Source organism: Syzygium oleosum, unplaced genomic scaffold (genome assembly GCF_021117445.2).
Source record: "Syzygium oleosum isolate NSW1041296 unplaced genomic scaffold, Sole_v2.1 Sole_v2.57, whole genome shotgun sequence".
NCBI lineage: Eukaryota > Viridiplantae > Streptophyta > Magnoliopsida > Myrtales > Myrtaceae > Syzygium > Syzygium oleosum.
In genome coordinates, this window is record NW_026607541.1 from 1,066,457 (window position 1) to 1,137,916 (window position 71,460).

The 71,460-nt window shown below is 40.3% G+C and overlaps 5 protein-coding genes across 8 annotated transcripts; 1 reads left to right on the forward strand and 4 right to left on the reverse strand.

Moving 5' to 3' along the window:
• Positions 1-18,706: 18,706 nt before the first annotated feature.
• LOC115687306 (uncharacterized) lies at positions 18,707-19,520 on the reverse strand. Its single transcript, XM_030612819.2, has one exon. The coding sequence runs from the start codon at positions 19,190-19,192 to the stop codon at positions 18,923-18,925; it is 270 nt and encodes an 89-aa protein (XP_030468679.1). The 5' UTR covers positions 19,193-19,520; the 3' UTR covers positions 18,707-18,922.
• Positions 19,521-22,943: 3,423 nt separating this feature from the next.
• On the reverse strand, positions 22,944-28,596 carry LOC115687304 (uncharacterized). 2 transcript variants are annotated; one of them, XM_030612818.2, is made up of 7 exons: positions 28,438-28,596; positions 27,815-27,900; positions 26,114-26,260; positions 25,921-26,029; positions 25,291-25,414; positions 24,604-24,874; positions 22,944-23,493 (listed from the first exon to the last, which is right to left on the reverse strand). In XM_030612818.2, the coding sequence occupies exons 1-7, from the start codon at positions 28,562-28,564 to the stop codon at positions 23,386-23,388; spliced, it is 972 nt and encodes a 323-aa protein (XP_030468678.2). In that variant the 5' UTR covers positions 28,565-28,596; the 3' UTR covers positions 22,944-23,385. The 2 variants fall into 2 exon arrangements, with proteins under 2 accessions (XP_030468678.2, XP_056163617.1); XM_056307642.1 differs by lacking the exon at positions 22,944-23,493 and adding an exon at positions 23,612-23,941.
• Positions 28,597-30,692: 2,096 nt separating this feature from the next.
• LOC130136993 (UBP1-associated proteins 1A-like) lies at positions 30,693-41,178 on the forward strand. The gene is made up of 2 exons (XM_056307668.1): positions 30,693-32,204; positions 40,972-41,178. Coding segments are annotated over exons 1-2 (1,047 nt in total). The 5' UTR covers positions 30,693-31,158; the 3' UTR covers positions 40,973-41,178.
• Positions 41,179-45,577: 4,399 nt separating this feature from the next.
• LOC130136991 (pentatricopeptide repeat-containing protein At4g39620, chloroplastic-like) lies at positions 45,578-49,571 on the reverse strand. 3 transcript variants are annotated; one of them, XM_056307667.1, is made up of 3 exons: positions 49,086-49,571; positions 47,294-48,543; positions 45,578-45,931 (listed from the first exon to the last, which is right to left on the reverse strand). In XM_056307667.1, exons 1-2 carry the CDS (start codon positions 49,455-49,457, stop codon positions 47,434-47,436), a joined length of 1,482 nt encoding a protein of 493 aa, XP_056163642.1. In that variant the 5' UTR covers positions 49,458-49,571; the 3' UTR covers positions 45,578-45,931; positions 47,294-47,433. The 3 variants fall into 3 exon arrangements, with proteins under 3 accessions (XP_056163642.1, XP_056163640.1, XP_056163641.1); XM_056307665.1 differs by having other exon boundaries at positions 47,285-48,543; XM_056307666.1 differs by having other exon boundaries at positions 45,578-46,677; positions 47,285-48,543.
• Positions 49,572-65,022: 15,451 nt separating this feature from the next.
• Positions 65,023-67,555, reverse strand: LOC130136979 (cytochrome P450 71AU50-like). Its single transcript, XM_056307643.1, has 2 exons — positions 66,602-67,555; positions 65,023-65,770 (listed from the first exon to the last, which is right to left on the reverse strand). The coding sequence occupies exons 1-2, from the start codon at positions 67,481-67,483 to the stop codon at positions 65,150-65,152; spliced, it is 1,503 nt and encodes a 500-aa protein (XP_056163618.1). The 5' UTR covers positions 67,484-67,555; the 3' UTR covers positions 65,023-65,149.
• Positions 67,556-71,460: the final 3,905 nt, after the last annotated feature.

Sequence of the window (71,460 nt, forward strand, 5' to 3'; positions counted from 1 at the left end):
AATGCAACACACATTTTTTTGATTCAAAATAATTCTGTTCCGAAATGATGAATTTCTTACTCAGATAATAGATGGCCCGTTCTTTTCCATCGTCGGGGTTGCTCTGGGCCAACAGGGCCTCTAACGATTCACTGTGGATCGTTAAATAGAGAGTTAGAGGATGTCCTGGGACTAGCGGAACTAGTACTAGGGGATTCATCAAAAACTGTTTCAGTTTTTTAAACGCTTCCCGACAGTCTTCATCCCAGCTAATCTTAGCGTCTTTCCTTAGGAGTTTGAAGAAAGGCCGTGCAGTCTCTGAAAGTTGGGAGATGAACCGTACGATGTAGTTCAATCTTCCCAATAGGCTTCTGACATCTTTCACTGTGGATGGAGGTTGGAGCTCACATATCGCTTTGATCTTCAAAGGGTCAACCTCAATCCCTTTGCTACTCACGATGAATCCGAGTAATTTTCTAGAAGTTGTCCCGAATACGCACTTTGCAGGATTTAGGCATACCTTAAACTCGCGTAACTGGTTAAATAGTTTCTTTAGAGTTCGAACATGGTCTTCTCCGCATCGGGTCTTGGCAATCATATCATCTACATAAACTTCAATTTCTTTGTGCATCATGTCATGGAAAAGAGTAACCATGGCACGTTGGTATGTTGCCCCGACATTCTTTAAACCAAAAGGCATGACCCTGTAGTGAAAGGTCACCCATGGAGTGATGAATGCCGTCTTCTCCTTGTCTTCGTCTTTCATCCTTATCTGGTTGTACCCGAAGAATCCATCCATGAAAGAAAATAATTCAAACCCAGCAGTGTTATCCACAAAAACATCTATGTGGGGGAGCAGAAAGTCGTCCTTTGGACTGGCCTTGTTCAAATCACGGTAATCAACACAAACTCGATTTTGACCATCTTTCTTCTTCACTGACACAATGTTTGCAACCCAATCAGGGTATTGTAAAACCTCAATGAACCCTACTCTCAAGAGTTTCATCACTTCTTCTTCAATTTTTTTCGACAACTCGGGTTTGGTCCTTCGTCACCTTTGCTTCTTAGGAGGCATGTCGGGATTGGTAGGCAAACTGTGCTCGACAATCCGAGGGTCTAAACCTGGCATATCAAAATAAGACCATGCGAAGACATCTTGATAATCTTTGAGGAGAGCGATTAGACGTGTTGCCTTCTCTTTGGGAAGGTTAGCCCCAATTTTACTTCTTTTGGATCTTCAGTACCACCCAAATTGATGGTAACAATGTTTTCGATTGTAAATGGCTTGATTTGTTCATATTGCTCTCAATTTCTTCGGATTTCAGTGGGATCATCACTGGAATCGTCAGAATCGCTACTGTCGGCATCTCTGGCATCTAGCTGGATCATACTAACTCCCTCGCAAGTCACAAGATTATGCCTGGAACACAGGGTAAATTGCTCAGAAAAACAAATGGGATTATGGATTTTTTTTTGTCCTTTCTCTTAAAATATTTTTGGAAGAAATAGTGAGATGCTTTTAATTTTCAAAAACCTTAGAAATGAGGAAGCATGAGGTAGCCCGGGCCTCAGAATACTTTCATTTGTGTGGCTGGATATCATCAATGGGCCGATTTGGGATACTACCTCATACCCTCAAAACATTATTTATTTACAACATATGAATTTACAAACTCAGGAGAGGAAGAGTTCAAAAAGACATTTCTTCCAGCAGAAATGACGACAAAATACAAAATACAAGGATAGCCCATTTTCCAAGGATTCGTACAAAAGGGTTAGAGGAAATCTACTCAAGCGGGCTTGCACCCATTCCCTCCATCGGTCCCTCATCTATCTCGTTGACGAAGAAACTTTCGAAAGTATCGTTCTAAGAGTCCAGGTCATCGCTTTCTCTCCTTGTTGCTATCAGCAGGTCCATGCCACCCCCATCCATCCACGATGCTATTCTGCTGCTCGTCAAAAAAGTTTGATGGTAACTGATAGTTGACGTAGAAGTCATACCCACCATTGGGTTCACCCAGGGTATCCCTGATTGCCTTCCCTTTACGTGCCCTCTCAGCAAGTTCAGGGGTGGTGGCACGAATGTTGGGCACCACTAAGAGGTCGTTCCTGCCGTAACACAACCAGAGAGCACGGAAAGTAAATGCCCCGACATCCAACAGGTCATGTACTCTATTTTTCAAGGTGCTGCAATTATCCAGTGAGTGACTGACTTCTCCTCAATGATAATCACAGGACTAGGTGGGATCATAATTAACGAAGTACTCGAGAGTAGGATGTTTTGGCTCCCTTGTAATCATTCTCTTTTGCAGAGGAACATGGAATATCACGTCCATGGATTTAGGGACTGGTGAGTACTGTCGCACATCGCCCTGCCACTGTAAAAATCGAATATCCTGCCATGTCGTGTTAGGAAGGAATCTCGATGGTGGGATTTCTTCGGAAACATTCACCTGGGTTGGCTATTCTTGATCGGGAGGCGGTAGTAACATATTCGGAATTTGGCCAATGATATCCATTAAGGATGTAAGCGAATTTTGTAGTTCATCCACCTAATACTGCAAACGTGCAAACCAATCAATTAGGTTTACACTCATTTCTAAGGTCGAGTCTTCGTGTATGGCACCTACAAAGATATCGTCAAATAGGGTGACCACGCTATCCAGCGTTTCTTCTTGTCCACAATCTTTCTCAATTAGTAACTTGTCTGGGTTTTGATGTCGGTCGCTAGCGACATTCTCGGGAAGCATTGAGGAGCTAGGGCGGCTTGAGCATTCAGCAGGATGCCCGAACTTATCGCTAGGTTGTCCTGAGACATTGACACAATCCTCTTCATCCTGCAACAATCTAGCAGATGGCGGGAAAGTCTCCCGGATATAGGGGAGCAGCAAACCAGCTCGACCCCTCCCGCGCCCCTTGTTGGCCTATGGGTTTCCTCCGCAATATCCTAAACCAGAGGTACGGTGGTTCCTGGCAGCTTGAATAGGTTCCAGAATACCCCGGCCTCCTCTTGCTGAGTCCTTGACCTGGGGCGAAGCCATTCTCTACCATAACATTTCCTACCATGATTGCGATTTTTGATATATCGAGGACAAAGGGAGAAGCTCCTCGATATCCGTGCACGGTTGACACGAGTTCGATAGACTGATAACTGGATTCCACCTTGCCATTGGGTTCGACATACATGATGGATGTTTCCTGATAAACTCGGTGGTCTTCTTCACCGAGGACTGTGACTAGCTTTCCTTGGGTTACAAACTTCACACTTTGGTGAAGGCTTGAAGGCACGGCTCCAGCAGAGTGAATCCAAGGACGGTCCAACAAAAAGTTAAACGCGGTAGAGATGTCCATTACCTGAAATAGAATGCTGAACACGGTTGGGCCAATTTGGACATCGAGGTCGATCTCACCAGCGGTATCTTTTTTCATCCCGTCAAATGCTTAAACGGATGTTTTGGAGGCACAAAACTTAGATGGGTCTATGTTGAATGGCGCAAGGTTGTCGACGGGCAAATATTCAAAGCATACCCATTGTCGATCAAGACTCTAGCCACATGGGAGTTTCTACATTTAACAGAGATGAAGAGACCCTTGGTGTGCCCTATACTCTCGGCAGGGAATTCATAGTCCGAAAATGCTATTTGGTCTTTCAACAGGATGGACCCTACGAATTTCTCTAACTTATCATGTTCAATCGTTTCGGGGACGTTCACTTCGCTGAGCAATTCCATAAGAGATTTCTGATGCTTTGCGGACGTTTGAAGTAGTTCTAGCAAAGAAATTTGGGCAGGTAACTTGCGTAGTTGATCCACCATGTTGTATTCACTGGCTTTGATGATGGCCAAAAATTCCTTGGCTTCTTCGTCGGTAACATGCTTCGAAGGCTGCGCATTGGCTTGGGCATATGTTCGCCCCGATCTTGTGACTAGGTCAACATCCAGTTCGTAGGACCATGGGACTGCCTTATCATTCTCGTACTGATAAGGCTGAGGTATCTCGATCACTATGTGCTCCTCAGTTAGAGGCATTTCAATCGTCAGTTCCTCCTCGTCATCTGGGTTGTCAGCTACAGGCAAGCTCATGAGTGTGGGGATGGATTCACTGGTTTCGGCATTCAATGCTGAAAGTTCTTCATCCCAGTTAATGATAACCTGGGAGATGGTGGCCATTATGCCGGTATGGTCGACATACGCAATCAGGCCTGCTTGCGCCATCTTAGCAATTCTTTCCTTCATCAGGGCAAGGGGCAATACCTCGTTGGCAGGATAGTATCCTGCCTTCACCAAACCGTTATAAATGTCGGTGGTGTATATCCTTACGTTATTGATTCGACCAGCGTCGAAACTGAATATGGCATTAATTTTATTTTCATGCTCTGATAACATATTATGCTGGACATTTAGCTTGGATGTCTTAAACAAGAAGGCGTTAGTGTCTAGCAGATTCTGTACTCGGTGCTTGAGGGTAAAGCAATCATTCGTCGAATGTCCTACCTCGCCCATGTGATAGTTGCATTTCTTAGACGGATCATAATTCAAGAAGCTCTCTGAGTTGGGCCGTTTTGGCTCGGTGGAGAGCAAATTTTTCTTGCGAAGTATGGTCAGGACTTGAGAAAGGGATTCGGGTAGTGGAGTGAACTGCCTTTTCTTGTATAGCCTTGGGGGCTGGCGACTTGAGGCTGGCTGCTGCTCACCGCTTACTTGAACAGTCGGAGAAGGATGAATGGTATGGGTGTATGCGATATTCCCCTCTGTCAGGGGCTCCTTATCTTTCCTCGTGCTGAGTCTCTTAGTTGTGGAGGTAGGGTCCGTGAACCAACCGTCACGTTATCCCATTTCAATTCGTTCGCCTACCGGAACGAGCTGATTAAGGGACTCAGCAGTAGCACCAACCATGCGATGTCTATATTCATACGGGAGAGACTTAATGAACAGCTTCATTTGCTCATGATTAGTAAGCTTTGGGGTGACCTGGGTGGCCAAGTTCCTCCATCGGGTGGCATATTCTTTGAACGACTCACTCTTCTTCTTCTCAGTGAGTTCGAGATCGTCACGAGAAAATGTGACGTCGAAGTTAAATTGATACTGCTTGGGGAATGCATCAGCAACATCATCCCAAGATTTGAAGGCATCCACATCTTTCGACATATACCATGTTAACGCTGGCCCTATCAAGCTTGCTTGAAAGGTCTGGATCATGAGAAGCTTATTATCAATATACTGGATCATTCGCACATGATACATGTGCAAGTGGTGCCTGGGACACGAAGTGCCATTATATTTTTCGAATTCTGACATTTTGAATTTTTCCGGCACCTTAACCCTTTTGTATACAGACAGGTCAAGTGGGACACCATGCTGCAGGCCTTGTAGCTGTTTCAACATCTCCTCGACCTTCGCAAGGCGTTGGTCATGTTCTGTCATCAGTGCGCTTACAAGTTCAGTCTTCCTGATAGCAAGTGGAAACGGATCGTCCTCTAGCATGGGCATCTTGCTGTCGCTGGCGGAGACTTTGTCTTTTCCTGTAGATGGTGGCGGTAACACCACCTCAATTGATGCAGGTGTGGGGGGGAGCTTGCCACTGATAGATTCTACCTGCTTGGTGAGATTTTTAAGTGATTTGAAAACCATTTTCATTTCGTTTTCCATGTTATTGATACAGATCGGCACGTTTTCTTCGGCCATTTAATTCGTAACTACATGTGAAAATGTTGAAATGAATGAGTATAAGACCTAAGAAAGAATTAGTTCATGATTTAGTCTAGTATTGTATCAATTTATCACGTATTTTCTTTATTTGCAAAAAGAAAAAAGAAGCAAAAAGGGTTTTTATTAATATTTTCAATACAAACGGCATCCCCGGGGTTCGAACCCCGGTCGCCTCGGACCGTTCATTCCTCGGATACCACAAGGCTAAGGCCAAGGTGGTGTCATTAAAGCGCAATTTCTTTTATTTAGGCAAAATGACACTATAAGTGCCATAAGTTGTGTACAAAGATCACTTTGGTGCCATAACTTTTTTTCGGATCACTTTGGTGCCAAGTCGGAGGAAAAAAGATCACTTTAGTGACTCCGGCCAAAATTCCGGCAAAAAAAAAAGCCAAGTCGGATTTCCGGCGAGCCACGTCAGATTTCCGGCAAGCCATGTCAGCATCGAAAATTAATAAAAAAAGAGCCACGTCAGATTTTCGGCGGCCATATCAGCATTGGCACTAAAGTGATCGTTTTTCAAAAAAGTAGGCACCAAAGTGATCCGAAAAAAAGTTATGGCACCAAAGTGATCTCCGTACACAACTTATGGCACTTATAGTGTCCTTTTGCCCTTTTATTTATATAACAAAAAGTGGTCCGACTTATATTAACATTAGTACAACCCCTAAACATTTAAAAAACAAAAATCCCTAAACATAAATACTATGAATTATAAAAGACAGAGGCTTTTAACAAAAGGGCGCCCTTCTCGGACACTCATTCTATAAACGATGGGGAAACAACAGTCTCTCGGAGCTGCTTATTTTCACGGACAAGCTCCGCGATAAGCGTATCTCTCGTCCCCACATTCCTTTCAAGATGGTCAATCCGCGCTTGGCGATTGGGCTTGTCGGCCACATCTGGAACCTTTGGCTATAGAGCTGCTGGGATTTGATGATGGAGAATGTAGAACAGAGAGGCGTGGTGAACCCTTTCTTGCCCCTTCAGTCTTTTGGGTACAATGATATTTTCAAGCTCACACTTGATCCATGTATTCTGGATGGCACGAATTTCGTTGATGTAGTTATAGTTTGAGCGAGTGAACCGGACTCGAAACAGGTCCGTCTTGAGAGGCGGTGAGATCTCCTGAAGGACCCTGTACTGCCGGGCTACCCGATAGAGGTAGTAAGAAGTTGCACCAGATAAACCAAGCAGTGAAACAGGATTATGAAACCTGTGAGCATAATGAACCAGACCCTCATGGAACCATTTAGCGTGCCATAAGAATGCTTCAAGATCGAGGTTTTTCAAAAAGTTTATCCAAGAAGAGTAATCTTTATCAAGGAAATTACTTTTTAAGACCTCGAATCTTTATATTGGGTGCATAAGGTCATCAATTTCAAAAAGCTGCATGAGGTGCCCGAATCCTCTTAAGTGGGATAAAAACCAAATTTGCAAAATTTCCGGGGCGGCCCGCATGACCTTCTCCTCATTTTGTTTAAAATGGTTAAGGGACAAAAATATTTCTGCCAAAATTGAATTAGCATAACCCATGCCAGTGCAAATTTGTTTAGCAACATACGCAATTGAGGGGTTTATAGAATTTTTGCGGTGAGGGAAAATAACAAACCCGACAAAAGCAAGGAGAAAGATCTTAGATTTCTGACTCATAGGTTGATTTTCAAAGCATTCATTTAAGAAAAATAAGGGGCATGTATTACAGTGAGCTTTAACGACCCTTTTTACTATATTGATTTCGACTCGCAAAAACTGAGATAATTCGGGTATAGGGGGAACGCCCAAAAGTGGTTTGATGAGCTCAGATCCCAAAAGCATTCTGATGGCAACACTATATTCTTCCAGAGTTTGGGTCATTTCAAACCTACCGAACACAAAGATAGATGTCTGAGGGCACCAGAAATGTACCAATGCCTGCATCATGCCAGAATGGACATTGATCTTGGGCAATGGAAGTAGGCGACCAATTCTTGTTTTAATGTATCCTTGGCCATTCTGATCGAGCCGGTCCTACCATGCCAGGAGCTCTCTCTTGGGAGTGGGGACGAATTGGACATCAGCTCTTCCCATCGTATATAGAATGAAATCAACGGGTAACCTAACAGTCACGAATCAAATGAAGAAGTAGGCTGCATAATGAAATAAGAAAGGATAGAATATATACCTTATCTTGAACTATGGCAATCACAAAGACATGCACATGAGAAGTGAGGATCGATTTCTATCTAGACTGGTTTAGCAAAGTGAAATTAAAAGGGTGTCTGACCGTCGCAGTCTCGCGTTGGTGTCAAGTCCTTTTAACCTCGGTCAAATCGAAAGGAATATCTTATAGTCACGCGAATAGCGGCTAAAAATAGACACTTTACGATTTTTGAGAAAGAAATTTCGGGGAAAAGAAAGGCAACCTCTACATCGTGGGCTCGCGTTCGAGATCGTACAACCTCTACACCGTGGGCTCGCGTTCGAGGTCGTATCTTTCTTAACACCATCCTAAAATGCCTTATCACGGCCCAGGTTCAGCGGCATGGTTATGTGTGCAACAGTGTAGTACTAAATCATTAAAGCATGCACAACAATTCATAAACAATCATGATTTGAAGCTTGCAAGAACATTTAACACCTTAATGTCAGGGTCATACCTGGAATCCTCGCTGCCAAAAAAAAATATTTTTGAACAGAATAAAATTTCTAGTTTAAGTCCACTTTAAAAGAAAGTCCCCAGTGGAGTCGCCAGTCTGTCGTGACCGACCTTCAATTTTTAATTTTCAAAAAAAAAACACGAGGGTCTCGCCTGGTACGCGCTAAGTCTAAGTTTGGGACTTAACTTGGGTTCTCCCAAGCTCATACCATATCACGACTTAGGGTTTAGGTTTTTAACCCGCAAGTGATTTTTATCTAGGAGTCACCACTAATCAGTTTGGAGTGGGTCGATTAGACACCCAAGCAAGACAATGGGAGAATTGCTTACTTCTATAAACCAGAGATTAAGTGAGTTTGGGGACTTGGTTACACTAGTTTGATAACTAATACCCTTTCGGTACCGTTTTACCCTGTTCATTTCAGAAAATACTTGTCAGGCAATTTCAATTGATTTTAGGACATTTCTCCTAACATGTGGGGTAATCAAGCGAGTGTACAATCATTAGTGATTAGCAGTCGAGATAGATATGCAGTATAGGGTTCTAAACCTAACTAAGGCGACAAAATTCAAAACATAACAATTTATGCAATTATATTCTATTTAAAAACATGACATGCATAATAGTAACACAACAATAATAAAATTAACATGCAAAATACTACCATATAGCCCTATAGATTTATTTGATTTAAATATTACAATTTATGCAATTATATTTAAAAAACAGCATGCATAATAGTAATAATACAGCAACAATTTAAAACAAACAGATATGTCACATAATTTAGAAAAATATTAGACAAAACTTATATCTGAATTATATCCTAATTTTTAAAAAGAAAAAAAATTTTGAAAAATTTTTTTAAGAAAAAATTATTAAATTTTTATTAAAAATAATAATACAATATTAAAACCGGGTCGGGTCGGTCAAAACCGACCCTGGTCAACGGACCCGACCCATAGCGTTGACCCGGGTTGGATTTTCATATCCGACCCGAGTCGGGGAGTCAACCCGGGTATGGACCGGATCGGGCCCGGTCGGGTGGATACAGACGAAATAGGGCCGGTAGATCGCTCCAACCGGTTTGCAGGCCGGTTCAGGGACGGCTCCCGCGTGTCTGAGCACGCGGGAGCTTCGGCCAACGAGATCCGGCAGTCTCGCCGGACGACCCAGGCCATCAATGGCCTGGGTCTTCACCTCAAGAATCCTAACTTACTTTCTCCGACGACGGGCCCGCCATCCAACCACCTACTTGCCGGCCGGTGAGCTAAAACAAGCCCAGCCTCTTTGAGGCATTTCCTCGAACAAGTGGGGGCGTAACAAAGATCGAGGAATATCGACCTCCCCCGATGACCTGGTCGACTACGACGGCAGTGGTTCGCTTCCGACGGTGAGTGGGGGCCGTGATCAGAGACGGTATGAGCCGGGATTCACGCGAAACGGCCGGCGTGAGTCCCGGCCGAACTGCACACAAAAAAAGGGGCGGATAGAGCGGAACGGGACCGGGAAGGCTCACCAGTTGGCGACGCGTCTAGGGGGCTTCCAGCTGGTCTGGGGGCGACGGTGAGGCTACTGGCTCGACTGGTGAACTCTTGGTATGTTCTCTTTCTCTCTATTTACTCTCAAACTCTCTCTCTCTTCTTCTCTGTCTCTCTTTCTCTGTTTTTTTGTTCAAAGGACCCGACGCTCTCTCTGTCTCTTTTGCCGGCTTATATGGCCAACGTCCAGCCACTGTCTCTGTTCTCATCTCCTCCATTAATGGCCTACACCGGCCTATGTCTACTCGGGACTTTTGTGGCCATTTAGGTCGGTGCAGGGGCTACTATGGTTCCGGGAAGAAGGGAGAAAGGAGGAGAGAGAGATGGCCGGAAAATGAGGAAGGAGGGGACTAGCTATCAATGCCAGTCCCCTTGCCGTGTTCCCCTGTCCATCCTCTGCTTGGAGGGGACAGGGGTGACCGCTCCATCGTCCGTTGGTTGGACGGTGGAGAAACAGAGTAAAACAGGGGAGAGAGAGACGCCGGCAACGGGGGAGAAGGGAGGAGAAGAAGTTGGACCGGGCCGGGCCCAGCTCAGGCGATAGGGGGAAAAAAAGAAAAGAAAAAGGGTGGGCTGGGCCCGCACAAGGGGGAAAAAAAGAGTGTCAGGTCGACCCGGCCCATTCCGATTTTTTTTTAAAACTTTAATTAGTGCAACTAATACTAAAATACCTAATGTCTATATGCAATGCAATAAATAACAAATATTTTTTGGTTTTAAGAATTAAAGGAAATTAACTTCTAAATTTTGCATAATTAATTTTGGGCAAATTAAAATAGGTGTCAACATGACCTTTAACTTATTTGACCTTATCATGTCCGACAAATATGTCCAGACGACTAAACGCAGGCTAAAAAATAATAATATGCAAGTGACAATAACTTATATCAAAGAGAAATTTTGGGATGTTTGGGGTCTTCGTGTTAGATCATGATTAAGTCCTAGTTCAGAGCCAAAAAATAATCCCAGAGCAATCACATAAAATTATGTTAATCAGCACGAAAAAACCTAGCCTACTAAAAAACATAGTTGCATGAATGAATATATTTATTTGACTCCATATGCATGGATGTTCCATATTCATCACTAAATCTCAAATTGGCCTAGCAAAGCAAATCGGATTTTTGACGCAAGAAAAAGGAAAGGCCAAGCTGGTTCAACTTCCATAATTTAATCCGCGATGTATTCACTGAACCATCTTCTCTGTCAGCATCCTCAACAGCTTGTCGATCGCTGACTGTAATCTTCCATACCGTCTCCAAGGAATTAACGATGTCGGTTATGGCTGAAATGGAAGAAAATGCTTCCTCAAAATCTGCGTACCTCTCGTGTCGGTCCTTCACCTTCACAACAAAGATGTCTATGTGCATGGACTTCAAGAAGCCAGAGACAATAGCATTGCTTACTGTCTTGGTGGTCGCCGATGTCTTGACAACTTTCGACAAGCTTGTTGCTTCATTCCCTTCCCTCGGTCGCCAATTCTTTCCCAGCTTTGCACGTGCAATGCTCTCAATGATCGGTCGTACTGTTACCCAAAATGTTGGTTTGTTTTCAGGACATGGATAACCTGTGAGAATCTTAGAGTCGTCAGAGTCCTTATATCCATTTGTTATGTGAATTTGAATGATAAAATTTACATTTCTTTTTTGTTTACACTTGAAGTTGACATTTCAGTGCTGTGGAAATTTTTTTTATATGTTTTCGGATTTAAAAAGAAGTCAAAGTGCGCGGGTTGCAAGATTCACGGATAGTAAGAAACAAAAGTCCACTCAAACAGACAATCAATTGAAGTAAGCTCTTATGATGTGCCGTATTTATTAATACATATGCATGCTTCAAGGATGGACAATAATTATTGACATTATGTCACGAATGTCCAAACATAAAAAATCAAAAGCCACTAAGAAAATTAAAATTGAAGTTTTTTTTTACAATTCCTCGAAAGGTACTAACCACCAAGAACAGATATGAACAACACGTGTTCAGCCCCTCGTACTATCAACATTGACCAATCTCATGTTTAGATTATTCCCTCGGATTCCAGCTTGTGCTTCGTTTCCATGGAAAAAAATTTCAAAAAAGTATTAAATCTATTGAACGATAGTTAATTCAATCATTAATTCTTTAATTTTACCTATTTAGTCCTAAACCTTCTTACGATTTGCCAATGTAGTAATTCCGACCAATTTTATCTGGCTATCGTTAACATGGTGGTTCAGTCAATCTCGATCATTCTACATGGCATGGCTGACGCTAACGTAGACCATCTTTTACAATTGTTTGAATTTTTTCTTTCTTTTCCTTTTTCTTTTTTCCTCATTTCCCTCTGCCAATCACTGGCCATAAATGAGGGGTTACGACGCCATGACCAACCCTTGCTAGGTTTTGGTGAGGGCATGTGAGCCCTCGCTATGGTCTGCAAGGGCCAAGGCAAGGGCCGTTGACCTCGCTTATGGTCGACAACCTTTGTCAACCGTTGCCAACGCCGTTGCGATAAGTGGAGGGAAATAGGAAAAAAAGAAAAAAAATTCAGAAAATTTAAAAAAAAATTTGCAAAAACCATCTACGTCAGCGCCGGCCGTACCATGTAGGATGACCAACATCCACATCAACGGTTGCCGGACAAAATTGTTCGAAAGGTACATTGGCAAATTGTCAAAAGGTTTAGGGTTATAAATTGGCCAAATTAAAAAGTTTAAGATTGAATTTGCCTCCATACAATAGGTTTAGAACATTTTGGATAAATTATCCCATTTCCATGAGACAAACGGATTATCTATTTGATGGCACCTAAGTTTTCTTCTACGATGAATTTCTCATTAAAAAAAAGCATTTCGACAAAATAATGTGCATTCACCATTCATGCTCAAGAAAACCAAATGAAGTCCTAAAATTTAAAGATGGAAGCTAGGCAAGGGAGAAAGTTTTACCATTTCCTCCATGATTAAGGTCGGTGTAGTCACTAAACTTGATGAAAACCCTCTCAAGAGTGTCCACCATATCTTCATCACAAACTGGGGGAAGTTGGAGGCCATACAAAAGCCCTAGCATCACAAATGCAAAGCTTCTCTCTCCAACTCGAATCACCATGGAGTCTCGCGATATTGGCCATTGCAGGTCACTTACGCAGCACGTGGTCATCATGATGTGAGTTACAGCCTGAACATATAGTTTGACCACAAACTCCCCTACTCTCCAAACTGGGAGCAATTGTTCATTGGGATGACCCATCATCATCACTACCAGCGAAGCACTTTCAAACTTGAAAATTTCAGTGACAGTCCCATGAGGATGCTCTCTCCTCGTCCCTAACATTTTTGCGTAATATTTTCAGCTACCAAGTTGCACCTGCCAAAGTAGAGAGAGAAACCAATATTATGAAGCCAAAATTGGGCAAAGAAAATTCAAAAAAAAAACCCATAAGGATGAAAAGATACAAGAGTTTCATGGGATCAATTTTGATCATGAAGATGAAGAGATAGGGCGAGGACAGAAGTACCAGAAACCCAGAAGTTGCACTAGAAGAGGAGATTATGACGTCCTGAGAGAGTAGGTTTTATGGGTCGCATGTGATCACCACTTGTGGTCGCATTTGGTCAAACATATCCATCCAATTTAACTTACCTAATTAAGATTGACAGAAGAAGTAACCATGGGTCAGTCCAACAGGACTATAATCACATTTCCACGTTTTCAAATATTGGAGAGATATCCTCAAACTTCCTAATAAGAAAATTCCTAATATGGGCATCATTTTTTTGTATCTCTCATATTCCCTAATTAGAAAATTCATTGGATGGGAATCATTTCCAGGGTATCTTGCATCACCATCAATTGTACATTCGGTAGGGTAATAAAGTAGCAAAACATAATTTTGCTTTTGTCCTAAGAGAAATGGTATAAGCAATTAAATAGACATATCTTGTTCTAGTCCTTTTAATAAGTAGGTTATTCATTCATAGATTATCAAAATGTACAAAAGGATTGTCCCTTCTATAACTACATTGTTACATTAACTCTCGATTCTAATTTTCTTCGACCTCTTTCAAATTTGCCTTGTTGCCATGTTAGTTCAACATCTGATCTTGAGAAGAATCGTCGAAAAAGTCCTAAACCTATTATACGGCCACCAATTCATCCTAAACTTTCCAATTTGGCCAGTGTAATTGTAAACCTTTAGATGATTTTTTAATGTAGTCAATCCAACCAATTTTTCGACCAAAAAACAAATCGAACCAATTTAGGCTAGAAATTGCTGATTTGGCGGTCTAGGCAGCACTGGTCGTCCTACGTAACATGGCCGACAATCTGACATGTTCGGTGAGGCTCAAAACAATGTCATTTTGAGACATTTTTAAAAAAATGATTTATTTTTATTATTTTCTTTTTTATCTTTCTTTCCTTCATCTTCCCAAATTTCTGGTCGACAAGGTCACCGAGCCCTCGGCAAGGCCGAAATTTGGGAAGATGAAGATAAAAAAGAAAATAAAAGAAATTTTAAAAACTCAAAACGACATCGTTTTAAGCCTGACGGACACGTCAGATCGTCGGTCGTGTCACGTAAGATTGTCGGCGTTCATATCAACGATTTCTGGCCTAAATTAGCAGGATGGATTACATTGAAAAATTGTCAAATGTTTAAGACTATATTGGTCAAATTGAAAAGTTTAGTGATAACTCTATTTTAGATGGAGCATTTTTACTAATTTAAGCTTGATATTTGCTAAATTTTGACGAATTTTTGATGAATTTATTTGCTACTCATGTAATTTTATTGAATTTTGTAGGAAGTATAACTTTCGGAGGCTAAGGGACCATGCGCACTATTTGCAGAACACGCCAGGACCATATGCGTAATTTTCTAGTGTGTTTGTGCTGGAATTGCAAATCAGTCCCTATGTCTCAGCATCTTCCAGAATATATCAGTATCTTCCAAAATATTTTGTCTTGAAGAAAAAGCCAATCAAGACCAGAAATTTGGAGGATTTGACCATAATTGAGGCTAGGTTCAAAGAAAATCAAGAATATGAATCTTAAGAAGGAAAATTCTTAATTTGGCGAGGAATCCTATTCAAGACCTAATGGGGGTTGACCTAGGGGAGATTTTTGAAGGCAAAAATAAACCCCTCTTGTGACGCATATTTCAATATCCGGAGGAGCTGCCACCTCTGAGGAAGATTTAAGGTTTTCTTAGTTAGCTTTTATTCTTCTATTTTTTTATTGTAGTTGGCGCATGTCAAGGAGAGAAGGAAGAGACAAACCTGAACCTCTTTGTGACTCAACTTGGTGAATTTATTTTAATTTAGCATTGTGCTCTCTTTAATTTTTGTTGTTAGTTTAGCTTTAACTATGTTCTAAATTTCTTTTGTTAGAGCTACAATGGATCTTAACCATGATTGATTGATTATCAAGACTTGCTTATGCAATATAGTTGTTCTGATTGTGTCGTTCTCTATCATGATCTTAATGCTTTTAGAAGTTTGGCCAACTTTTAAATGATTTTCGATGTATGCATGATACTGGGTGGAGATTGCATGCATGTGCACTAGTGATATTGAACCATAAATTAAATCTAGGTCAAGGTACACTAGGTTGTTTGCGTGGTTACGGTAGCAGATCTAGGTTGGGACTACTTAGATTAAATCCGGGAATTTCCACAAGAACTTAATGCTTTTAGGTAGTTTAAATTCACCTAAGTTTAGTGTGGGTTAACATACCTAATTAGGAATTATTAGACCGAGGTCGGCTTGTAATCTAACTTAGGGAAATTTCACCAACACAATTGGGAATTAATTTGTTGCATGACAAGTTACGAAAATTGATTATGAGTGGTTAAGTGAAGTTGGATGCTCTAACGCTTTGTGATCTTGGTTAAAATCTTGATAATTTGCCTTGTTAATTTTCGGTTTGCTTTGGATTAGGTCTACTTTGCAATTTTAATTAGCTTTTGAATCCTTTAAGCTTCGGCTCTTTTGTATTTCAGTCCTTTAATTGGTTTAGTTCACTTTTTACTTGCCTTTTCGAGTTGGTTAGCTAGTTTCTTGGATTGATCACCTTCGGTAAGTAATTGGATAATTAGAGACAATCCTCGTGGAAACGATACTCACTCATCACTTTATTACTTGTAGATATTGTGCGCTTGCAATTCATCTAACATTTAGGACTGAATTAGTAACCGTATAATAGATTTATGTCTTTTTCGACAATTTTTCCTCCAATCTTATTTGGGAATAAGTAATCACGATGACCTTGTAATATATATTAATTTCTTATCACATCGCGTAAGTGTGTGGCATTTTGCAGTTGTCCACTTGCTCTTAACATAATGTTCTTATGAATGGACCTTCACAACTTTCCAATTTTAATTATAGAACCATTTGCATATTCGGTTTTCGAATGTTGTAACGCTAGCCTAAGTAATCGACACAGAATTTCATGTACATCTTTCAGGGCAACACAAGGAAGTTTGACTGTAACCAAACGCAAAGCTACAGAAGACGAAATTTATGGAGCAAATGACAAAGTTTATTGAGGAGGCAAGACGAGCTTGAATTTGAATTTAGGTATGTTTCTTTAAGTAAAAGAATCTTATTTGAATTAGTTTTCTAAACTTTCAATTTATTGGTTTGCTGAAAGTGATTAGTCAACGGAAAATTTACAATCAAAGAAAATATGAATGCTTAAAGATATGTAAATGAATTCCTTAAATTGGAAAAGGGAAAATATTTTCCTGAAAAATAATTTTCCGGAAAATAATTCCTTCGTCATGAAGTTTTTCCGTAACAAACACACCCTTAATGGTACAAGGTTATAACGGACCTATTAGGATGCAGTTCTCTCCATGAAAGGATGGGCTAAATATGTTTTTAGTGGGTTCAACCTAACGATACAAAAATAAAATGAAAATTATCAAAATGTCAATGCTTTTTCCTAGGTTTACCAAATCGTGATAAATGTGTGTTAAAAACCAGCAAAGTTCATATGAAAAAGATAACTATCGACATCTCATTTCATTGGCTAATATTACTCCTATCAAGAAAATAATGTAATACTTCTATCAATCGGGTGGTTGGTCAAGACTTGATTTGCACATCACAGGTTCCATTCCTTAGTATGTCCTTGGTCTCAGGTTACCTTGGTCTACGAATGACGAGTTTGGGCTTAGGTATATTGTCCGTCTTGGGCTTTAATACTAGCATCTGGTGGGGCAATGGTGACGAACTTGCCCACTGTACAGTTAATACTTCATTAGCATCTTAAATCAAATGTACCAGCAGCTGATGAAATAGGTCATAACCCTGTCCTAATCCTTCTATTTATCAGCGGATGAAATAGGTCATAACCTGTCCTAATCCTTCTACTTATGATACAAAAAAAAAGTATTATCTCTCTCTCACGTAGTAATCTTTGATATGTTTTTATTTCTAGAGGGGTTTCTGAGGTGATTCATTGGGTAGACCTTTTTCGGCCCAAGGTTGGCCCACTTTTAATAGAGAAAAGTAATTCCATAGAACTACCGAATTGCATGACACAAGTATACAAGTAAATTTTAGCGTGAATCGGACAAAGAACCGAAAAAATCACTCACTTAAAAGAAATTTTCTTGTATTATTAACTCACAATTCGCATGCCTACAACTGAGAGTTCTCCTCTTATTTATAAGGGTTAATACCACGAAAAACATCAAACTGGTACACATGTTATAAATTACCCCAAACTAATTTTTTGACCACCAAAAGCTCCAAACCGGTACACCTATGATAAGTTTACCCTCCGTTAGCTTTCATCAAATTTTACCGTTAAATTTGCTGACGTAGATGACACATGATGACGTGGTGTGGCAAATTTCATGTGCAAATCCATAAGGTAAATACCACAAAAAATCTTAAATTGGTTCGCTAATAGAGAGTAAATTTGTCACAAGATTACTAATTTGGGATTTTTGTTGGTCAAAAAATTAGCTTGGGTAAATTTATCACATGTGTACCAGTTTGGGATTTTTCGTTGTCAAAAATTAATTTAGAGTAAATTTATCACAGGTGTACCAATTTAAGGTTTTTTGTGATATTAACCCTATTTATAAAGGGACTAGGACACTACATCAGGAAACATCAAACTAGGAAACCTTAAACTGGGAAATGCTAAACTAGGAAATACTAAACTGGGAAACATAAAATTAGGAAAAATTAAACTAGGAAATATCAAACTAGGAAACATCAAATTAGGAAATATTAAATTTAGGAAATTTATACCAAATAAGATAAGTTGTCTGAATGGTTGGGCTTCTAGTTTCTTTTGCAATTTGGGCTTTACAAAACTATAGTTTGACAAGAGATAATAGGTTCAATGTGGGCTGAAAAATGAAGTGGGTATAAGCTCCGAATATTCTTGAACTGAATACTCATTTTTAAGCAAAAGCTCAGATTATTATGAAAAACTGTCCCCACCGACATCAACCACATGTCCTCCAAACTCCATCGGTCGGAATTCCTGACATGTTGTCAGAGCATGGCTCCGCATCCTCCATATCCCGATTGTCATTTGAATCCACACATAGGTCATTGTACGTTCGATTTGCGCATGAGAGGGAACATCATAGTATATACTATATTGCTTAAATACGGACAACAAGTTTGATAAGCATGCAGTCATCTTGCGCATAGCAGCTCAAATTTTCGAGTTGAAATCCCTGGTAAGACCGACAGATGATCACCACTATTTTGTAAGCACAAAACGAGCCCGCCGGTTTACCATCACTCTGTATTTTCCTCGCCCATTTTCATTCCCTCCTATTTCGCTTTCGTCTCTCACAGTCAGGGGGAGATAGAAACAGATTCAGACTGAAAAAGTACGAAAATCTTTATATGCTTCGAAATTACAGATAGGGCAAAAGAGAAGAACACCGAAAGATGAAGAAGATCATCTATTGGTTACTGGGAAAAGGAGCTCAAATATGAACAGTTCCTCTCTAATTATAGTTAATTACAATCTTTAGTTGATCTACATACAACATACAAATTGAACAAGGGGAGGAGAGGAGGAGGAGGAGGAGAGGTCAAGCAGAGAAGAGTCCATTGGAGGCTGCGAGACTCAGGGGGCTCTTGGGCTCCAACACCCACTTCACCACCTCCAGCTTCTTTGCCTCTCCCATCATCTTCTTCATCACTCTCTCTGAAAACGAGGACACGGAAGAACCGACCATTCTCAGGCTCAGACCTTCGAACCGATCACCCGCACCGCCTTCCTCAACCTTCAGGTTCATCCTCGGGTAATTCTTGATCCTCCTCTCGTACTCCTCCGCCACCAGGATCGCTATGTCGGCCATTCTCTCTCTCTCTCTCTCTCTCTCTCTCTCTCTCTCTCTGTGACAGGCAGCTCCTGAGTTCAAAAATCTCTTCTTTTCTCCTCTTTTTTTCTTGGAACCTTGGTGGGCAAAGGGTTCTTGAGGGAGGGTTTTTATAGTGGATAAGACCTGAGAAAATGTGAAATGGGTGTGAGCTAGAGCAATGGATAAGGCTCACAGATGGCTAATGCTTTTATTATTATTGTGTTGGGAATATTCTATCCATCTTTTGATGGTTTTTGTGGGGTTAGCTGGTTTTGGGCAATGTTTTTTCTTTCTTTTGGGGTTGGTTGCTGGTTGCTGTGCACTTGGCAATTGAATGATTCATATGTTTCATATTTTAACACAGCACCAACATAGGTGTATAGCACACGCAATGTGGGTCCTGCTTGTATGTCGACACTTGCTTTTCCTTAGGATTAATATCGTTAAAAAAATTCAAAAGCAATTTCAAATCGATATTTTATAACAAAGTTACCAAATTGATATTTCATAATTCAAATCTACTATTCATTAGAATTTCTTTTGATATTACGTTAAAATGCATACGTGTTAATATACGTGGCAAATGATCGCAATACAGATCCGACATGGAATCAGGGATCACGAGAGTGATGTGTTGCTTTTCAATGAAACTTTTTCCTTAACAAAATTTCGGCTTCCCCCGACCAAAACCACCGGAACGAACGGCCAATAGCTTTACGCTGTCGGCGGCCGTCCGTTTTCAAATTGAAAATACCAATGGCAGTTTCGTCACCACGTGACGTAGCCAGATTCGTCCATCAACGCCAGTAACTTTCGGACACGTGGATTTTCACGCTCGGGCATTTGGGGGAGGGCCCACATTGTCTGAACCATGAAGTTCCTCTAGAAAAATATTTTTTTTTTTTTTGGGAATAATTTGGAAAGCCGTCGCCACTTGCCAAAAAAAAAAAACCCACCTTTGAAATTTTCATTTCTCCACTTCTTTGAAATAATCAATCCAGATCAATTATAGTGAACATTAGATTTTTTTTTTTTATCGAATAGTGAACATTAGATTAAAGTCCTCAAAACTACACTTCAAAGAAAGTGTTTCTCATTCCCTGTTTTTCCCTTCATTTTTGGCGATTTTATTATAATGTATAGATTATTTCGTGGCGTGCGCAAGCGACACTTTGAAAATCGAATATGACTTTGTTAAATTTTTAAAAAAATGTATGCTTAAATTGTGTCTCGAAAGCACTTGTTACGTGATCGTTTAAAATTTAGCTCCTTCAGATAACATGATTTATGTGCACTAAAAAAGTGGATTCTCTATTTTCTAAGACTCGCTGTTCTTTTTCCTTCCAAAAAGAGTATTTTTCTTCCGTTACTTAGGTTCATTTGATAAAAAAAAAACTTAAGAAAAAGAATTGAAAATTTAGATATCGGGATTTGAGTGCCAAAACCTTCAAATACTGAAAATAAAAGTAAATTGTTGGGCAATGTTAGTTGTCCATATGGGGACTCTACATTTTATAGATATGTATCAATACTGTCGTCTTGGAAAAGGACAATAAAATGTGACAAAACAAAGCTGTAGACATGTTTCAGTAAAGGTGATCATTGAGCAGGCTCCGACACATGTTTCAGCATCCTGAAATCCCAACTCTCATGACTCCTAATTGGATTATGAGCTTCACATCACGAGATAGAATCCATCGTAATTAACTTATAGGGTTTGAGACACGTTTGGGATTTATTTAGTAGGTATCCTCAAATCCCAACCCGACTCAGTGTACTGCTTTTCCTTTTTTTTTTTTGATCAGAACTTAGCATACTACATAGAAAAAACAAAATTGTAAGAGATCTGTTGAAAATTTGTTTTGGATGAAATGAAATGGCTATTAAAAGTTTCTAATTAAGTGAATGTGCGCAAATTGTCAAATTCGGTGCATCGATTAGGATTCCATCCAAAATGGAGATGGGCGTGGCCTCTAACACTACTTTGATGAGACATCCAGTGATTTGAATATAAGATACGCTGCATGTAAATTAAGTATTTAACTACCTTCCTAGGGAGGAATTATGACCATGCTTTCACTTTCCAAATCAAAATTTTAGTAAATGAACATGTGTCCAATCCTTATCCTCTCCCTCCAATCTCTCTCTTGTTTCACACGATAAAGACTTTTGGTCATTGTTTAATATTGGATTATGAACCGGCATGATGGAGTTCAAGGGAAAAAAAAATCTAGTTGACTTTTGGTCATTGTTTTATCTTCAAGGAGCGACGGTTTCAAGAAGAATCTTTCATATTTGAGCTTCTCCACCTTAAGCAATAAGTTATCCATTTCTTTTGACTTTTAAAAATTGGCAACCACACACACACACACACATAGCAAAAAAAAATTATTGAGACAGTCAAGCTAGTATGTACTAGATAATAAAAACAGTAGATGGCCGAAGTGGGTTGGCTCAACCGGCAAGGATCGGACGTTTCGCCCACCATGCCCAGGTTCGATTGCGGTTTGTAAATCGAATATAAGACCTTATAGGCATGTAGTATGCCCGGTTTTTGGTAATGGGTAACTCCCCTCCTCCTAAACTTTTTTCACATAAAAAAATTAAATAACCTGAATATCAAGTTACGCTTCATTTAAAGAGTCTAAGCTTTTGGAACAATCGGCAATACTTCCACAGTATTTTCACAAATAACATGAGTGACTGAATCTTGGGTAGATGGGAAGCATGTGGACTTGATGCATTTTTAAACATCTAATACCCCATATTAAACCTACTTTAATTTTTCTCTTATCAACATCCGGTTCACCGGATTGTTGCACATTCAATTCAACTAAGTATAAAATAATTACCAAAAATCTTGTTTAGACCGGGCCGGTGAATATTTTAATGGGATCATGTCTTGCTAAAAAACCAATTATGTAAGAGATTTTTATTTTAATTTTCCCACTGAACATGGGAGCTTGTGGTTCCAAGAAAGTGACCAAGAGAGTAGCCAAGCAATTGCACATGGCAAGCATGTGGGTATCCCAACTTAGATGGTGGCCTGCTGCCTGCTGGTAATATTGATGAACATATTTTCTTTTTTCGAAACCATTCTACTCGATTAATCTCCATGAATATCGCGCGTGGTCAAGCTCACTGGGCAAGGCTTTGCTTCCGTGGTGACTCACATTGCTCTCAGAGATTGCATGGAACGGACGACATCGTGTTTTGATCATGAATGCATCTATCTCCTAGCCGAGCGATTGACCACTCAATCAATCCTTGGGTTCGTGATGAAGCGTCTATTCGCCAGTGCTCTATCCTGTTCGTTTGCGTTGATCAGTTGCTTTTGACTTATGTCCATACTTTCCCTCCAAGAAGTTGAAGATAAAAGCATCATTTTATGTTTAGGAAAATTCGGAAAAACAAAAAACCCATACACCACTATACTTTCTCGTTAATAGTGGGTGTAAATTCGATTTGAAGCTTTCCTAGGAGGAACTAAGTAGCTGGCCTTGCAGCCTTGAAGCTCCTTCGACTGTGAGAAACACTAAACAAATTGAAACCGTTCTTCTTAAGTTGCTAAACCAAACTAGAGACTTTCAACATTCCACATCAAGCCATCCTATCAGAATCCTCGGTTGATTCCGCGACTATAACTTCATCGTTTTGGAACCGCGACAGAAGGTTTATCCATCTAAAATACCCATCAAAACAAAGAGATATATCACACTCCAAGGAAAGTACCATTCCAGCAGCATAGCAAATCCAAAATGACCACTCAAAAGCTTCACTATGAAGTATTTATTTGGACAATGAGTGGCAGTGACAGCAGATAAAACGCAATACAGAGATGCAAAAACATACCAGAAAGTGTTACAAACGATGAAACCAATGTGAAAATTACTGACTTTTGTAAATCTATAGGCTTCACTACAGCCGTCAATAGCCATTTCATTTACAATATTCGGATCTGGTCTTATGCCATCTCATATTGTGGTAAATTTCAACAGAAAAGGTAGGTGTCCAGAACTTGTGAGTGAAAACACTAGAGCAGTGGAACATTTAGTCTCTTCATGGTTGGGCTCTGAAGAGGGATTTGGCCAATCTCCTCATTCGGGGATTTACCACATACAAAGGCAGATACAGAGAGGGTTATTAGAATCGTACAAGTTATTCTTATGAACCATATAATGACTCCGCTACTAGAGGAGGCCAAGCGTTTTCAGCTGCTGAACATGCTCGGGAGGGAGAGGTGGCGGAGACCAATCAGATCCTGTCATCTCGCCATCGACGTCTTCTACCACATATTCCTATCACATCACATAAATCATATTAAAATTGAGAAAAAAAGATCATGCAAACTTGTAATAGAACCAAATCAACATGACAGAAAACCACATAAATATGCAAGAGGAAACAACAGAGTGAGAGAGACAAAATGCACAAGAGAGGAAATGCTACAACTGGAACACAATGGAGAAAATTGGAGCTTAATGCATAGTCAGAGGACGTCAAAGCAAGCAAATCAAGATGCATAGGTCAAGACGTTTGTCATTATCTCCAAAGCTGAAGATTAGGGCTGTAATCAAGCCAAATGAAGTTGATACTACCTGAAACTCAAACTCGACTCGATTGAAAATACTCAAAATTTGACTTGTGCCAGATCCAGAATCATTTTGTGTTCGAGCTCAGCTAGATACAAACTCGGCATACTCTAGCTCGACTTGATTTCTATTAAGCAAGAATCGGGCTCAAACTCTACAAATTGAAAGTAAAGATCTCTCAACGGGCATGCAAAACATCAGCGGTCCCCAGTAACTGATTGTCATTAGGGATTAATTTGGAAAATTGGAAAGAAATCTTAGATTGTGTGAGATAGGGATGGAGGGAAAATTAATTTTGGAGTATTTTCCTCCCAAGTTTCTTCAACCCCTTGTTTCCAATCATAGCACAAGAGTAAGCGAACTTAGGAGTAAAAGTCACATTATTAAGGGGCTTGTTCAACTTCAAAATAAGTAAACAGTACTTTTACTTTCTCGCCAAAATGTACAATATTATTCAAGTTCAAAATATTATGAATAAATTTGTCTACTTGTCAACATTTATATGTTACGAAAGCTTCAAGTGTTTAAGAAAAACCCATATTATACACCCCATGAGATTTAGATTAAGTTTAAAATTAAAAAAAAAAGTCAATCTAAACATGCTTAAAAATTTTGGCATGCTTCATGTGGAAAATCACAAATGCTCTCTAGGCTTACAAAACAATAGCACGGATAAAAAACAAGTCATGTTATATGCTCTAATTGGTTTGTTAGCTTTCCATGGGCTGTGAACCAATAATTGTGACTTGAAAATCTCTCAATTGTTTAACAAGACTCACAAATACATATACAGACAAAGCAGTCAAATCCACTTACTTTAGTTAGCATCCTTTTGGCAAGTATGTGATAATGCCTTTGCCATATCCGCTGTCCAACCATTGTGGCAACTAAAACACTGTAGAATATGCCAATCACAGTAAACAGTCCAAGAACAACCAAAGCCATAATAAACAATAGAGGTAACCCCGCTTCACCAGCACCTCCTAAACATCCACACTCAGCTGCTGTACTTGCACAACTCTCAAAACATGTGGTACAATCAGTCCACATACAGAGAGTGCCAGGTAAATGGCAATCTGCACAAATCCTGTAACAACAAAACGAATGATTATCAAATATTTCATTGATGATTAGTTGAAATTGAGGGGAAGCAAAAATAGCACAAGCTACAACTGTATGATCAGCATTAGCAACCATCTAGACAGCTAAAGAATGTATCTTTTCCTAGAAAACACACAATTTGAGCACTTATTTTACACGGCTCTTTCCTCCTCTCTCACTCCTCTCTCATTTTCTTCTAACCCATTGATTAACTTTGCATGGCACTACCAATTTTACCAGGAAAATATTAGACTATCCACGAAATGATCCACTTTGGTTCCTGTATTAGCAACTACAGCGCTCAGCAATGAAAATAACATCAACAGGCTAAGATTTACTTCAAAAAGAAGCTTCAAGATATTTGGCACTAAAAAATGAGCAGAATAATCTGCAAAACTATACCCAGGATGACAGCAACATAGACAGAGTTCTCGACAAGGCTGAGCCAAATCATTCCGCACTCTCCGATCGTAGCAAGTGATGAAGCACCCAGACAACCCCAGCAAAGCAAAGAACAATAACGCTCCTGCATCAAGTAAAAAGATTAGAAACACAGAAGGGCTATCCAGTATTACAATCGGACAGGTCCAGAAGTAATGGCTTTCAACTAAATCGTTTGGGGGCATGAAGCACTTATGTGGCAGCAGCTCATTCTGTTTAACTTGGATTTGCAACGTCTCCTCCCCACAGCTGCCCCAAAAGAAAACCCCCCCTCTCTCTGTCTCTCTCTGGAGAAACACTACACAACCTTGCTCTGCTAAGTATAGTTTTCAAACCGAGCCAGAATCATCTTGATCAAAAGCAGAAGCTTCATTATGATTCTCTCCATTACAGTTTCTTTGATCTACACCTTTTTCTTGAACCATTCATAAGATCAAAGAAGGAATGCACCGAAAAACAAACAGCCATAACCCAACCCATACGATTTTGCAGAACTGACAACAAGTTAAGTGGCTAGTAACATTACCCTGAAGATGTAAAAGCGTACAAGCACTGTGCAAATATTTAAGGCAAAGATTTATAAGAAATCACCACAAATGTAGTAGAAGCTACTGCCACTATCAAAACCCCATGCATGCCGAAGCCAGAACTGCTGGTAGCCATCTATCAAATACACCAAGTATGCTAGAGAAGTGATCACCTGTAAGGTATCAGAGGGGAATGAGTAAAATTAAAGGCCCAACAAAATAAAAGTGCATAATGGAGAAAAAGATCAATGACCTACAAGTTGGACGGCCAGAAAAATAAATATGATGTCTCTAGTAACAAAGAACCGAAATTTCAAAGTCCGCCACTTTCGATCAGCAACAACATGAACTCTCAAATGATAGGGGGCCTTGCAAGTGGTGCAATGAGCAAATGCAAACCCTTCCTGCAGCAATAGAGGGACATATTATAAGAAATTATAACTAGGACACACAAGATGTGGCCAGGCAGCAGGCTACGCAGTATGCACATTATGCTCATGCAGCAATAAAGAGCATAATTAAAATATAAATAAATGAAGGCAGCATACTTCGCACCAGCTTTATTATATGTCCAATGTCCAACATTGAGATAATTTTAGAGGTTTTCCATGACTTTGTCCATGTCAACAAACAATTCAAAATGCCTCAACCGTTTCCAGAACAGGTCGAAATCAAATAGCAATGATTTGAATTTTTAGCCTTCAGAAAAGACTCTCATCAGTCAGCTTGGCCCCTTTCCGATTCAGCTTCTATAAAAATTCATTTGGATATCAGCACTTAAAATAAGAACTTAGAGGGAAAAAAGCATGAAATTTCAATTAAATTCATAGGAAGATATATGCCGAAAATAATTAACAAATGAAATTTGTTTGGTAGAGAAACAGCCAGGCATTGTTCACTGACTCATAAAAATCATCATCTAGCTAATAATTGAGAAAATGAGGCATAAAGGACAGCAAAGGAGAGATGATAAGCCATGACGAAGCCAAAATGGAGCAAATCCAGGGAAAGAGAAATGGATTAACAGCAAAGGAGGAAAAGGAGCAATTGAAGACGAGAAAGCAAAAGAAGAGATGCTAATCAACAAGAAAAGATCGGAAAAAGAGAAAACCATGCCCACATGGTTGTTTACAGACAAAGCAGCAAGAGGAGAAACAATCTGCCTATGAAATAAATCAAAGCAGGGGCAGGTGAGGATAACAGGAAATAGAAGATACAGTTGTGAACAAGAATGAATGACTTGGAAAGAAAGGAAAAAAAAAAAAGCAATCCCTTTTTGAGGTTTTCAGATACAAAATACAAGCGCAAGCATCTAAAATGTAAACTCCAAAACCTGGGTCACAGAACAGCAGACCACTGTCACCCCACTGGACTTCTTAATTTCTAATTATAAAACCTTATAATTTGCTCTTTGAACTATTTTCCACTAAATCCAATGTCCCAACTTTCAACCTTCTTCTGATTAGTTATCTCAAGGGAGAAAATAAAGCATAAGACGATCTAAAGCCAAAAGCACCAGGGGACAAATAAACAAAAACTAAAAAGTCGTGTGTTTTGGCACAAAAGAAAAAACAAAAATCTACAAAAGAATGTGAAAAGTAGGAGTTGATTAAGCAAGCAATCCTGTTATTATTTCGAGGATTATTTCGATAAAGACTACAAGCCTTCGAAATAGTCACTTTTAAGAGTACGAAATTATGGTTTCAAAAAGCAAAAAGAGGTGAAAAGACTATAAACCAATAGTCTACTCGAATCATGTCTTCAGAAGGAAGACTGCGAGCACATCATGCAGAAACTCTTCGCAGTATTAAGTGCCGGGTACTAATAAAAAAATCAAAGCGAAACATTATATCTCAATCAATTTATCTCTCCAGCAGCCATCTTCAAAATCTCAACAGCATCATCGTCTAATATCTCTACCAAATGAAAATTGACGAAAGCTGTCATTTTGATCATACCCGAACAGCTCGCCAGTGATCCAAACATTCACGGTGAACATATTTTGATGTCCCTTTACACTTGCAAGGAGCAATAAAATCTCTGCCTGCAGAAAAGAACAGACTTTAAAGGACGAAACTGATGGGAGAATGCACAACACACGCCATCTCGTTAACCAACCAATCACGAGAAAAAGAATCATCCGGAACTTTTGAACTTAAACAGAAAGGACAACCGAACCGAGGCCAAGCTAATTAGCAAAAGATCACTTATTCAACAATTCAACCACACAGGAAGCATATGTCATCAAAACCCAGAACACCCTCATCGTTCTCACTGAACAACCCGATGGTTAACTCGCCAAGCACGACCCTTCGGTAGCAGAAATAGCAGAACTTCACAGGTAATTTCAGACAAAAACCATCACTTGGTCGCAAAAACCACCCAAACGATGCTCCAGAACACAACCTCACTCCTCCGAATTGACCGCAGGCAAGACCTAACCGAGGCCCCCATTTCGCAAGACGCGAACTTCGAGCCAACAATGCAAAGCACCGTCCGACCCAACAACCCACGACCCCGGAAAACCCCTACACAGCGGGCACCAGCACCAGCAGCAGCACACGGTCTGGGAGCAAATTACCGTCGGTCTCGAGGCAAATCCGGCACTGGATTTGCTCGCCGGGCCCGGCCTCGAGGTCAACCTCGCTCGGCTCCCGCATCGGCTGCGGCGGCGCGATGAGGGCGGAGGACTCCGCGCGATCCGCCATCCCGGGGGGGGGGCGGCGCGTCGAGGCCAGGAGGAGGAGGAGGGGAAGGGGGCGGGACTTTCGCTGGAACTTCTAGGGCTTCAAGGGAGATTCGCGGAGGAAAGCGAGGGGGACCCCCTAGAAGGATTCCATCTCTCCCTCCTCACTTCGGGAATCTTTGCTTTTTTTTCCCGTGGGTAGGGGGGAGGGGGAGCTCACCTGGCGAATCTCCTCCGTCGCGCTGCGCTCGCCTCCTCCGCCTCCATCGCTTCCCTGTCGAAGGCGAAGTTTCAGAGAAGGAGACGCGAAGGAAAAGGAAGTGTCGACGTTGCTGTGGGTGATGCCGTCGTTTTGATCTCTCCTGCTTTTTTTTTTTTTTTTTACTTTTTTTTCTGTATTTGACTTATTTCTCTGAAATTGGTATTTCATAGGAGTTTTTTTTTTTTTGGTAGTGTGAAAGTACCTTGTACTTTGTATTTTAATTTGGGCTTCGCAAAAGTTATTGATATTAACATGTAACTCGAAGTTGTTTTTTTTCCGACCCAAAAAAAAACTCGAAGTTATTTTTGAAGTTTGGGTAGTTTTTATTTTATTTTTGTGGGGAAAGTTAATTTTCTTTTTTTTTTGTAAGAACAAATAGATCATAAACTCGCACTCGAGGGACAATCGAGATTTAAAACCTCCAATTCATGCAATTAAAGCTTAAAACCAACCTGTAAAATGAATTATCATCAAATGTCGCTGTAAATTCATTAGTTTTAGATGTTGAAAAAAAAATCTAATATATGCATAGTTATTATTTCCTTGTTACGATCTTTTTTATTCGATAATTAAGTTACTAGTTTTCGATAAACATTTATGATATTATTGCTTTAATAAAAGAATTAGGATTTTATTCCATTTTTAGAAACAAATTAATTGCGACAATTGAAAAACATAGGATTGCTTGTTAAACTAGATCGAGACGTAGCTGATTAGGCCACCTGGCACAATTTCTCTTAAAGGAAAAATGATTTGGGGCATTTAAACGATTTTTTTTTTAATGTGGCTCTTCCACCTGATCAATTTCATATATAAATTTTAATTCTGACAAAAAAAATATATAAATTTTAATAACTCTAAAAATGCTAGTGTGTTTGGCTAAGTCACTTGGGCCTAGGGCCCCCCGCCTTGGCACAACTTTTTTTTTCTATGTGACTCATCCAACCAAATCAATTTCATATAGAAATTTTAATAATTCTTAAAATAAGAATGTGTTTGGCTAAGTCATCTAGGCCTATTACTAGGACCAATCCGTCCATTGATCCGTTTGCATTTTTAATATTCGAAATTAAGGACGTTCGATGAAGTGTTTGGTATTTAAGATTTAGGTAGCCACTATTCTCACTTTAGTTTTGGTTTCATACACACCCTTGAAATTAAGGAACGACCGGTTGGTAAACGTCGACTCTAGATGATGAGTGTCGCGAGTCTCCTCATCGCCCTGTGTGATGGGTTTTGTAGGGAACCAAAGGGGAGAAAGGAGAGAGAAAATAAAAAAGAAACAAAGCTAATTTTGGGGATTTTTTCTCAAATTTTAACTTTTTTTACATTTCTTATCCTTTCTTTTTGAATTTTTTAATCTTTTTTCATTTGTTTCTTAAGAAAATAATAAAAAAGTCACGGATAACAAAATGATTTAATTCCACCTTCCCGATAAAATTTCGAGATTTATGATGCTCTTGTAATTCAAGTTGTGGATCCTATAATTCTTATTTTTTTTTTGGAAAAATTGGTATAATCAAATTAATTTTTTTACCACGAAAATTCCAAACTAATAGGCATGTGATAGATTTATCCTGACCTAATTTTTTTACCATTAATAACTCTAAATTGATATATTTGTGATAAATTTACTCTCTATTAGTTTCCCTTAAATTGGATTAATATCACGAAAAGCCACAAACTGGCAAACAGAGAGTTAAAACTTCAAATTGGTACGGTCGTCAATTGTCACTGTCATTCAACTCAGTAATTTGATAGTAAAATTTAACGGAAACAAACGAATGGTAAATTTATCGCAAATATACAAGTTTGAGATTTAATTAGTTTATTGTAAATTTATCATAAGTGTACAAATGTGGTATTAATCTTAATTTTTTATTATCTCTTCTTCTCCTCCGCCTCCGGCGAGCTTTCTCTCTTCCTTCTCCGTTCAACCCAAGAGCCTCTTCCTGACCCAGTTCGCTCCGCCACATCGTTCGATCAGGTTTGGCTTCCAAGTTCTTCCTCCTAATCTTGAGAACCGGTTTCGAAAAAACACCATAAATTCACAACTGTTCCGACCACACGTGAGCGTCCCCGGCAGACCTCAGACATGCTCGTGCACAGTTGTTTGCCTTACATCTGTCGGGCATGGGGCATCAATCGATAAAAAGACACGTCTCGACTGATGAAAAGTCGATTTCTTGGTAAATCTTGGATCGAATCATAGCGAGCGGCGAACGCCGTGCCTTCGGACAAGAATTCATCCACGGTCGAACCCAGTAGAGCGAGAGGGCGCAACGAGGGAGACGAAGCTGACACCATCGACGTCGGCAGCTGCTAACTCGCTCGCCATCCCTCTCTGCTCTCCCATGGCGAAGACGGGCAACAAGACCCAGAAGCTCAAACTCTCCAAAGACCCCACCAAGATGACACCCAAGAAGCTCAAGGTCAAGAAGACCAAGAAGCAGCGCCCTCGCCCCATGCCCGACTCCGACTCCGACTCCGAGCCCGACTCCGACAAGCTCCCGACCCTCCTCGAGCCCTACACCAAGGACCAGCTCGTCGACCTCATCACCAGCTCCGCCCTCGCCAACCCTGCCCTCTACGGCCACATCCGCGAGGTCGCCGACCGCGACGTCGCCCACCGGAAGATCTTCGTCTACGGTCTCGCCTGGGAGGCCACGCCGCAGTCCCTGGCCGCCGCCTTCGCGTCGTTCGGCGATGTCGAGGACTGCAACGTGGTGACCGACCGCGCGACGGGGAAGTCCAAGGGGTACGGGTTCGTCCTGTTCAGGACGCGGAAAGGGGCCGTGAAGGCGTTGAAGGAGCCGAAGAAGAAGATCGACAATCGGGTCGTGTCGTGCCAGTTGGCCTCGATCGGCCGTGGCGGCACCGGCGTGTCGAGGGATTCGAACTCGGCAGTGAAGAAGGTCGATGTGAATCGCGCGGGCGCTGAGGTGAAAGGGAAAAATCAGGTGCGGGGGCAGCCTCAGGCTCGGGCTCCAGCTCCGGCTCGGGCTCCAGGTCCAGCTCTGGCTCCGGCATTCACTGCTGCTCAGAATTTGTCTGTGCTGAATCAGTATCCCGGCTTGCACCAGATCTACGGAGGGCTGTTAGCAAACCCTGGTGCCTTAGGGTTTGTCAATCCGGCAATAGCCGGCGCTTTGAATCAAAGTATGTTGGCGTTGAGCCAGGGAAATTTAGGTCAAGGAATGGCGGCGGCGACCCAATCCGGGGTCGTTGGTGGTGGAGCTGGAGGTTCAGTGCTTGGAGCTTATGGCGGGTCGAGTTCTGTGCCGCAGCTGGGGCTGCAGCATTTTTATGCAGCAAATATGCCCCAGAGCGCACAGCAAACGGCTCCGTTTAGGGCTAAGGGAGGTGGTGCATCTTCCAGTGGGTTTCCCACACAGACTTGGTATGAATTATATCAAGTAGTTTCTTTAGCTTCTGTACATTCTGTTTGTATGCCTATGTGTTCTCAAGTGAAGTTCTTTCTCTTGTTTAGGATTTTTGGTAGGGTGGAAGGAAGAGTATGTTCTGTTCTTATTTTAGTTAATGCATTATTTGCCCTCATTATGAAGCTCTGAAACATCTAGGGTAGTTGAATTAGCTGCAAGATACGTAATGCGATATGAATTGCCACTCCGTTATGCTGGCGGCAGAAGATATACTAGCTGCAACACTAAAGAAAGCCATCTTTCCTCTGTGGCGGTAATATGTTAGACAATGAGCTCACCCTCGGTGGTTTTCCAGAAACATCGTTACAAAAGTCTTCGGAGTACCATAGGGTGGGATTAACTGAGTTAGTTGCTTGTCATGCTATCATGTTTTGTTTGTTAGGTGGCTCCTTTTGTTTTCTCTTGCATAGGGAAAAGTATAACTTTGCTATGGTTGTTGTATATCATTGACTCCTCGATGTGATTTTCATGTAAAATTCCTTTTCTATAAATGTGCTGAACAGATGGTTATGCACTCGTTATTTTAAAGAAAAAAAGTGATTTTTTTCCTCTGAAAATAGCAATATTAAAGCAAACTTAATTATTTTGGAGATGAAGATTCTGTTCTTATGCTACATATCATTAAGCTGCTTTGAGCTGCTTCTTTTGGCTCCTTGGGGTGCAAGTTGCCGAATTATGCTGAAAAAGCATATCGTTTGGTCTTGCTACTGATACTCTTAATGAATGAACCAGAGTATTTCTGGTCATGGTAGTTCCCAAATTTTCTTGCTCAATTATATGGTAAGGATGTTCTTCTATGGAATACCAATAGAAAAATTGTCAGAGAGCATTACGTCCTGGTTACTGAGCTTATTGAAGAACTTTTTCTTTGATTGCGGTCTTACTGCCTTGTTCTACAACATTGCTGTTACTACTTACTCTTCTGAGGAACTTATTCTTAGAGTATCTTACCATGTCTAGCATTCATTTGAGTGTATGGTTATATAGTGTTGATGATGCTTACTTTTTGCTTGAACGTGCTTTTCAGGCTAGTTTTTCCTTTGCACCTTTAATATGTATTTCCCTATTTGCTTTTGATCTTTTGGGCCATGTCCTAATTATGTTGGTCTCTCCATGAATTCTGCTACTCATTTTTGTAACTTCAAGGGTTATGTGATTATATCAAAGAACTAATTTCTTCCCGGGATACGCTTTGTTTACTTGACTAATTAGTAGGTCTTTTCTCTTCATATGTATCTTGCATGCATTCGATTCAGTAATTTGTCAGGCGACTTGGTTTATGAGGATCCCCTTTTTTCGCCGTATACATTTAAGTATGTCGTGTGGTTATTATTATTTAGGGTTAATGCCACAAAAAACACCAAACTGGTTACCAGTGACAAATTTACCCCAAATTAATTTTTGGGTCACCAAAAACTCCAAATTGGTACATTTGTGACATATTTAGCTTCTGTCAAATTTATCCGTGAAATTGCTGAGCTGGATAACATATGGCAATGACATGGTAAGTCCACGTGGAAATCCGTGTCAGTGGGGTAAATTTGTCACAAATGTACTGGTTTGGGGTTTTTCGTGGTATTAACCATATTATTTATCCTTACCTATGATAATCATATGATTGGTTAAGGATGAATTATATGTCTGCTTTGCTCTTTCAAGGCATTAAACAATTTCTTTTGCTGAAAAGGGAGGATATCTTCTTTTGTTTCTTAAACAGAATTAGAGTATTTTATACTGTTGGCCATGGTTCTCCATGGTCTTGACACCTATTTCCCATTTAAATATGCTACAATGTTTGTCTTTGAAATTTTTTGACAGCAATAGCTATGGACCTATATCTATTTCTTGTACATCATTCTTAGTTTCCATTAAATTCGTTGCATCTTCTCTTGAATTTTTAACCATCCGTTAACCTCTACTAATATTTTTAATGTTGGGTAGGGCTTGTGGATTTCGTTTTCACTCCTCTGCCAGAATTTTCTCTTCCGTGCTCCAATTATTTGCTACCTTGAACCAATCAATTTGTCAGCCCTGACATTTATTTAAGTTCGATATTTTGTGACCTAGTATATGTCTTTCAATTGTCAACATAAACAATAGATTTTTGCTTGACCTCTTGATGATGTCAAAGCTTCTTTCTGAGAAATTTATGCATGTTGAAGATCTTTCTAAGATTACTCTCCTGACTCTAAAGTTTTTCATCACTTATGATGCTGTTCACTAAAAAATTACAGTCATATTACATGTTTAATTATCTTGCCATCTCTCGGATTTCTAGTATCAACTAATTCTGTCAAGAATGACTTTATTCATTGCATATACCATAAAAGTTTTGATCCCTGAGAATATATCTTGCTTGTACTATTGTAATAAGTAAGTCCGTGAAGTGAACTTCTTTTCATGCTTTTTCTCTGAATGGCTGTATGCGTGCGTGGGCGAGTGATTCCACAAAGCATCCAAACAGCACATAAAGTAAAGATTCGATTAGGAACCAAGGCGTAAAGATTAGACCACCAACCAAGGATCTTCACCGAGAGGGATAGAACAATCTTCACCACGGCCTAAAGGCGCACCACCAGCCATAGATTCGATTGAGTTTGAATAGGTTCACCACCGAGAGCATAAAGGCAACGCCACCAACTCAAGGATAAAGGACCTTCGGCTCACCACCAAAGAAAAACCACTCTCTTAGGATAAAGATGCCTAAGAATTTGAATCAACTCACTCAGAGGAATTCTTATTCATTCACCAACCCCTTACAATGTAGGCCGAACCCTTATTTAAAGAGAAACTAGGACTTAAGATAGGAAACAACAAATTAGGAAACAAACCTAAGAGGAAATCCCAGAATAGGAAATAACCCAAGATAAGACTTCAAAATAGGAAACTAGAATGATCTTGTGCAATCTCGTTGTGCAATCTCGTACTTCAACCGTAGCCACCAAGTAAAATTACCAAAAGGTATCCAAAGTGCACGAGAACAGCTCCACTCGACCTCCCATTGATACAACTCCTATTGGGCTTCAATTCAACCACTTTCTTTGACCCAATGAAGTACATAGTACCCATTCTTCAAGTTGCATTCGCCAATTAGTAAAGCTAGGCTTGAAGTTGAGTTCTCACCACTTGGGGTTTTCTACATGTTGGGGGTTTTCGGATGCAACCGCATCATTCTCCCCAGGTTGAAAAGATTTGCCCTCAAATCTTCCAAGGTCTTCATCTTCTAAATATGGTGCAAGGTCCCCCACATTGAAAGTGGCCGAGACTCCATAATCTCCAGGAAGCTCAATCTTGTATGCATTATTGCCAACACGTTCAAGAACTTTAAATGGACCATCTGACCTTGACATGAGCTTGTTCTTGCGGCGAGAAGGAAATCTTTCCTTCCTTAAGTGTAACCACACAAGGTCACCTGGATTGAAATGGATTCCTTTGCGATGCTGATTTGCTTTCCTCTTATAAGTCTCATTAGCCTTTTCAATCTTTGCACGAATTTGTTCATGGAGCTTCTTCATAGATTCAGCCCTTTCTTTTCCATCAAAATTCACTTGAGAGTTAGATGGAATAGGAATCAAATCAATTGGAGTGAGAGGATTAATGCCATAAACAACTTCAAATGGTGATCGTCCCGTAGTATAACTAGGAGATCGATTATAAGCAAATTCAGCATGCGCAAGCTTCAAATCCCAATCCTTTAAAGACTTACTCACCAAACCACGAAGTAGAGTGGTTAAAGTACGGTTGGTTACCTCCGTTTGACCATCGGTTTGGGGATGACAAGCCGTGCTGAATAGGAGTCTTGTTCCAAGCTTTCCCCACAATGTCTTCCAAAAGTAACTTAAGAACTTAGAGTCACGATCAGAAACAATAGTCTTAGGTACTCCATGAAGACGGATAACCTCTTTGAAGTACAAGTCAGCAATATGAGATGCATCATCGGCCTTGTGGCATGGTACAAAATGAGCCATCTTAGAGAACCTATCAACCACCACCATGACCGCATCTTTCCCTCTTTGAGTGCGTGGAAGAGCAACAATGAAGTCCATGCTCACATCTTCCCAAGGCTGAACTGGGACAGGAAGTGGTGTGTACAAGCCTTGATGAAAGTGACTTTTGGCTCTTTGACAAGTTGCGCACCTCGAGATGACAGCATGTACATCTCCATTCATCTTTGGCCAATAGAAGTGCTCTTGGAGGACCTCAAGTGTCTTGTTGATACCAAAGTGACCAGCTAGGCCTCCTCCATGCGCTTCTCGGATCAAGAGCTCTCTAAAAGAACTCTTTGGTATACATAGGCGATTTCCTTTAAAAAGAAAATCATCTTGGACAGAATATGTACCTTGAGCTCCATGCTTGCAATTCTCAAGGATTGGAGAGAAGTCTTCATCCTCAGAATATAATCCCTTCATTGATTGAAATCCAAGGATTCTAGAGTCCAATACAGCAAGCATAGCATATTTTCTTGACAAAGCATCCGCAACAACATTAGTATGGCCAGGTTTATATTTAGAAACAAATGAGAAGGATTGAAGAAATTCTACCCATTTAGCATGTCTCGAATTCAACTTGTGTTGACCACTAATGTATTTCAATGCCTCATGATCAGAATGAAGAACAAATTGTTTTGGCCTCAAATAATGACTCCAATGATCAAGAGCTTTAACAATGGCATAGAACTCCTTATCATAAGTTGAGTAGTTCTTCTTTGAATCCGCCAACTTTTCACTAAAGTAAGCTAATGGCCTTTGTTCTTGGACTAGGACAGCTCCAACTCCAACTCCACTTGCATCACATTCAACTTCAAACACCTTGTTAAAATCGGGGAGAGCAAGTATAGGAGACTCACATAACCACTGTTTGATTGCTTCAAAAGCATTATGAGCAGCCTTTGTCCATTCAAATGATTTATTCTTCAAGCACTTTCCGTGAGAGGGCCAAAATAGTCTTTGAAGTTCTTCACAAACCTACGATAGAATGAAGCAAGTCCATGGAAGCTCCTCACATCAGAAATTGACTTAGGAATTGGCCAAGACTTGATTGCTTGCACCTTTGATTGATCAACGGAAATTCCATCTCCTGAAACAACATATCCAAGGAAGACAAGGCTAGAAGAAAAGAATTGGCACTTCTCCATCTTTCCATAGAGCTTTTGTTGCCTTAAGACTTCAAAAATCTGTTTCAAGTGAGAAACATGTTCCTTTTCGCTTTTGCTGTACACAAGAATGTCATCAAAGTAAACAACAACAAAGTGACCAATATAAGGTCGAAGAACTTCATTCATCAACCTCATGAAAGTACTAGGGGCATTAGATAGTCCGAATGGCATAACCATTCACTCATAAAGTCATCCCTTGGTTTTAAAGGCCGTCTTCCATTCATCACCATCTCTCATTCGAATCTGGTGATATCCACTTCGCAAATCTATCTTTGAAAAGATAATAGAACCATATAGCTCATCAAGCATATCATCAAGTCTAGGAATAGGATACCTATATTTAATGGTAATGTTGTTGATCGCTCGACTATCAACGCACATGCGGTATGTACCATCCTTCTTGGGGACAAGTAGAGCCGGGACGGAACATGGGCTCATGCTTTCTCGAACATACCCTTTCTTGATGAGCTCACCCACTTGTCTTTGCAGCCTCTTTGGTTTCCTCCGGATTGCATCGATAAGCCGCCTTGTTTGGTAAAGTGGCACTAGGGCAGCAAAGTCGATGTGATGTTCAATGCCTCTAATTGGAGGTAATCCGGGTGGTAGATCCTCCGGGAACACATCTGCATAGTCTCTTAACAAAGAACGTATTTTGGGGTGTATGGGACGCTCTAACTCACTCTTTTCAACCACTAGCAAAGCAAACACATTCTTCTGCTTGCTAATAGCTCTCTCAACCCGTGTTTCACTCAAGAACAGATTTTCCTTACTAGTGTTTCCCTCCCCAGGTTGAGATTTAAGTATATGAGTCGGATGCAAAGGTGTGAGAGTAATGCACTTCTTATCCTTGTTAAACGAATAAGTATTTTTATGTCCATCATGAACGACCTTCCTATCATATTGCCATGGTCTACCCAACAATAAGTGGCATGCATCCATAGGGATAACATCACACAAAACCTGATCTTGATAGTTCTTTCCAATTGATAACGAAATTAAGGCTTGTTTGGTTACCTTGAGATCGCTTCCTTTGCTAAGCCATTGAAGTTTATATGGCTCAGGATGTTTGGACGTTGGCAACTTCAATTTGTCAACCAAGGTAGTCGACGCAACATTGGTGCAGCTCCCTCCATCAATGATGGTTGAACACACCTTCCCGTTAATGGTGCAACGGGTGTGAAAGATGTTCTCCCTTTGTCCATCATCCTTAGGAGAAATTATGGCGTGCAAAGCTCTCCGGATCACCAATAGTTCACCATCATCAGCAACCTCCATAACGTTCTCTTCAATTCCCTCGGATTCAGCACCATCTTCGGCTTCTTGAAGTGATGAATTGATCTCATCAATTTCTTGAAGAGTCATAACTCGCCGATTTGGGCAATTAGCTTGGAAGTGTCCATAGCCTTGGCACTTGAAGCACTTTCTTTTGTCACCTTCGGTTCTGGCCGAGAACCCTTTAAGAGGTTCGAAATTGCTTTTCTCTCGCCCTTGTCCTTTGTTGGTCCTTAGGCTTGGTAGAAGAAGCACCTTTAAAGAAGGATGTTCCTTTTGGCGCAAATCTGGTTGTTGAGGACTTGTTGCGCTTTTGTTGCTTTTCAACCTTCATGGCTAATTTGCAAACATCTTCAAAGGCCCAATAAGGTTGAAGTTCAACCAAATCAGCAATATCTCTGTTCAAGCCACCAAGGAACCGAGCAATGCTTTGTTCTGGCAATTCTGGAATATCACATCTCATCATGATTTGTTCAAATTCCCGGATGTATTCTTCAACGCTCAATCCTTCTTGTTTGAGAGTATTCATCTTGAGGAAAAGATCTTGCCTATAATGATCGGGCAAAAATCTCTTCTTCATGAGTTTCTTGAGTTTTCCCCAAGAACGGATTTTGCTCTTGCCTTCCCTAACTCGCTGGTTCTTCACATTCTCCCACCATAGTGAAGCATACTTTGTTAACTTCAAGATAGCAACCTTGCACTTCTTCTCATCCGAGTAGGACTTGAATTCGAACATTCGCTCAATAACGTGCATCCACTCAACAAATTCATCAGGATTAAGATTACCGGCAAATTCAGGAAGTTCAACTTTGATGTCACGGTCATCTCGTGTATGCCGTCCTCTTCTCCTCCGTGCTTGAGGTTCTGAAGCACTTGAATCTTCTTCATCGGATTCTGAATCTCCATGGGAACTTCGAGACTCGGACTCATCTCGGTGTTGACGGGCGAAAGGATTTCTTGCGGGTCGGTCTAGGCGCTCAAATAAGCGCTCCATCTGTCTTTGGAGACTCTCGATGGCACGATCTCTCCTTTCGTCGTGCGCTTGCTCCAAGGTCATGCCTCTTGGAACATCACCTTCCATGTTGCGAATTGATGTGTGAAACAGCAAAGGAATCACTCAAGATGAACTAACCTGTGCTCTGATACCAATTTGATGCGTGCGTGGGCGAGTGATTCCACAAAGCATCCAAACAGCACATAAAGTAAAGATTCGATTAGGAACCAAGGCGTAAAGATTAGACCACCAACCAAGGATCTTCACCGAGAGGGATAGAACAATCTTCACCACGGCCTAAAGGCGCACCACCAGCCACAGATTCGATTGAGTTTGAATAGGTTCACCACCGAGAGCATAAAGGCAACGCCACCAACTCAAGGATAAAGGACCTTCGGCTCACCACCAAAGAGAAACCACTCTCTTAGGATAAAGATGCCTAAGAATTTGAATCAACTCACTCAGAGGAATTCTTATTCATTCACCAACCCCTTACAATGTAGGCCGAACCCTTATTTAAAGAGAAACTAGGACTTAAGATAGGAAACAACAAATTAGGAAACAAACCTAAGAGGAAATCCCAGAATAGGAAATAACCCAAAATAAAATCTTCAAAATAGGAAACTAGAATGAATCTTGTGCAATCTCGTTGTGCAATCTCGTACTTCAACCGTAGCCACCAAGTAAAATTACCAAAAGGTATCCAAAGTGCACGAGAACAGCTCCACTCGACCTCCCATTGATACAACTCCTATTGGGCTTCAATTCAACCACTTTCTTTGACCCAATGAAGTACATAGTACCCATTCTTCAAGCTGCATTCGCCAATTAGTAAAGCTAGGCTTGAAGTTGAGTTCTCACCAGCTTGGGGGTTTTCTACATGTTGGGGGTTTTCGGATGCAACCGCATCACCCGGACCATTTTGTTTTTTTTAATGATCTTGCTTTAAGGGGTGTTGTTTCTTTGGCTCGGTCAATGCGTTTTAGGTTATTAACTTTTCCGACTAAATTGTTTCTTCTCCCAAATTTGTCAATGCAATTTCTCACTCTTCTGCCTCCAAATTTATCTGCCATATTATTTGTGATTTTTGGGGTGCCATTTTACTTGAGGAAAGCAGCAGTGGCTTTCTTCCATCTTCCTGGACATAATTATTCCTTTTTTAGGCTGCCTTGTGGATTCTTGTTAGTTGTTTCTGCTTCTGAATTTTTTTGTTCGTTATACACTTTTTATTTGATTTTTTTTATATTTAAGGGGGAATTTGTCTTGTTTTTTGGTCTTTACATTATTGGACTTCCATATGCAGATGAAAGTGCAGCTGAACTTGAGGAATGATTTTGCTCTTCCATGATGGGTTGGCGGAGTGCCTTTTACATTCCTTTGTAGAACTTAATATTCATTGTCACTCTCTCTCTTTCTCTCTCCCCCTGTGGATAAATTGTCTCATATTTCTATTGTGTAAGACTCATCTTCACTTTTTAACGAAAATTAACTCCATATTAATTTTGTTGTACACCCCTTTTCTTTTCTACAACAATTCCTCAGATGATTTTGCTATTTGTGTTACTTGTTTTGTTTAGATAGTGATGCTGGTCTTGATATTTGATCCTATCTAATTATTTTGCTATTTCATACTCCCAAATAGTATTTTTTAGATAGATTATGCAACTATGCACAGTAACGGTCAGCATTTAATGGGCAAGTAAATAGGACTATTGAAGAAATTTTTTCTTTACCTAATATATTAGAAGTAGAACTTAGGTGAGAATTTGGTTACAGCCGCGTACCTTTTATCCATACATGTTCTACTTGTTCATATAGCAATCTGCAAAATGTGACTTTATACTTTTTCCCCTTTAAAATTGTGGATACCGATACCATACTTGAGGGTACTTGATGAGTTAGATTATGATATGATTATTTAAGTTACCTGTGTTTTGAAGTCTTATTGAAAATCAATTCTTGAACCTGTCGGTATTGAGCTACTAAGGCTCTGTCACAGATGTTCAGGTTGCCATTAATATCAGGATGTTATCACTTTACATACATATATCCGGGAAAGATGGTTGAAGTAAGAAATATTTTTACATCAGCATTGTTTGACTTCACTCTTCAGAATCATATAGCTGCACTCATTTCTAATTCGTTATTTGAAAATGAAACTTTCAGCTAGTTCTCTTTTGCAAGTACAAATCCATAGACTGTATATAAGCCCCAGTCTACGAAAAACCATAAAAAGCTTATTGAGTCACAATCTGAGCATCCTTAATATGTGCAGACCCTAATCTGCATCAAAGTTGTTGGAAAATTCCGACATTTTAGATGGACAGGTGAAGCTTCCCGTTTATTGATTTCAGATAGTTGTGAAAATGCCTCTTAGCTTGACAAATTACGTATAAGATGAATTAGGCGTGTCTGAATTGGTTTCTGGACCGCTCTTGGTTGTATTATTAGTAAGGACTATATGGAGTTGTACTGCTTCTAGACTGAAATCAAAGCGAATATGAGGTTAATATTTCCTTATTATAGTAGAATTGGGATTTAGAAGCAGGAGGTATTTGGTTATATTATGGTGTTATGCTTCAGTGGATTGAGGACTAGAGAAGTCTGATGCTTACATCAAATATTAAAAAAATGGAGAATCTCCTCACTGGTTGGTCATAAGTACAAATCTGTGTTTCTCGACCAAACTAAAACCGATTCATACACCTTTCTTTGTGATATGCAATTCCTGTATTCCTTGCCAGTTAACAGAATCAGGATAATGATAAATCCAATTGAGGGTTAATCAGGTAGTGGGATGTGGGTGGGTCCTGCTTCTTTTGCTTGGCTGACTGCTCATCTGTCATTGCTGGTTGAGTGGGTTCACATGCTGTGAGAAAGCTAAGTTTGTCCTTTTTGGGTGGTGCGAAGACAGTATTTTTGGTCTAAGCCAGAGTGCTAGTAAGTGTTAAACCTCTCCCGTCCATGAGATAGTTAGCTTATTTATTGACAGGAACATGATTTATACATACTTGCAAGGTTTATAGACTCCTGCAGGGTCAACATTGCCTCTTTTCCCCTCTCCTTTTCTTTGTAAAAATTGCTCATCGGTTGGGAGCATTTGGAGAAAGAAGGATTTAGCAAGTAGTCATAGAAAGATCAATGTTTGTTTATTGTTTTTGGGGGGTAGGGTTGGGAATGTCGGTTGTGAAAGCTTTTGCAGAAAGTTCTAGGGATTAAAGTTCTCTGGCAACAATTTATGTGTTAAGCTGGGGTTTGTTGTAACCTGAATGATTTTAAGGTATTAGAACCAAAATTCCAGCCATAGATCATGAGCATCTTGTATAAGCTTGTCATATGGTAAATGTGGAAAAACTACTGCAAAATGAATGGACACTTGAACAGAGCTCTCATGATTAATATGTACTTATTCTATGGCATTTGTTTGTCAATCTTTTCCAAAAGACTCCTCGAAGATTAGAGTGATGGGAAGCTGCCACATACAATGACATTGTTCATTTTAGAGTTGTTAGTAAGACCAGAAAGTGTTTTTAGAACTACACTTTATTTGTTGAAGTTGCGTGCAAGCATTCTGTGGAAACTTCTTAGCAAGTCCTTAATGATCCTAACATTCCCCGGGAGGAATGGTACTGGATGCTTTCTTGAAATTGGGAAATCTGGGAATGCTCTACCAACGCTCAAATGAGAACATTCCTCATGTAGCATCACTAGAACTTAGGTACTTTCCAGTCCCTGAGGGGGAAACCACTGTCATTGTTACATTATCTGAAGTCTGTTTTCATGGACTTAGCATTTGGTTTGAGGGAGATGCAATCTCCCAATGCCTGTGTTTTTGGGACTCACTATGCCATTTGGAAATTGGCTTGTTTGTTTCTTCTTCTTTATTTATGTGTCATTTCTCTTATGTCAAGGGATTTACTTTTTAGGATTGAGAATGGTAAACATGATTGGTGGGAGCTGTAGGGATAAGTTAAACAAGGGCGATAATTGTCCAGAAAGTCCTAAATCTATTATACGGCATTTAATGTAGTCTTGAACCTTTCGATTGTGCCAATTTGGTCATAAACCTTTTGACGATTTGCCAATTTAGTCATAAACCTTTATTTGTGTCACTTTAGTCCTAAACCTTTTGAATTTAGTCCTAAACCATCTATTTGGATATTTGGCCGGAAGGACCGCATTGGCGAATCGTCAAAAGGTTTATGACTAAATTGACAAATCATTAAAATGTTTAGGACCAAATTGTTATAATGGAAAGGATTATGACTAAATTGGCAAATCGTCAAAAGGTTTAGGATTAAATCGGTACAATTGAAAGGTCTAGGACTAAATCGGCCTCCGTACAATAGGTTTATGACTTTTTGGACAATTTCCCTTAAACAAGGGATTGATACTGAGTGAAAGATTGCAGTGGATGTAACGATAAGGAAAACAGAGTGTTTTGCAGCCGAAAAAAAAAATTGCCTACTGTACTTTTAGAATGTGAATTAGGCACTCTGTGGATGAAGGTGCATGCTTTATTCAAGCCCGGCAACTTTGCTTAGTAATGATATGATATTTGGTTTATTACCGGGGATTGCTATTCCAATTTTACTGTACTCCAGCTGGTTAGAGCAATCTCAGGGGATAGATTGGGTTGTTCTGTATGGTGAAAACTTACTCAATTTCTGCTTACAAGTGAGCATCCAGTAATCTGAGTAATAATTCCCTTGGAATGAGATGCTTCCTATGGGATGACTGGTCAAAATGCTTGATATGACCGGGCGACATCGCGATCAAGTCCATAATGTTGGTTTCAGTAACAGTTCAGATTTTTTGGTTGGTTGAACCAGTCGAATTCCATATGATTCTATTGTTATTCATTAAGTTCTTGTTTGGATTTGGATCCCTCTTAAGAGAGGCTGAAAGATATTGCATCACTCGAATTATTTGTACCCTTGTCTATCAGTTAGGACTGTTGCTGGCATCAATGGATCAGATATTATGAGCATCGAGTCAATCCCATGGTCGATGACTAATTGTAAAATTTATCTTGTTCTTGCATAGTGTACTCCCTTGTAAGTCGTAGCATATGATCATTTCTCTTTACTTTGTTCTCGGTTTTTTGGATCCTTTTTAATTGATATCACATTAGAGAGTACCTTGAAGAGAGTTAGGGATTTTGCAGTGAAATACGAGAGAACCTTAGAAGATTATACCGTAGAAGGTACCCTGCACAAGATACAGGTGTGTTGGTCTCATACCTTCGAAACTGTCTTAAAACTCATCGATTCTGAGTTCTCGGGACTTCTAATGCCAAACGTGGAGCCTATCTAATCTCGTTTTCTACCAGTTTCATGGGTTCTCATGTGCACAATGCTAGATGTGATTGGTGATGATTTTTGACACGACATGCTAACGCGGTTAGAGTTCGCGAGTTTGCTTTTATGTTACCCGGCTTTGTCATAATCATTGCGGCCCGTTTGACACCGGCATTCAATAGGGGCTTGTGTTGTAAAAGGAATTGACCTTTCCCTACACGGGAAGTTTTCAGAAGCGCTGAACGGGAAAAGGGACGCTAATCCTACAACTCACATCTGAATGCAATTGAATCTTTCAAATTCTCGAGCTCTTAGCACGTATTCAATCAAATCCATCGACTTAAAATTCAAAGGATCTCTCGTATGCTGCATGGGACCATCGCGTGGGATTTGCGTATTTGGAGTTAACAAAAGGACTTCAATTAAACAGTGGCCACATGTTTAAGAACATGATAGGACAAAACAAAATGTCTTGTGACTCGCTTGTGCTTCAGGCAATAAGTTTTAGATTCCATGATGCAATTGTTCCCTCCTTTTTGGACATATATTCGACGTTTGGTTGTGAATTTTTGTATTCCCACATGATTTCCCTCGTAAACAAACATAAGATATTTCAAACCCATTCCATTTGACTAGTCACTTCTCTCAAGAGTACATCAGGAATATACAAGAACATGAAAAGGAAATCGACAAGATATCAGCTTATGAGCAACATTAGAACATAAAGCACTAGATGGATCATCCTATGAATAAAAATTGGAAGTATGAATCCGAGGGAATTTTTCAAGGATTTTGCAAACTAATGATACATACAGTTGAAGAAAAGCAGCTGCAAGATCCTCCCAAGTCCAGTCAGACCCGATAACATCCGAAATAGCTTTTGTACCATTGAACCCATTGGAAAAAGGTTTACTACATCCACAGAGGTCCGAGCAACACTGCCAATCGCGGCTGAGCAACATTCTGCAGTGAAAGAGCTTAAATGAAGGTCACACAAAGTGATGGAGGCATGATTCATACGAACAGAGCCACATGGAGGTCATTCTAAGGACTATGGTCAGAAAGGGAACTTCCAGTGATAAGTCTAATCTTGGGTCACTCAGGATGTCCAAAATATGTGAAACAGCACAACGGGTTTTTCTCAACAGAAGGGCAGCAAAAAAAAAAAAAGAAAAAGAAAAGAAAGAGCTGTTGTGCTAAGTCACGTTCCTATACTGATGTCAACCGACCTCAAATTGAAGTCAAGTAATAAGCTAAAACTTCAACTCAACAAATTAAGGCAAATGCTTGAGATAAGATTGATCAGTCCAAGTCAAGGACAATGGACAGGCTAATTATGTGAAGAGATTATGTGCAAAGGTACCAAAGAAAGTCCATATAGGCCAAAAAACACAATTTAATATCCAATCTAAGTTAGGAGCAGGATTGTGCATGTATTTTGAACAGGGTAATGGTTGAGCTTCAACACGAGATTAGCTCGCCAGCTGAAAAACAAGGAAAAGGAGGATTGCATGTTCAGCAATAGACACTCAGACTGTCTTATTAGCATGAAGAGAAACCCCTAACTTGAGCCACTAAAAAGGGCCATAAAATTGATATTCCCCAATAGCTTGCTTTGCTGGAAGCCCTTGGTATCCTTTGGCCATGCTCCAGATCAACTTTTTCTTTTGACAATAGACTGTTTTCGTCAATTTTTTTGTCAACTAATGCTACAAGAACAAGATACCGACAAACATCAGTTCAAGTTCAGCTGAAACAGATGGCTAGGCTTCTGCCATACTAGATGCTTATATTCTGACATGGAATAGAGTAGATTGATAAACCTGAATATTTAGATATATGCTCAAACAGTCCCACATATTGGCAGATATTAATTGGGTCAAAACAGTTGCGAAAAAGATAAATCAAGATCAAAATACCTATTCCACACTCCAGTTCAGTCATAATTTAAAAACCTTTCTTGGCATTCGCCACTAACTTTAACTGCATGAAAATGCAATAGATATAGGTGAAAATTGAAAGAATGGGCACACAACACTTAAGAGTGTCTTCAACTTTATGTTGGTGTGAACTGACACAAGATCCAAAAGAGAAACCATGTAATGAAAAACTGAGTGCTTAACCCATGAGTACTTAGAAAATCCAGTAAACGTCTTCAGTTCAAGGCATTGTTACACTAATTATTTCAAGAGAAAAAGATCATTAACACAAATATCTGCCACGGTATATTCTTATTTGATTAAGTTTTCAGGACGTAAGCACCATCAAAGACAAAAGAACACAATGCATACTCATATGAAAGCAAGATATGCATACCACTGATACCAGTACCAAAAGAGCAAGTCACATCTCAGAGGATCGGTTGAAGAATTGTTGCTCTGTTCTTGTATTATGAATCTTTCTTGGAAAGCTCCATTAAATGGAGAGAGCTAACCCATATAACCAAATTCACGAGTTAATTCTACTCAAGCCTTAATAGTCGCTTCTGGACTGCTTGAACTCTTTGCACTGTCAGATTTTGGAGAAGCAGGTAGAGACCCAAAAGCACCCAGTGCATCAAGGAAGAATCTTTTGTTGGGTACTATGCCAGCTCTGTCCATACACTCCAGCAGCTTGTCCACAAGCTCCTTTTTCCGAGATTTAGTATATGCCTTGTAGAGAAGTTTATATGTTGATGAATCAGGATTGACCCCAGCAATTCTTGCTGTCTCAAAGAGCAGGTCCGCTTCGATAGGTAGACCATTCATGCAATAAACGTCAAGCATCGCATTTAAGGTTGATATTTTTGTGTCCTTCCTAGATTCAATCAATTCATCAAATATATCCCGAGCTTTAGAAACACAATCGCAGAACCCATACATCATAATTAGACTCTCATATGTGATGTGGTTTGGTGTGTACTTCATAGCACGCATCCTTTGAAAGACCTGTTCCGCTTTGTCCTTGAGTCTTGCCTTCCCATAGTTTATGATCATTGAGTTAAATGTAGGCAATGTTGGCTTCTCCTTAGAGCGCAGTAAGCTCTTGAAGACTTGTTCCATCTTCTCAAAGTCCTGCCTCTTCCCATAAGAATCGATCAGCAAATTGAATGTGATAATGTCAGGCTTACATTGATTGCTTTTCATACGAGAAAGCACAGACTCCATTTCTCGGATCATCCCGTTTTTTCCATATGCATCCATCACACCATTGAAAGTATATATGTCGGGCGAAACAATACTTTGGTCGAGGTCCTTGAACAAATCATTGACTTGTTCCACATTTCGAGCTTGAGCAAAAGCTCTCAAAAGGATGTTATAGGTCACGACGTTGGGCTTACAGCGTTCCATTCCCTTCATCTTGCCAAAATAACCAAGAGCTTTGGCCAAAGCCTTTGCTTTGTCACTAGAGTGAAGGTGAGCAGTAATGAGGGCATTGTAAACTGAAGTGTCGGGCCGGCACCCACTGTTTCGCATCTCTGAGAACAGCCACATGGCCATGCGAGTTTGCCCTTTCTTACCCATGACCGAAATTAGCTTTGAATATACACCATTGTCGGCTACATACCAGCGCTGCTTCTGCATCCATCTGAACACCTGAACGCACGTGGCGTAAAGAAGCTGCTCAATCGGGCTAAGGTAAATCCGCACAGAAGTTCAAAATTTATCAAGTAATTTCTTCACGAAGTAATTATGTCATGAGCACCATGCCAGCATAAGGGCAAACCATTTGCTCCCATTTCATCAGATGGGATTATCTTTAGTCACAAAAGCTACATTTGTCAATTACGCATGGAGATGACATGCTTTGCAGCAGGCCACATTATCTGCATTCCTTCTTTACAGACTAATATAAGGACTAAGAGGGGGATGCCAGTGTAAAAACATCTGTTTGCGCACCACACATTCACATAGAACATTCATCACACACCAAACGTGCAAAGGAACGCCACCCTACTTGTCCTAAAAGCTTAAGCCATTTGACCGTACTGATACAGATTACATCCTAGTTTGCCGTCCTCTAACACGAACTTTGAATACCCAGAAGCTGAAATCGCATAAAAACAGCCTTTTTGACCCATCAAATATAAAGTCAGAGAGCGAGACAGAGAGGGAGAGAGACCACCACCACCACTGACCTCGAGGCACTGGGTCCATTTATCAGTCTTGCCAAGCTCCTCAAAGAGAAGGAAGCAGTGCTCGGTCCTCACAACCCTCACGTACTTATCCATCGTCTTCAACAGCGGTTCCCTGTCGCTGAACTTCCTCATCAGGACCCTCACCAGATCCTCTGCCTCCGGGTCCACTCTCGCCGCGCTCGCCCATCTCTTGGGCCTCGTCGACAGACAGCGCACGCGGCCTCCGGGTCCCCTCCGGTCGACCAAATTCGGGCGAAGCCATGGATGGGTCAGCTTGCAATTGCGCGAGGAATTCCGGGTGCAAGATGAAGAAGAAGATGAAGATGGGCAGAGGGAGATAGAAGAGAGCGGCGGTGACAAGTCGAGGGGCATTTCGCAGGTGGGTGAAGGAAGGTCGAGGGAAGCAGAGTGGCCTGGGCAAAGTGAAGGAGAGAGGGGTGATGAGACACGACTTGACTTCAACTCTGACTAGCTTAGGAGAGAGAGACACGAACGATTTAGGGAACTGTGGATGCCGACACGACATGATACGTCGACACGTCATTTCTTAAGAAATAAAAAATCTTGATAAATGAATATTTTTATAATTATTATTTTTATGATTGTTTCTCTCAATTTAAATTCACAAATAGAAAAAGAGCCTATAATGAATTTACATTTTGACCCCTCATTTATTGAAAATATTTGAAATTGATCCGTGTGTGTTGAAATGACGCGTCGAGATGCTGGATTCGGATGTCGCTGGCGTGTCCGGAGCGCTGCCCACGTGTCGGATGTTTGACACCTGTCGACCACGTATCAATCGCGTGTCCGTGTTTGACACGCATCCGATACCGACGCGGAGACCCCCGAAGAATGTTTGTGCTTTCTAGTTTGTTGGTATGGAAATAGAAGGAAACCAAAGAGAAATGATGTAAAAGATTAATTTATATAAATATATAATACGAAGCTCTTTCTTAAAGATTGCCGGTAGAGTCACACATAGGACTCTAATTTGTAAGAATCAGTCATTCTCCTCTCAAGAAGTAATTTTTATTTTTTATTTTTTATTTTTTATTTTTATGCATTCTCTACTCATTTTGCTTGCAATTAGGACTTATGCTTGCCCCATTTTTTTTTTTGTCAAAGTAACATTTCATTCATTTTCACAAAAAAATAAGAGAAAAACAACGCAATCCAACTGCAAACCAAGACAAATCCCAGACAGTTTCAAATCAAAACAAGCTCCAGATAACAAAATGAATCATCAGAATAAGGTCAGGGATCACACGCTCGACGAACAAATCTGTGACTTCTTCAAACCAAACTGGTTGGTCGATTACCGAATTTGTCTTCAATAATGAGCACACACCGAAAACTCCATGTATAGCTACGGCTTTGCCTTTTGGCGGTGCACTCCTAGGTTCAGCGTCCCCAAAACCATCGCCGTACATAGTAAAAAGGTTAAACAAGCATATATTTAACGGTGAGAGCGAAACCCTTACGAAGCTCATCTGATCGCCTTTGAAAGGACTTGTACACCAACGAAACATGAAGGAAGCAAAACTTCGAAACATACACAATAAAATCCCATATCTAAACTAGATCGAGATAGAAACCTTTCCGAAATAGGAGAGAGAAGCTTTCGGATCTGAACTAAATCGGAAGAGAAAACTCCCCAAATGGGAGGAAAGCAAGGAAATGAAAATAGAGAACCGAATCAGCCAAAGAAAAATGACTTAGGTTTGAGGATTTTTATTAGGTCCATTGCCAGTTAGAAAATAAGTTACAGATTCACAGTTGAATTGACACGTAGAAGAATAAGATCAGAAAACTAACTAGAAGTACACATATCACTCATGTAAAAGTGAATGTGTAACGATTTTCCTACGTTGGCAGTGCACCAAATATTAATCCTAGTTTTAATGAGTTTTAATGTTGCAAATTAGCAATTAGTGAAAGTTTTTACATTTGTTTTAACTTTCATGTGCAGTATTTCCTTATAAGATTTTTTTTATTATTTTCTCTCAATATTAATGTTGTTATTTACATATTAAATGTTCCCATATCATATAATGATTGCAATTAGGTATTTTTTTAAACTTTTATCGAATCACTTTTAATTTAATATGAACTAGAAACTGGATTAATTTTATTCAAAATAGGAAGATTCATATGAAATATGCTAAAAAGACATTTGAAAAGATTCATGTCCATGCAACAAAGGAGTAAAATGAGATGATAATCAATTCTCAACGTATAAATAAGCCCCGAACAAAATAGTTTTTTTTTCTGGGTTATTACGAGGATTAATAGCTCATTTGTACAGTTTGTGACAATTTCTGATCAAGACCTAATCTCTTCTTGTTTTATAATTCTCCAATCTCCATTTTAAAGCGAAGCATCAAAGCTAGCCATAAAAATGATCTAAGTTGGCGACATTTGACCATTATGGTGCGCCTGTTTTTTCACCGAGAACTTTATGACAAAGGAAAATATTTTCTATGGAAATTATGCTAAAGGAAAAATGGTTAGTTTCTATTTATTTGCTAGTTCAGAGAAAGTGATTTCCCATTCTAACAATTCATTGTTAGAAGCAGAAATCGTTTTCTCTCAATCTAAGCTTATTATTTTCAATTAATGAAAAACATTTTCTATTTATCAATTCGTTTTTCCGTCATCCAAATACTAGAAAGTCAGGAAATAATTTTCTAGAAACAATTTTCCTTTAAAGATATAGATCGTTAGATGAATTTAGTGTCGTAAATTTGCCCATTTTAATTTGTAGAATCCTAGTTATGAATTCCGCTTCTAATGTTAAAAGAATTCCAAATTGTTGGTCCGAATTTTTGTTGACATGATGAGTCATTGGCTCATTTTTCGACATATGTTATAGTCTATGTTTTGACCAGTAAAACGTGCACAGAAATCATCAACTCATTCTTCACAATAAACCATTACCAAGGAAGACAAATGGTCTGAAAATTACACTGATACACACGAAAAAATTAGCAAAAAAGTCATAAATATATTATACTTTTGTTAATTCAGTCTTAAATTTTTTAATTATGCAAATTGAGTTTTAAATATTTTCATGTTTTGCCGATAAAGTCTATCCGACCAATTTTTGTTGGAAATTGCTAAAGTGGAAGCCGGTAGTAGCGTCCTCACTTCGGGGGTTATTGTTGCGAAGTCCCAGGCTCGTCGCCGTCTCGTTTCTTGTATCTTGTTGATATGAGCATGCAGAAACGTGCACAAACAAACTCCCAAACAAAATAATAGCTGGAAATCGAGAAGTAAACATAACACGCTTCTTTATATAACATCAGTACATTTGCAAACTATTTATCTAGCTACATCAAAAGGCTAGGGTATCTCTAGCTCCGCTATGGGCTACAGTATCCAAAAATGGGATCCCTTCGCTATATGAGGGTACTTATGGGTCAACCATCACCACAATGGGCGTCGCCCCATCGTTTGGCCCAGGTGTCGCTCCATCGTTTGGCCTAGGTGGTCAAACCAGCGAAAGGGGCCGACAAGGTTCCCGTCGAACCAAACATGCCAAGCGATATAACGGTATGGAACTAGATTATCCAACCCTTCTTCGACCCATATCGTCGTGGTACATTTACGGGGTGGGCGACATCAGCTTCTACGTCGATAATATTTGTGACTGACACTTTCATATTTATAGGCAATCCAAAATATTCAGGGGGCGGAGTAGCCATACCTATACGTTTGAAAATAAAGGAGTGAGTCAGGGAAAACTCAGTAAGTAAAACCTCTAATTCTCTACTAGGAGGACATCTCATCATCAAGCAAGTACGGCACTCGCAACATATTGTCGATGGCAGATTAATAGCTATTTCATTACTACACCACGACTACAAACATGTGTCTAGTCTGACCCTCCTTTAATGCATACTTACCCTTGGCTTATCAATAAACACTGGAAACATACTTATGCACATACCGGCACACATGAAAGATTCATTTACTGTCATCCTAGCTCAATAAGGCATCTCGGCTCAACCGAGGCATCCCGGGCCTAGCTTACCCGAGGCATCCGAGCTTAACCCAGGCATCCTGGCTCAACCAAGGCATTCCGGTGCTAGCTTACCTAGGCATCCAGGCTCAACCCAGGTATCCTGGCTCAACCATGGCATCCCGTTCAATGAATGTTGCATCGCCGCCAACGCTATGTGACGACGGGCGCATATTTCCTTTGGTGATCACACGAGGTGCTTCACACAAGTCAATTTCTTATCTTTCTTTTAGCCGATGCATACACAATGTTCGTGGGTGTGCTCAAACGAGTGTGTGTGTTATGACCCTCACTATATAGTATGCCGGGAGCAATCCTTGATTCGTGGCTTGAACTGAACGCCTAGCACGGATCCCCGCACCGAGCAAGACTTGGAATCGGCACGCCTCAATGCCGATAAGGCCTTGCAGCTTGGTTTATCTCGCCTTAATGTTGATTCCAAGCCGAGCGAACCTCGACCTTGTCTCTAGGCGTGAACGCACTCAAACATGCCACATGAGCAAACCATAGAAAAGAATATCATAATGTGTTCTGGTTCTCACAGGTGAGCACACAACTAAACTCGACGACGTAGCCTATCGCCCTAGCTAAGAGTTAGGAATCCTACTTACCTAGAGATGAACTAGAGAGGGCTTGGCCAAAAGAGAGGAGGTAGGCGTGCAAGGGGGTGAAGGTGAGAAAGTGAGCCAAAGGGTGGAAATGAAAGAGGGGGTCCTTCTATTTATAGGCTCCATCCTCATCATTGCTTGTCCAAATGGCCCAATAGGTTTTCTTGAAGTGGCATGCCTACTAGATAGAGTGGCAAATCTATTGGATGAGTGGCATGGCATGCCTACTAGGGAGATGTGGCATGCCTATTGAAATGGTGTGACATCCTAAGTTTTTAGGGGAATTATGGAAGGCCAATGTGTGCCATTCCAATTGGTATACCTAAGCCATGAGTCATTTGCTTCTTCTCAAAGCCAAATTTTTGGGCATCATTACCAAATTTTCATAAGGCCACCTAAGAGGATGATTCACCCATTGCATTTAATGACCAATGTTCTAGAGTCTTCTATTATGTCCATTTTCAAAGAATATAGGAAACATTGGAATTAGGCCATTGGAAGCACTAACTTAGCTGGGTAAGAGTTTCTCATGTTCATCCACGATTGACCATGCCTACTAAACCGAGGTTCGTAGTCGAATCACCATTGGATGAGGCTAGTCATGGCCAAATTTGCCTGGCATGGCTAAGTTGGTGGCCCATATCATAGCCTCCGTGCCTGGCACTGGCCAGGCGTAGGGCCGGGCTGACTGAGTACATGGCCCGTTGTGACATCCGAAAATTTCGTAACAATAATTTTCTATGTTCGAAGATGATATTTGGATTATAAAGCTAAGTATTATTTAAGTTAATATTCGTGCGGACGCGTAAAAAATCGTTGTTGGATTGTAAATCGCGAAGCGCGGATTCGGAAACGTAATCGCCCCGAGCTCGTCGTAATTAAAATCTTAAACGTTGTTGTGTGAGATAATCGTAGTACGGTATTAATTAATTTACTGTTTTTTTGGGAATTTAGTGGGTAATATTATTATTGGTTAATTTTGGTTAAGTAGTGTTAGTCTTTTATTCTAAATTGCCGTTAAGGAAAGGGGGGAGATATTCTCTCAAAATATCTCTTCTGGACTCCTCTTCTCTCACGTGACTATTGAAGGAAAGGTTGATCGAATGCCATTTGTCCCCTTGAGCTAGACACCTAGCCTAAGTAATCATTTTCCTTGGCCACCACTCCTTTGCTGATTTCTTACACCTGGCCATGATGGAAAGAGAAGATGCCACCTGTGAGTGCATTGTAATTATCCACCCCTTCGTCTACTCTGTTTCATTTATCTGGGTATCACCGAAGGAAAATTTTACCAAATCGTAACTCCCTTCTTCACTTTTTACTTTCACTATCACCGATCCAGAATTTCCGAGAAAGCTTTAACTTTTGGGTGTTCAAATTCTGCGCAAGGTAAGTGAAAACTCTATGTTTAAGCTAAGTAAATCTACTTGGCACTTTTAACTTGGTTGCTTGAGAAAGGTTATTTTGATGTGCAATAGTGAGGTTGTGATGATGGTCGAATCTGTTTTGCTAGTTCTGTGCACGTTCAAATGGATGTGATTTGTTTCCTTAAAGTATGGTGAAAATCGGCAAGTAAAACGATTAAATCTGATCGTGTAAGTGTTATCTTTGAGGTGATTTTTAGATTCTTCTTATTGGTTTATGTATGTTTAAAAAGGGTAGAAAATCGTTTTACTGAATGTGAAGTATATTATGTGAGTAGGAATGATGATTCTGTATATCTTTGAAACTGCTTAGACTTTACTGTCAAAATCTGGTTCTGTGTACCTTTAAAACTGCTCAGACTTTACTGTAAAAAAAATCTGGTTGTGTATACTTTTCAAACTGTTCAGACTTTACTTCAGAGTTTACCACCCAGACTTTACTACTCAGACTTTTCGTTCAGACTTTACCTTCAGACTTTAGCCTTGTGAGTCTCCGAACCCGCTGTGAGTCCGAACCCGGCTTCGAAGTCCGACTCCGCTTCGAGCTCGAACCCGCTTCGAATCTCAATTTGCTTCGAGTTTGAACCCGCCTCCGAGTCCGAATTCGCTATGAGTCTCGAACCCGTTCGAATCCGACCTCGCCCGAGTTTGAACCCGCTTCCTCGAGGCTGAATTTGAACCCGCTTCTGAATCTAAATTCGCTTCTGAGTTTGAACCTGCTTCTAAGTTTGAATTTGCTTCTGATTCTGAACCCGCTTTTGCTTCTGAACTTCCTTCTGAGTCTGAACTTGCTTCTGATGACCGAACCGATTTTGCTTCTGATGATCCGAACTTGCTTCTAATGACTCGAATTTGCTTCTGAACCCGAATTTGCTTATGAGCTGAGTTTGCTTCTGAGTTTGAAATGTATTGCTTCATATTTAATTGCTCGGATGATGCATTTCATGATTTTAAAGTACAAAACCGTGATAGCTCGGTATGGGACGGGCTAAAGCGGACTTTTGCATGTAAATACTTGGTTGTCATGGCTAGCATGAGAATAATATTAATTCCGTCGCCCATTTAGTGGTGTGTGACGATGCCCCGTGTGTCGGGATGCCCCGTAGGTCGGGATGCCCCAGGGAGTATTTCGGGATGCCTCAGGAGTCGAGATGCCCCGTTGGTCGGGATGCCCCAGGTGTGTGCCGGGATGCCTCGGAGTTGAGATGCCCCGTTGGTCGGGATGCCCCGGGAGTGTTCGGGAGGATGAAGTAATGAACCTAATCGCATGAGCATGAATGTTTTACTTCATATGCTTGTGGTTGAGTGAAAGTATTGTGAAATGTGGCATTGCTCAGACTTTGTGGCATATTCAGACGGTAAAGGTATAACATGTATTTGAATTCTATGCATACTGTTTATTATGCATGTGGTTATGCCAGGTGAAGTGGTAAGCTAATTTTCCTAACTTAAAACTAGAAACTTCATTTACTGGGCCTCGGCTCATCCCATTATTTTTCAGACATGTAGGAATGGACAATCCTCTACCAATGCTTGCTGGTTTTTCCCTAAATACTATGAATGCCAGGACGTTGATATGCTTGTCTCCAGGGCGGATATAGTTTGTACTAGATGTATATCTACTATATGGGTTGATGCGGGATAAAGGTTGATATGAAGGCGACGACATCTATGACTCGTTGTAAAGTCTACTTTTGTACGGGCCGTCTTTGGAGTAAATTGTAGTATGGAGATAGGCAACCTCGACCTACCCAGATGTTTGTTCTTTGTGATTTTATGATGTATTGTCTGGACTTGTAATTCTCACAAGTGTTGTTAATGAGAAGCAAAAGTATTTTGACAAAACTTGTTCAGACTTTGACTTCCGCTGGCCATTTTATTAATAATATTAATTGGTACGTGTTGCGCGTGACGTTCTGGGGCGTCACAGCCTGTTTGGTATCAGAGCAGGTTTTACCCATGGAGTGATAAGGTGCGCTTAGAATTTGGAGTAGTAGACTTAGGTCGCGCGAGTGTAGAAAATCAAGTGCATGTGTTTGCTCTTGATTGATTTTGCGCTATAAGTAACTTCTGTTACTTATTAGTTAGTGGCTAAGTAAGCAATATATGTAGGTATCGCAAGATGAGTTCGGATAGCAACGCAAAAAAGGATCCTCGGTTGGAAGGAATCCTTCAAGTGCTTGCCAATGTCGGAAGTCTAATGGAGAAGCAGGAACTACAACGAGCTGCCTCTAGCTCTGGTAATGGCGAATGTCGTTTACAAAGTTTGATTGAACAATTTTTGAAGCTGAAACCACCCCGGTTTGCTTGAACTAAAAATCCTGAAGAGGTAAAATCGTGGATCGATGAGATGGAGAAGATAGTCAATCTGCTAGATTGTAATGACACCGACAAAATAGCCCTAGCTGAATATCAATTTCAAGAAAATTCCAGACACTGGTGGAAGGCCTCCAAGGAAACTATGATTTCAACTGACACTATCGTAACTTGGGATGGTTTTGTCAAGGCATTTTTCTGGAAATATTTCTCGGATTATGCCCGGGATAGGAAGGTAATGGAATTTATGCAACTCAAATAGAATGACCTAACTGTGGATCAGTATGAAGCCAAATTTACAAAACTTTCAAGGTTTGCCCCGAGTTGGTAGAAGACAGGGAAGACAAAGCCAAGAGATTTTGGGATGGCTTGAGATCAAATATCAGGAATAAGCTAGTGCCCTTAAATCTGAAAGATTATAATGAGTTGTACGAACACGCATGACTTGTGGAAAAAGATTTGGCGGAGTCAGCAGAGACAACATAAACTTCCCAGGCGCGACCTAATTGCCAAAATTTTCCAACCTAATTTCATCGTGACAAGAGACCTGTGCACACTAGGAAGAGGCCATTTGTTCCAAATAAAAGGAACAATGTTGGAGGTCTTGGATTCACACGGAACAAACGACCGACGATGCATATGTAGTCTCTTAATAATACCTGTCGTACTTGCGGGAAGCAACATGGAAATGCACCATGCATGGGTCTAAGGGTTTGTTATGGATGTAGACAGCGTGGCCACATATTAAGGGAATGTCCATTGGTACAACAGCCGCAGCAACGAATTGTGCCTGCACTTCAGGTGCAGCCACCACAAAACCAAGACCCGCTGCAAGAAAATTTCCAGAGACCACCCGCTCAAGGAAAAGTTTATACAGTTACTCAGGAAGATGCTGAGGCTTCTAAAACCATTATATCATGTATGCTCTCCGTGTGCAACTATGTGGATTGAAACCTAAGTTGCTTGAAGTGCCTCTAAATGTCTCAACATCTTTAATGGACACTGTTATGTCTAACCTGACTTGTTTGGATTGTAAGATTTCGATAGGAGAATGAAGTTAGATGGTAGACTTGGTGGTGTTAGTTATGTATGATTTTGACCTTATTATAAGGATGGATTGACTTCTTAAACAACGAGCCAATGTGGATTATCATGGGAAGGAAATTCAGTTTAACCCACCGGACCAACCTAGTTTTGAATTCTTTGGGAATGCAGTGAATCTATCTGTAATGCTTATTTCCGTACTCGAAGTGCATTAACTTTTGAATGATGATGGGCAAGGATATCCAGTGGTAATAAGTGACCAGAAAAGAAGTTAAAGGTACAAGTGTAGAAATTGCTTGATAGAGGATTTATTAGACCAAGTGACACCCCTTGGAGTGCACCGGTGTTGCTTGTGAAGAAGAAGGATGGACCGTTATGTGTATGCTTTGACTATAGGCACTTGTAGATTATTCGATAAGTGATGATTTTTAGAATCGAAGAGATAATTTTTGGAGATACGAGGATGCTAGTATTAGTTAATTTGCATCGTGGCAATGATGGATTTTAGAGGTGTTAAGCTTGAATTTTAAGCTCATATGGTGTGTGATGATCTTTTGGGTGTTTAGATGTTATTCGCCAAGAAAGTCTTAGAATGAAATGGAGGTGTTTTAATCATTGGTGGAATTAGATGGATTGGTTAAGACATGATATGTATAAAGTAAGTTATGATTTTGGAAACTAAGTTATGATCGATTCAGTTAGGTTGCGATCTCCTATTGGAAAAGGAGAATCTATATTAAAAATATTGATGTATTACTGGAAGATACTTAGTTTGATAAATTATGATCTTGGGAGTTATAAGCTTAAATTGTAACGTGTGGTGAAATCTCACTTGTGGTTTGTAGGTTGAGGTGATAGGCATGATCTTTATGATTGTAGGATGCAACTTGATTTTTTTTAACAGTTTTGAGGAATTAGAAAACATGAATTATACCCTCTTCAAGGAAAAGAGATGGATGCTTAAGATGTAATCTTAGAAGTGATAAGTATGAATGATGATTCTCGAGGTATAGAACTTGAGGAGCATTGAATGGAATATAGGTAAGTTCTTATCTTTGGGCGATCTGAGGAATTGAAGTTATTCAATTAGGTGTTGATCATTTAAGTGATAATATTCACATTAAGATTTGTGGAATTGAGGACGACCTTTTATTCTGATGATTTGGAAGATAATAGTTACTCATGTCTAAGAGATGATCTTTTAAATAGTGAACAAAGACAAGTTCTTGTTTTGGTGGAATCAAACTCCATAGAGACAAATATGGAAATTGCTTAGGGAGATTTCTGATTCTGACTTTAGGAGAGATATAAGTAACTCGACGAGTGTAATGGCTACTCTTAGAATTGAACCAGAGATTATGTAAAGGATTAGGATAACGCAGCAATCAGATCCTAAGATTTCAAGGATTCGCAAAGAAGTAGTAGAAGGTAGAAAGATCATATTTTCAAGTGTCCGAGGATGAAATAGTAGGGTTTCATGGGCTTATTGCGAAGCTAAAGAGGACGGACTTAAGAACGAGAGGTTGTTAGAAGCACATCGAAACAATTATAGTGTACATCCAGGAAATATGAAAATGTATCAGAACCTCTACCAACACTATTGGTGGAATGGAATAAAGGTTGATATCGCCGAACATGCCCGAAATGTTTGACATGTCAACAAGTGAAAGTAGAACTCCTATCTATTGAAGTGAAGTCGGCGAAAAGAAATTAATGGGACCGGAGTTAACATGAATCACTTCAGATACTGTAAAAGTGAATCGGAATCGACTTAAAACTGCCCAAGAGAGTTATGCGGATAAACGTCGAAGACCATTGGAATTCAACGTTGGTGAATATGTATTTTTGAAAGTATCACCGATAAAAGGAGTATCGCAATTTGGAAAGAAAGGCAAGCTAAGTCTAAGGATTATAGGGCCTTTTGAAATTCTTGAGTAAATCGGTAACTTGACCTACCGTTTAGCCCTACCACCCAGACTTTTCAATATTCACGATGTTTTCCATGTATCTATATTAAGGAAATATGAACCAGACACTACTCATCTATTGGATTTTGAGACGATCGAGGTAGACGAAAGAATAAATTATGTGGAGAAACCAGTACAGACCTTGGATCGAAAAGAACAAGTTCTGAGAAACAAGATCATTCAGTTGGTCAAGGTCTTGTGGCAATATCATGAGATGGAAGAAGCAACGTGGGAAAGTGAAGAGGATATGTGACGCAAATATCCACATCTTTTTTAGAGATCATGTACCTTTGAATTTTGAGGACGAAATTTCTTAAGGGGGGAAGAGTTGTGACATCCGAAAATTTCGTAACAATAAGTAATTGACGTTGGGAATTTTCTATGTTCGAAGATGATATTTGGATTATAAAGCTAAGTATTATTTAAGTTAATATTCGTGCGGACGCGTAAAAAATCGTTGTTGGATTGTAAATCGCGAAGCGCGGATTCGGAAACGTAATCGCCCCGAGCTCGTTGTAATTAAAATCTTAAACGTTGTTGTGTGAGATAATCGTAGTGAGGTATTAATTAATTTACTGTTTTTTTGGGAATTTAGTGGGTAATATTATTATTGGTTAATTTTGGTTAAGTAGTGTTAGTCTTTTATTCTAAATTGCCGTTAAGGAAAGGGGGGAGATATTCTCTCAAAATATCTCTTCTGGACTCCTCTTCTCTCACGTGACTATTGAAGGAAAGGTTGATCGAATGCCATTTGTCCCCTTGAGCTAGACACCTAGCCTAAGTAATCATTTTCCTTGGCCACCACTCCTTTGCTGATTTCTTACACCTGGCCATGATGGAAAGAGAAGATGCCACCTGTGAGTGCATTGTAATTATCCACCCCTTCGTCTACTCCTCTGTTTCATTTATCTGGGTATCACCGAAGGAAAATTTTACCAAATCGTAACTCCCTTCTTCACTTTTTATTTTCACTATCACCGATCCAGAATTTCCGAGAAAGCTTTAACTTTTGGGTGTTCAAATTCTGCGCAAGGTAAGTGAAAACTCTATGTTTAAGCTAAGTAAATCTACTTGGCACTTTTAACTTGGTTGCTTGAGAAATGTTATTTTGATGTGCAATAGTGAGGTTGTGATGATGGTCGAATCTGTTTTGCTGGTTCTGTGCACGTTCAAATGGATGTGATTTGTTTCCTTAAAGTATGGTGAAAATCGGCAAGTAAAACGATTAAATCTGATCGTGTAAGTGTTATCTTTGAGGTGATTGTTAGATTCTTCTTATTGGTTTATGTATGTTTAAAAAGGGTAGAAAATCGTTTTACTGAATGTGAAGTATATTATGTGAGTAGGAATGATGATTCTGTATATCTTTGAAACTGCTTAGACTTTATTGTCAAAATCTGGTTCTGTGTACCTTTGAAACTGCTCAGACTTTACTGTCAAAAAAATCTGGTTGTGTATACTTTTCAAACTGTTCAGACTTTACTTCAGAGTTTACCGCCCAGACTTTACTACTCAGACTTTTCGTTCAGACTTTACCTTCAGACTTTAGCCTTGTGAGTCTGAACCCGCTTGTGAGTCTGAATTCGCTTCTTAGTCTGAACCCGCTTCTGAATCTGAATTTGCTTCTGAGTTTGAACCCGCCTCTGAGTCTGAATTCGCTTATGAGTCTGAACCCGCTTCTGAATCTGAATTCGCTTCTGAGTTTGAACCCGCTTCTGAGGCTGAATTTGAACCCGCTTCTGAATCTAAATTCGCTTCTAAGTTTGAACCTGCTTCTAAGTTTGAATTTGCTTCTGATTCTGAACCCGCTTTTGCTTCTGAACTTCCTTCTGAGTTTGAATTTGCTTCTGATGACCGAACCGATTTTGCTTCTGATGATCCGAACTTGCTTCTAATGACTCGAATTTGCTTCTAAACCCGAATTTGCTTATGAGCTGAGTTTGCTTCTGAGTTTGAAATGTATTGCTTCATATTTAATTGCTCGGATGATGCATTTCATGATTTTAAAGTACAAAACCGTGATGGCTCGGTATGGGACGGGCTAAAGCGGACTTTTGCATGTAAATACTTGGTTGTCATGGCTAGCATGAGAATAATATTAATTCCGTCGCCCATTTAGTGGTGTGTGACGATGCCCCGTGTGTCGGGATACCCCGTAGGTCGGGATGCCCCGGAGAGTGTTTCGGGATGCCTCGGGAGTCGAGATGCCTCGGGTGTGTGCCGGGATGCCTCGGAGTTGAGATGCCCCATTGGTCAGGATGCCCCGGGAGTGTTCGGGTGGATGAAGTAATGAACCTAATCGCATGAGCATGAATGTTTTACTTCATATGCTTGTGGTTGAGTGAAAGTATTGTGAAATGTGGCATTGCTCAGACTTTGTGGCACATTTAGACGGTAAAGGTATAACATGCATTCGAATTCTATGCATACTGTTTATTATGCATGTGGTTTTGCCAGGTGAAGTGGTAAGCTGATTTTCCTAATTTAAAACTAGAGACTTCATTTACTGGGCCTTGGCTCATCCCATTATTTTTCAGACATGTAGGAATGGATAATCCGCTACCAATGCTTGCTGGTTTTTCTCTAAATACTATGAATGCCAGGACGTTGATATGCTTGTCTCCAGGGCGGATATAGTTTGTACTAGATGTATATCTACTATATGGGTTGATGCGGGATAAAGGTTGATATGAAGGCGACGACATCTATGACTCGTTGTAAAGTTTACTTTTGTATGGGCCGTCTTTGGAGTAAATTGTAGTATGGAGATAGGCAATCTCGACCTACCCAGATGTTTGTTCTTTGTGATTTTATGATGTATTGTCTGGACTTGTAATTCTCACAAGTGTTGTTAATGAGAAGCAAAAGTATTTTGACAAAACTTGTTCAGACTTTGACTTCCGCTGGCCATTTTATTAATAATATTAATTGGTATGTGTTGCGCGTGATGTTCTGGGGCGTCACACTGTGCCTGTCCTGGCTCGTGGCCTTGCGACAGGATCCACGAGCTGGCCGGGCACATGGCCGATGCCTGTCTTGGCTCGTGGCCTTACGGTAGGGTCCAAGTCCTAGCACATTGCCGGCTCATGGCCTGGCATAAGACCAGGCTCATGCCTTGGCACATGGCTTAACAGCAGGGTCGCTGAGCCAATTCGTGATCGATCCACGATCGGTCCGAGACCCATCCCAAGTGGCCCATGGCCAGTTCATGACCGGTCCATGGCTAAGCACATTTGGTCCGTGGCCGACTCTCGGTTGTCATGTAGTTGTGTAAAATCGATCGTTCCGTGACTGACACACCGTTGCACGGATCGATCCATGGTTGTCCGCAGTCGATCCATGATCGTCCATCGATCCGTGGTGATACGTGACCGTCCCACGACCAACCCTTATGGTCGAATAGCTTGGGTCACTTGCGTGGTCATTGGATTGGTTCACTGCCGATCCATTGATCATTCTAGGGCCGATCCGTCGATCAGACCATGGTTGATCCCTTCCTCACCCTTCCGATCAGGTTAATTGATCCATGACTGTCCCTTGGATTGGTCCATGGCCGATTTCCCCCACTATCGGCACATCAGTTCCATAGCCATTTTCCATGGGCATAATCATGGATGTTACACCGGCTGTTCTACATGGCATGGCCGGTGCCGACGTGGATATTTTTAAATAATATTTATTTATTTTTATAACTTTTTATGGTTTTTTCTTTTTCTTTTTTACTTTTTTTTGTTTTTTCGGAGTGAGGGTTGGAGAGAGCGCGCGAGCCCTCACCCAAATCTAGTGAGGGCTGTGATGCCCCTACTAGATAGAGGCCAGGAGAAGGGTTGGCGGCGCTCGTTGACCCCGGGCGAGGGTGTTGCGGTCCTTGCCAGGTCTAGACGAGGGCTCGTGCGTCCTCGCGTGGCCACAACAAGGGCCACGAGCCCTCGCCAACCTTACCCTGTATCAGCGAGAGTCACCGGCTGTCACTCCAAATTTTAAAAAAAAAAGGTAAAGTAAAGGAAAAACAAAGAGAAAAAGATTCAAAAAAATCATTAAAAATGCCCACCTCAGTGCTTGCTGTGCCACATAGGATAACCGGCATCCATGTCAATAATTTTTAACCAAAATTGATTGGATAGACTCAATTAGCGAAACGTGAAAATGTTTAAGATTCAATTGACATAATTAAAAGATTTAAAACTTAATTGGCAAAAGTGCAATAGAGTTAAGCATAGTCTGATGCGTCATATTTTCCCGATATGCATGCGTCACAAAACATTAAGATTAAATGGATAATTGAGCTTGGAGAGTAATTTCAACGACTGAAAGGACAACATAATTGGGAGTTTTACCCTCATATATTGTTGCATGTTGCCTTTATGCAGTGCAAATACATAATAATTTAAGGATGAGTATGTGGTACACAGATTGCACGCGTAATTACTTTTGGGCACACATTTCCATTATCACTGACATAGATAGTTACAGTTTTAGGAATTAACTAACTTTCCACATCACCATAATTTAAATGCGTCTTAGGTCTTTCATTTATGATGTTGTAAACTACTATAGTGAATATCAAAAAGTGAATCATAATAGAACGACAAAGTTCATATCATCTCATATTAACACAATCCACTTGAATTCTAACTTATTATTTACCAACTTCATAAGATAGGTTGATTGGGAATGGTCCCTAATCATCAGTTTCTAGGCGAAACGAAGGTATGGCCGCTAGATGCTTAGCTCGAGGGATTGTAAGACCGAACTCTTCATTCATGTCGAGTTCGGACGGTAACATACCATCCGGAAGCTCCCAATCAAAGCAATGGGCAAGTTGTGCCAATACCAGCCGGATCACAGTTAGACCTAATTGCATCCCGGGGCATCCTCTACGACCAGACCCAAATGGCAAAAGTTGAAAGTCGTGTCCCCGAACGTCAATGCTTGTCCCTTCAAACCTCTCTGGGATGAACTTTTCAGGGTCACCCCAAATGTGTGGATCTCTTCCGATTGCCCATACATTCACAAGGACCCTAGACTTACACGGTATGTGGAAGCCGTTGACCGTGCAGTCCTCAATCGACTCGTGTGGAAGAAGCAACGGGACTGGCGGATGTAGCCGGAGGGTCTCTTTGACGACCATGTCTAGGTAGTCCAAGCTCTCTATGTCTGGTTCCTCCACTATTCTATTCATGCCCACAACTTTCTTTAGTTCATGCTGAAGTTTCTTCATCACTTGCGGATGTCTTAGGAGCTCGGACATTGCCCACTCTATTGCTGTAGCTGAAGTGTCTATGGAGGCCGCCATCATGTCCTACATACAGAAACCAATCATCACGAGTGGTGTCAAATGAATGGCCTGCGTGTTTTGGATTCTTTCACACTTTCCTTGTCGATCAAACATCATCTACTCAACTTGCGTTGGAAGACAAACTATACATGTGCCTTGCGAAGCATTGATTTCACAAAGAGACAATAATGTTCTCGAATGTAAGCCTTCTAGATGTCCTAATATCTCATCCACTTGGTTGAACGGTCGATAGACATTTGCTAAACTTCATAAGACTATTCAAAGACAACACTGAAAAACTGTAAAGCATTTAAGTCACTAAACCGTTTATTCATCTCAAAACTTAAGTATTTAGATAATGATCTTTCGCCTCAAAACAGTGCTTTCGTCGCCCTTTATTGGCCGGATTGCGATACGTGTCCAAAAAATGAGTTTACCGTATCCAATCAACCCCCGAAACTAATACCAAATCACCCACTCTCTCTGCTCTCCCTCGTTGAATCTCATGAATGTGATCAGGGATGGGACACTGGTTAAGATAGAGACCGCATTCATAAGAATCTTATTATAAGATCACCGCTTAATGATTGTCTCAGAAACTTTGGAAATCTACTAAAAACAAAACGAAAATATCTTGGGAAAGGTATAAAAAAACGAAAGGGCCCAATTTTTTACACGGCAGGGCAAGGTTAGGAGGATTATGGGTTGAACTAGGATAAATTCTCTATATCTTTAGTAATAATTCCTTAATGTGTGTGACATGGGGACTATCATGCATAGTGGCGGTATTCGTGTGTCCGAAGAATCTGGTGTACCTCGTTATTGAAAAAGAAAATGAGCTCAACAATTAATTACCAGCATTATGGATTTGAGATGGGGCCTGTCAATATGGTACTCGCCTTCATTAGATCCCATGAAACCCAGCATGACGTCAACAAAGTCTTTTCTCTGCCCTTCCTCTTTCTTGTACTCCAAGTGCTCCTCAATGATCTTCTCAAAGAAGGCATCAAACACTTTGCTCACAGCTTTCATGCGCCGGGTTAACCCTTGAAGATCAAGCGAAGCAATATATGGAATATAATCTCCAATGTTTGGAGTCGCGGCCAATATCATCCCTTTTTGAATCATAGCCTTAAACCCCCTCTCGTCGAACTCATCATCCATGTACTTCTTTCCGAATATCATTCGGCAATTCATGTCGGCGCTCAGCGATGAGATCTTTCCGCTCAGATCAACGGCAGAGCGGTCGAGAGATGCGTCTTTGAGAATACGTACCAACAAGCCAACCTCTTCTCTTCGAATGGACTTGAAGGAATTGACCTTGTCATTACTAAGAAGCTCCAAAGTGCACATCTTTCGGATGTTCCTCCAGCACGGACCATAGGGCGAAAAAGACAAGTTTCTTTGTTCATAAGCCATGTGCTTCATGGCTTCTTGCAGCGGTCGGCTTGCGAAAACAAGATCGTGGGTCTTGAGGAATAGCTCGGCCGCTTCAGGCGACGAGACGACAATTGTGGGCACAAACCCTAAACGCAAGTACATGATGGTTCCATACTTTTGAGCTAATTTGTGTAGGTCGTGGTGAGGATTCTGTCCTAACAAAGGGAGGTTTCCAAGAATTGGAAACCCTCGCGGGCCAGGAGGCAATTTCTTCTTGCTCTGTGTTTTCCATAGCAAAGATCGCAACAAGAGATGAGCAAGGAAAGTGAAGGCGAGTGTCATCCATATCCAAGCCATTGGAGGTGGTTCTTTGGAAGCAAGGGGAGTGGAAGAGGGGTGATGGGTTTTTCGTTCGATGTGTAGACAAAAATACTAGCAGGAGATGGACCCGCGGCTAAAAATGGACAAAATCTACTGCTACATAAGGACAAAAATCATAGATGTGTAGGGTTGGGCGATATCACTAATTGTCAACCATCCTTAATCACTATCACGTTGCTTTAGCTAAGATAAGATATTTAACAAAAAATATCGAAGGATATCGTAGTAATTTTCCTATTTCTCACTTTTCTCTGCTCTCCAGTTATCTCCTTTACTTTCCTTTTATATTAAGCAAACTACCCATGCATCCCATACGTTCTTATGGTGTATGTATACAAAAATATATGTTTTGTGCACTAATCTATTTACTACTGTGAATCATTTTAATAACTAGTCACTTAAACATCGTTGGAGAAGACCACTATAGTTATTCAATTTAGGGGTCTTATACAATTCTTTAACTTCTGTCTTATTTTGTCCATTTTTCTAATCATTTGAAATATAGAAATGACTATCGTTTTAACGTTGTATGTTTAAAAATTAAATTCCAATTTAATGGTTACATTAATTATTATTTTAATTTTTGATAGGACCGTCGAAAATTGAGAAATAAGTATAACTTTAACGTTGGAAGTTTGAAAAACAACGCCCATATTGTGAGTCAGTGAAGATGATGGCAGCGCATGACTATATAGCCTTGCTTAAAAGTATTTTCTCAAACTTTCAGCCAAAAATTATGTATATGCAAATGAAATTGAATATGTACAATAATAAATAAGAATGATTGAATAAAAATATTTCTTAAATTTAGCGTTTTCTTCTTTTGTAATAGAGTTTGGGTTTGGTAATCAGAAGAAGGTTTGCATGTAAAGATAGGGATAGAATATTGCCATAGAAGATGTAGAAAGAGGGAAGGGAGAGAAGAAATCATGCCGACCAAATGTAAGTTTTAGTCGCCAGAAGTCCAATTCTAGCGACCAAACCAAATTTTGTTGCTAGAAGAGTCGCAAATTTTTGGGCGCTAATGACCAAATATCTTCTAGTGTCATTTGAGAAAGAATAGGTTACAGTTGATAATCTGAGAGAAGGCTATTTAATTGGTTAGGGAAGAGTGATATTTTGGTATTAAAGAAAAAGCAATTTGATTGATCAAAGTAAAGGGTTATTTTGAGTAATATAGAAAAGTTGGAAATACCCTCTCTTTTTTTTATTGCAAACACGTTTTTATTGGAAACACTTCTCACTAGGAACACCCCCACAGATTTATATGGTGCCACGTACATAGACTCAGACATATTTGGTCCGTCAAAAAGGTGCGACTTTGTCTTTATCACGTTTTTCATGGGGTCTTGTTCCCCCATCTTCTTATGATTCTAACCATAAGGATTAAATATTTAAAATTGGATACTTCAGTGATAGATATATTTAGATTATGTTGGATTATTTACGATATTCTGGATATCTATAATATTTTGAATATTTTTATAATATTATAAATATCTTTGTGATTGATTATAATTGATTGTGCAATATTTTGTTACCGTAAATAATCAACCTATAAAGCCTATAAATAGGCTATACTCCTAATTACTACACAGAAAATTCTCTATTTCTCTCTTTTGCATTATTCTTAACTTAGTATTATAGCTTTTTCCTCATAAGCTTTTTCTTGAGAAGCGTTTTCCTGAGAAGTTTTTTGCAACACCAGTCGAATAGGCTGCGTTTGCTCCACGTAATCTCCACGACGCTAGCTGTATAGGCCACGTTGCTCTCGTTTCTCCACCAAGTTCGCAACTTTAGTTGCTGTTAAAGCATCTTCCGCTGTTTGTTTCGGCAAACCACTGCAATCACCAAACTCATCACCAAACGTTGCCACCACGCGCTGCCGTCTCAGACTCATTGAAGCCGTCCACTGTAAGTCAATTTCAGACACATTAAGCTGATTATATATACAATACAAGACCACAGACAGGTTCTCCGTCGCTCAAAGAATTCAACAAGCCAGACCTCAACAAGCCAAACCTCGCCACCAAATGATGTCGCATGCGCCCTCACGCGCTACTACAGAATCTGCGCGTGAGATCCACCCACCCATGTGCATCTCACATGATCAAAAGGCCGACCGTGTATTGCCGACGTTACTATTGCATCATCTTGATGTCATTTGCTACGTCATCCACCACGTCACTTCCACGTCATTTGTCGTATCACCCGCCACACCGTCTGCCACGTCACCCGCCATGTCATTTGCCACGTCACTGTTGACTACCAACCGATCGGTTCCCAAGGTGTTTCGACGTACCGATTCCATTTTTGACGTTATTTTCTCCATATTTGCACCCTTGATACTAGTTTATTGGTGTTTATTAAATAAACTAGTACATTTAAATGGTTAAAATGGACGTGTCAATACCCATTCAAACTGTCTTGAATGGATCGAATTATATTTTATGAGCTCAAGAAATGTCAAGTTTTTTTAGAGGACACAAACTTCGGCGTTATGTCACCAGCAAAATTTGCGAGCCTACGGAGATTACTGAAGAAATTGAAGAAAAACTTATTGAGTGCTTGGAGGAGTGGACAGCAAGAGCCATTAGATTTAAACATGATTTAAAAATACTTCGATTCCTTCTATCAGACTTTAGTTTCGTTGCCTCAATACAGTAAAGGAAGCATGGGATTTGCTTGTCAGCCATTACTCCACTTCGAACATTGCTCATTAGTATCAACCGTTAGGAAATTTGCATCATATGCATCAAGAGACAGGTTAGTCAACGATTTTTTGTCCTCTATGCATGCTGTTTAGGATCAATTGGCTTTACGTGAGTCGTAATGGGAAACTGAAGATGATGCTCGCAAGTTCTCTGAATATCGTAATCATATTGGTGCTATACAATATCTAATGGCACTCAATAATGAGTTTGAACCTGTACGAGCTTCACTTCTACATCGAGATCCATTACCTCGTCTTGAGGCATTTGTTTTAGAGTTATTGATTGAAGAGACTCGACTTGCTACTTTAAAGGCGCATGCACCGCCCTATTTTAGCCACTCCTACAGATACAGTGCTTGCCATACCCGCCTCTTCCTCATTGCGCAACAAATATTGTACGTATGTCATCAAACATGTCACATTGCATCTACTTTCTATTGACAACAACCTAGGCAACCTACAGGGACAAACAACTGATCCTGATACAGAGTTCCACCTGCACGCTCATCCACCATTGCTACAACTATTGAGGATTCTCCTAATAGCTCATCTGTTACTTTATGTTAGAGGATCTCTGCTCCAGTACCTCTAGCTCTTCTGTCCCTAGCACTTCTACTTTGTGTATGACTCAAGGTACTTTCGATTCATAATTCTTTGATTCTACCTATTGCAATCCATGACCTCGAACAACAATTTGATTAAGTCAAAGCCAATACTTTCACAAATACCTACTATTCATACAACTAATGACTCACAAATGCAAGTTAGCCATATAGCAAATATTTCAATGTCCACATTGTCATTACCTGATACTTTTGTGGTTCCTAAACTCTCCTTAGACTTGATATCTGTGGGTCAACTATGTGAACTTGACTTTGATATTCACTTCTCCTCTAAAGGTTGTTGTGTGTAGGACCGAAGGACGGGATAAATAATTGGGAAGGTCATAAAGTGGGACACCTTTTCGAGCTTATTTGCCTAAAGATTCCAAATGCTCTTAGTAGCTGTGCTGCCATTGTATCATTTGAAACCTGACATTCTCGTTTGGGTCGTGCTTCTTTTTCTAGATTAGGTCATCTGATTTCTAGTGGTCATTTAGGTTATGTTGACAATAAATATTTTGATTGCTTGCCATGTAAGTTGGGAAAACATCACACTTTACATTTTGATCTTAGCAATTCTGTCTCTCATGCTCCTTCTGATTTAATTCAATCTAACATTTGGGGTCCATCTCCTACTC

What these genes read in the sequence shown, in the direction of transcription:
- LOC115687304 (XM_030612818.2), bottom strand. Translation starts at nt 28,564, where the DNA reads ATGGCGGATCGCGCGGAGTCCTCCGCCCTCATCGCGCCGCCGCAGCCG. An exon ending in TTTTTCTGGCCGTCCAACTT is followed by an intron (nt 26,030 to 26,113) that starts GTAGGTCATTGA and finishes GATACCTTACAG; the next exon opens with GTGATCACTTCTCTAGCATA. An exon ending in CTATGTTGCTGTCATCCTGG is followed by an intron (nt 24,875 to 25,290) that starts GTATAGTTTTGC and finishes TTGTTGTTACAG; the next exon opens with GATTTGTGCAGATTGCCATT.
- LOC130136979 (XM_056307643.1), bottom strand. Translation starts at nt 67,483, where the DNA reads ATGGCTTGGATATGGATGACACTCGCCTTCACTTTCCTTGCTCATCTC. An exon ending in ATCTCAAATCCATAATGCTG is followed by an intron (nt 65,771 to 66,601) that starts GTAATTAATTGT and finishes TTCTGTATGTAG; the next exon opens with GACATGATGGCGGCCTCCAT.
- LOC130136993 (XM_056307668.1), top strand. Translation starts at nt 31,159, where the DNA reads ATGGCGAAGACGGGCAACAAGACCCAGAAGCTCAAACTCTCCAAAGAC.
- LOC115687306 (XM_030612819.2), bottom strand. Translation starts at nt 19,192, where the DNA reads ATGGCCGACATAGCGATCCTGGTGGCGGAGGAGTACGAGAGGAGGATC.
- LOC130136991 (XM_056307667.1), bottom strand. Translation starts at nt 49,457, where the DNA reads ATGCCCCTCGACTTGTCACCGCCGCTCTCTTCTATCTCCCTCTGCCCA. An exon ending in AATGGACCCAGTGCCTCGAG is followed by an intron (nt 48,544 to 49,085) that starts GTCAGTGGTGGT and finishes ACGTGCGTTCAG; the next exon opens with GTGTTCAGATGGATGCAGAA.